This window comes from Gopherus flavomarginatus, chromosome 12 (genome assembly GCF_025201925.1).
Source record: "Gopherus flavomarginatus isolate rGopFla2 chromosome 12, rGopFla2.mat.asm, whole genome shotgun sequence".
Classification (NCBI taxonomy): Eukaryota; Metazoa; Chordata; order Testudines; family Testudinidae; genus Gopherus; species Gopherus flavomarginatus.
Genome location: NC_066628.1, coordinates 14,714,166 through 14,781,085, shown reverse-complemented (window position 1 = coordinate 14,781,085; position 66,920 = coordinate 14,714,166). Strand labels below are relative to the sequence as shown.

General features: G+C 46.8%; 2 protein-coding genes and 6 non-coding genes across 8 annotated transcripts; 6 read left to right on the top strand and 2 right to left on the bottom strand.

Moving 5' to 3' along the window:
• Positions 1-17,275: 17,275 nt before the first annotated feature.
• TRNAE-CUC (transfer RNA glutamic acid (anticodon CUC)) lies at positions 17,276-17,347 on the bottom strand. Its single transcript has one exon. It is a non-coding gene; the product is annotated as a tRNA-Glu (tRNA).
• A 1,722-nt stretch (positions 17,348-19,069) lies between these two features.
• On the top strand, positions 19,070-19,142 carry TRNAK-CUU (transfer RNA lysine (anticodon CUU)). The gene has a single exon. It is a non-coding gene; the product is annotated as a tRNA-Lys (tRNA).
• Positions 19,143-22,539: 3,397 nt separating this feature from the next.
• On the top strand, positions 22,540-31,584 carry LOC127032886 (lymphocyte antigen 6 complex locus protein G6c-like). The gene is made up of 4 exons (XM_050920478.1): positions 22,540-22,624; positions 24,298-24,491; positions 26,753-26,872; positions 30,156-31,584. Exons 2-4 carry the CDS (start codon positions 24,443-24,445, stop codon positions 30,278-30,280), a joined length of 294 nt encoding a protein of 97 aa, XP_050776435.1. The 5' UTR covers positions 22,540-22,624; positions 24,298-24,442; the 3' UTR covers positions 30,281-31,584.
• Positions 31,585-38,312: 6,728 nt separating this feature from the next.
• LOC127032800 (E3 ubiquitin-protein ligase TRIM7-like) lies at positions 38,313-58,602 on the top strand. Its single transcript, XM_050920402.1, has 7 exons — positions 38,313-38,774; positions 39,944-40,039; positions 45,663-45,893; positions 47,549-47,571; positions 50,064-50,179; positions 52,591-52,626; positions 57,266-58,602. Exons 1-7 carry the CDS (start codon positions 38,358-38,360, stop codon positions 57,778-57,780), a joined length of 1,434 nt encoding a protein of 477 aa, XP_050776359.1. The 5' UTR covers positions 38,313-38,357; the 3' UTR covers positions 57,781-58,602.
• A 4,694-nt stretch (positions 58,603-63,296) lies between these two features.
• On the top strand, positions 63,297-63,369 carry TRNAT-UGU (transfer RNA threonine (anticodon UGU)). The gene has a single exon. It is a non-coding gene; the product is annotated as a tRNA-Thr (tRNA).
• A 769-nt stretch (positions 63,370-64,138) lies between these two features.
• Positions 64,139-64,210, top strand: TRNAP-UGG (transfer RNA proline (anticodon UGG)). Its single transcript has one exon. It is a non-coding gene; the product is annotated as a tRNA-Pro (tRNA).
• A 1,891-nt stretch (positions 64,211-66,101) lies between these two features.
• On the top strand, positions 66,102-66,174 carry TRNAV-AAC (transfer RNA valine (anticodon AAC)). The gene has a single exon. It is a non-coding gene; the product is annotated as a tRNA-Val (tRNA).
• A 624-nt stretch (positions 66,175-66,798) lies between these two features.
• On the bottom strand, positions 66,799-66,880 carry TRNAL-AAG (transfer RNA leucine (anticodon AAG)). The gene has a single exon. It is a non-coding gene; the product is annotated as a tRNA-Leu (tRNA).
• Positions 66,881-66,920: the final 40 nt, after the last annotated feature.

The window sequence follows — 66,920 nt, the reverse complement described above, 5'->3', positions numbered from 1 at the left end:
AAGACTCGATTTAATCATGGTTTTCTAGATAAAAGTTCATTCTTGTTGCTTGTTATAGCCTTAATACATATTCTTCACAACTCAGAGTTAGATATGTTTCATTTCTAGAAGGTACACGCTATACATTTTTAAACAGTGATTTATTTACAAAACTTTTAAGAGTAGTTTTACAGTTATATCAGAAAATGAATGTGTGATATTCTAAACCTTGGGGGAGTGTACCCCATGTTCCTCATTTTCACATAATCGTGATCTTACATATAAAGCATGCCATGTAAGGTATCAGGGGAGAGGGTTAGGGTTAGGGTTACACACCAAACCTGTCCAAAGGAAAGTTTATGGCATATAGTTTTTCCTTTCAGCTTAATCTAGAGACATGCAAAAAATTGGGAACGCAATGTAGCTTCTCCAGCCCATACCATCCACAAACCAATGGACTAGCTGAAAACACAAACAAATCCATCAAAAGGTAATTTTAGAGCAGGGGTAATTATAGCATAATAGAAAGGAGAATGCACAATGACAGAAGCTACAACTTGCTTCAAACATTTAGTACATTGAAACTCAACTTGCCTTTTATTTCAAGTAAAATGAATTATGCCACTGCACTAGGATGGCCTCTTTATGCCTTTTCGATTCTGTACAATTTCTCTCAGTAAAGACAGTCCTTTCTCCTTCCTCCACAAATAATCCATCCCCATTTTTTACAGAGCACTGTGCAAGTTGGTTGATGACAGTACGACTAATTGGGATGAATTTCTTGGTGATGTATTTTCTTTGCGAACAAAACCAAACATGACAACCAAATTGTCACCCTATTGACGACTCTATGCCTTTGAGGCAAGATTCCCAGACCAAGTCTCAGACAACTACAAGGTAAGTGTCCTTCAGGTTTTAGGTGCATATGTTATTTTGTGATTGTTCATTTTACAAACACATCTCCTTCTCCATTTGTTTCCAAAGCCCATAGATTTAAAGGAACTCAATGAAGAATACCACAAAAACTACATCATGAAAATTGAAGCTAGACATGATGCTGAAACTAAACTGGCTATTAGTAATATTTCAAAAGCACAATAAAAGCAAGAAATACTGTATGCCAAAACTAAGGCCAGGTCCACACTACAGCGTTAAATCGATTTAAACAGCGTTAAATCGATTTAACTCTGTAACCGTCCACACTACAAGGCACTTAAAATCGATTTTAAGGGGTCTTAAAATCGATTTCTGTACTGCAGCTAAACGAAAGGAGTAACCCTAAAATCGATATTACTAAATCGATTTAGGGTTAGTGTGGACAGATATCGAAGTTATTGGTCCTATTCTTTTACTGAGCTACCCAGAGTGCACCGCTCCGGAAATCGATGGTACCCTGGGACCATGGACGCACACCACCGAAGTAATGTGCCCTAGTGTGGACGCGTAAAATCGATTTTATAAAACCTGTTTTATAAAATCGATTTTACTAATATCGATTTAAAGCTGTAGTGTGGACGTAGGCTAAGACTGGTAAACATGGGGAAATAACATTCAAGGTTGGTGACACTGTCATGTTACTGAATGCAAGCAGGAAAACAAGAAAGGGAGGGCAGCTACAATCTACCTACGTGGGACCATACAAACTTGCTGCTGTAGAGGGCAAAAGAGTTAAATTAGAAAACAAGTTAGGAAAATGTTTGGCAACATTGTACAGTATCTCTCAACTAAAAGTGTTTAAAGAGCTTCCAAAATTAGGTGAAGAAAACATATCACAGAGAAACATGGGAAAGGAAACTGCTGTGGATGACACTGTGAAAACCTCAGAGGTAGGAGAAATGGGAGGCAATGTATCTCACAAGCCTCATAACAGCCAAGTGGAGGTCACATGCATGGAAGAGGAAGAGTGTGTAGTGTCAGGAGTTTCAAGCAGTCATCCAGGTGATTTTGATGACATGGTTATGGAGGATGATGAAGACAGAGAATGGTTTCTCAAAGGTGTTGCTTACCACACAGTTCTTTTTAAAGAATTTGTTGCCACACTTCCATTGATGAAGCATGTCAATAGTTTCCATGTAGGAATGGAATGTTTGTTTGCAAAAATCATTTCTCTCTCTTTTGTACACTATACCACACAAAAGTGGTGGGAGGCACACCAACTTCTATCTGGTGGTAGATCCAGAGGGATGAAAAGGTCTGCTGCTGAAATCAGAATTGTAGCTGGCCTATTCACCCTTGAAATAACAGGGCAGGGGAAAGTTGAGAGGAGAAACTGGAGGCACACAAGGTGATGTAACTTGTCAAAGGTTACACAGCAAGTCAGTGGAAATCCTGGCTTTAATTTCCCTGTACTTTTCTTCAGATTCCCGAATTATAAAATTCCTGGATCTCCCTGGTAACTTCTCAAAAGGCTTGATGAGTACAATCTCTCTGGTATATTCACCCACTATATTTCTTGCATCATCAGCAGCTGTTATCTGGCAGGTTCATCAACTGAAACTTTCATCTTTCCAAATGTCATCTTGTGCGTATTTCATTTTGTGCTGAGTGAGAGAAGCCAGATGAAGGTAGGGAGTTTGATTGGGCTGAGAATGTGCAGAGTTTAGCAGACAGCTCTTCTAACAAGAGAGAGATCTCTGTGATACTTGTTTACATTGCAGTCTGTCAGCTGCAGTATTCAGCATTAGTTTCTTTTGCTCTTAATGAAAATAGCAGGGTAGATTTGCTTATTGTGTTAGTTCAACTATGTGTTGCTGCTTATAAGGGAAAGCCGCTAGCTGGTCACAAGACACTGTTTACCTGAGCGTCCACAAGTACAGCCCTTCGTAGCTCTCAGGAACTGCTAATGGTAGGAATTCACTATTTCTCTCCTACAGGTTGCAAATTGCTACAGATAGCACTCTCACATGCCTGTAGTGTGAGAAACTGCTATCTGTAGGAATTAGCTTCATCAGATTGCAGTATTACAGGTAGCACATCGCTACAGATTGCAGTTTCTTATGCATGTCTCTGTGTGTTAAAATACTATCTGTAGGACTGTGCTACCTGCAGCAGCAACAAGTCCTACTTTTCTAAAAAAAGGGCATCTGATGTAGCTAATTCAAGCAGTCTCACATGTAAAACCAACCTGAGAGCTTTCTTTAGCAGGGTAAATGTGGATGGAGGGAAAAGGTTGAGATGGTCTATCTTGCCTTTAGTAAGGCTTTTGATACTGTCTCCCATGACCTTCTCATAAACAAATTATGGAAATGCAACCTAGATGGAGTTAAAATAAGGTGGGTGCAAAACTAGTTGGAAAACAGTTCCAACAGTAGTTATCAGTGATTCACAAGCTGAAAGGGCTGGGTCAGACTGAAAGGACATGACGAGTGGGGTTCTACAGGCATCAGTTCTGGATATGTTTCTGTACACAATCTTAATAAATGATTGAGATAATGGCATAGAGAGTACACATAAAGTTTGTGAATGATAACAAGCTGGGAGAGGTTGCAAGTGCTTTGGAGGATAGGATTAAATTTCAAAATGATCTGAACAAACTGGAGAAATGATCTGAAGTAAATAGGATGAAATTCAAAAAGGAGAAATTCAGAGTATTCCATTTAGAAAGAAACAATCGGTTGCACACATACAAAATGGGAAATGTCTGTGTAGGAAGGAGTACTGTGAAAAGAGATCTGGGAGTCACAGTGGACCACAAGCTGAATGCAAGTACTGTGGAAAGTGATCTAGGGGGTCCTAGTGTACCACAAGCTGAATATGAGTGAACAATATAACACTGCTGCAAAAAACCAGAACATCACTCTGGGATATCTACTCTGCTCTGCTCTGTGCTAATTAGGCCTCAACTGAAGTATGGTGTCCAGTTCTGGGCACCACATTTCAGGAAAGATGTGGACAAATTGAAGAAAGTCCAGAGGAAAAAAAAATAAGGCTCTAGAAAATATGACCTATGAGGGAAGATTGAAACATGATACAGTTTTCAAGTATGTAAAAATCAAGTAGCATTTTTTTACAAAAGCAGTTTCTACATGTATCAATGGCTGCTAGAGATAGCACATTTCTACACGTAGCAATTTCACATACAAAATGGTGCAAGAAACTGCTACCTATAGGCATTTGCTATATCAGGTAGCAGTTTACTACAATAGCAATTTCTTACAATCTAACCTATCAGTAACTGCTACCAATAGCACTTTCCTACATGGAGCAGTTTACTACACTACAAGGCAAATGTCCAAAAACAAATGTCAGCTGGCAAAGATAGTTCCTTAGGGTTCCTTGTATAGTGCCTGTGCTTTTGAAGCACCTTCAAGCATGACCTGATTAGCTCAGTTTGTAAAGCATATGACCCTTAATCTCAGGGCTGTGGGGTTTAAGCCTCACTTTGGATGTTTGACCTTGTAGCCTTAGATATCACTCATTTCCTTCTATTCTCAGGCCAGAATGAAATCTACTCTCTGTCCTCTTGTTGCCAGCACACAGGGTGCCCGAGGACAGCAACAGTGTGGGTGTTCGTCGCCCGGTGTGCTTCACGCCAAAGAACACACCAAGGTGGAGAAGCAGACTAAGTTTATTTGAGATCTCAAAGCAAACCTGATGCACGGAGACAGGCACGTCTCAGATCATGCACACTGATACAAACAGTTTCTCTCTTTTTATACATAACTTAGCCAAGCCGTTTCTATTCCCCCCCATGTCCCCTCTCTCCCCCCTCCCGCCTTTTCCTGTGACTGCTACAAAAGCAATTATCCCAAGTAGTTAAATCACTCTTGGCACCTACTAATCTATCTTCGTTAGTGACTCTTCTCTAAACTACTATTTCATTCTAGTTTCTGTGATATATTATCCTACTCCCCTAGCCAGGTGCATACAGGCCTCATTAGTGCCTCTTGGTACTAGCACTGTAGCTGATAGTTAGCCTCCCCTTACATTCCATTCTTTAAGCTAGCTTGTCAGGTCGTTGAGAGTTCAAACATGGAAGGACTTTGGTTCACTGAGGCCTTAACAGGGGGCTTCATTGAGACACAGTGGCTTTCCACCCTCCCGAGTGGGCCAATGACACCAACAATTCCCTCCTTTGAGAATACTCAACAAACCTTTGGTCGAGTTTTCTCATACTCTACAGCCAAGAAGTGATTGAGTTCTATGGAGCTGGGGCTCTTAACAAGGGGGTATGTAGGGATTTCTGGGGCCTGGGGGTTACAAAGTTTACGGAGCACCAGCTTGAAACACACGATCAGGAGGAGGGTGATCAGGCACAAGACCACACCTGTAAGGAGGAGACGCACAAGGCCATTCCCCAGCCCTTTTAGATTAGGCAACCAATTCCAGAGGGAATCAAAAATTGTGGGTTCCCTTTCTTGGGCCTTCCAATGGATGATAGCCTGTTCGGCTGACAAAATGTGTTTGTTAATGTCCTGTGCATTTTCTGGGACATAAGTACAACACTTACTGCCAATTAGGGCACACACTCCGCCCTGGGAGGCTAGAACATAATCCAGGGCCTGTCTGTTTTGCAGGGCCAGCAATCGGAGCTGGTAAAGCTCTGAGTTAAGGCTTTTCTCTATGGCCAGGGTTTCATTAGCAAACTTGGTGAGAAACATAGAAAGTCTACGATATATTTGAGACAGCCGTCCCACCCCATAAGAGGGGAGGAGGATCATACCGAGTCTGTCTCCCTCACCAATGGGCTCAGGGGTGGCATACAAGGACCTACGATGCCTGGGGCGGCCAGGGGGCAGTTTAGGAAGCACTCGAAGAGGAGGAGCAAGATATCCCACATAACAGCTTCCATACCACCGATGTGGGAGCCACTTATAGGCAGAGGTACCACAAACATAAAAGGAGTGGCCATTTCCCACTAGCCCATCATAACCACTTTGCCACCTTTCAGTTTGGGAGCTACTGAAAGTTCCAAACCGGGCAGTAGAATTGGGTTTTCCATTAACATAGACTGGGATATAGGCATTACTGCCAGGGGATAGATAATACTGGCAGGTGCTGTTCCCAGCGGACCAGGTGTGATTGCTGGACTTGAACTGCTGATAGCATACCAACCCGGGGTTCACTGGCCGCAGCCTAATAGGGGGAGGGAGATGCGTTGAGTTGGCTTGCGGTTCCCAGGGGTCGTCCCTTAATGCATACTGGGACTCAATTGTACAGTTCTGAGACAAGGGGGTACCCGAAATGTTTTTCCCCCTACTGAACCATCCCCAACAGAGATCTGACCAATTTTGGGGAACCACCCTCCAGGGCAATCCAGCTGCATGGTGTGGGATTTGGGAGCATATCCAGCAGTTGGAGAGGTTAAACTCTTGGGCAAAACAAACCTTCAGGGCCTCATATGTGTTTGTTCCCAGCTTGTTAGGGATTCCTTTCCATCCCGCATGTGCCTGGGGAGAACCAGGAGTTACCAAAATGAGTGCTCCTATGGCAAGGAGTAATACTGTGGCCAGCTTCGACCTGAACTTTATACTGGGCTGGTAACCGTGAGGCCTAACAATTACAATTTCCCAAATACCCACAAAATAACAAGTACTAATAGCAAACAGATTAAAAACAGAAGGGACCAGGCCACGAGGTTAGGCCGGCCCTGTGAAAATAAACAGAACCAATGCTCAGAGTGGTCGCTGGGAATATGCCGTGACTGTCCGAAGAGGGCACAGGGCATTTCCAGCAGACCTTACTGTCTTTTAAACAACAGTTTAAGTCCCAAATCGTCGCTGGCAGTGTTTTCCGCAGGCTGGACGGTCCACCATTCAGGAGCAGGCACTGCTTTTAGACGAGAGTGATGGATCCAGTGCTTGTGTCCCTCAACCTTTGCAGCTGTGTGTGAGACCAGCAGGACAGTATGGGGTCCCTTCCACTTTTCTTGGAGAGGCTCGTCCTTCCAGGTACGAACGAGGACGGAGTCACCTGGCTGCAGGGAGTGGACAGGAGCATCCAGCGGGAGGGGCTACAAATCTTTGGTATACCTGTGAAGAGAACAAAGAACAGCAGACAGAGAGCACAGGTACTGAGACAAGAAACCACAGCCTACCTCCCACTCCCCTAACAGAACCGGTGTACCATTCAAAGGCCATGCCCTTCCAAACATAATCTCGAAGGGACTGAGCCCTAGCCTGCCCTTTGGGAGAGCGCGAACTCGAAGCAAAACAAGGGGTAAGGCATCAGGCCATCGGAGAGATGCCTCCTGGCAAACCTTTGAGAGATGTCGCTTGAGAGTCTGATTTGTGCGTTCCACTACTCCACTGGCCTGAGGTCGCCAGGGGGTGTGGAGCTTCCAGGGGATCTGTAGGGCATCTGATATCTTCTGGACAACTTGTGATGTGAAGTGCGTTCCGTTGTCAGATTCCATCCATTGAGGAAGCCCAAATCGTGGAATGATCTCCTTGACGAACTTGAGGGCTACCGTTCTTGCAGTGTTGTTACGACATGGGAAAGCTTCGGGCCATCCACTGAATTGGTCCGTTAAGACGAGGAGGTATCTGAACCCTTGGGCCCGAGGGAACTCAGTAAAATCTATTTGCCAAACCAATCCTGGGCCTGGGGTAGGTTTCAGTGTGGCTGGCAACACTGGCACTCCTGGTCGGGGGTTATTCTTTTGGCAGACTAGGCATTCAGCTTGTACCTGGGATACTAGGGGTCTAAGCCCAGAGGTTAGAAAATATTTATTTACGAGCTGGGTTAAAGCCTCTTTGCCAGCATGAGTAGTCTGGTGTAGTTTCTGTAGCACTGGCAGTATTAGATTCTTTGGTAGGAGGATTTTTCCTTCCGTGGAGTGGAGCCATCCCTCCTTCTCCTTCAGCCCGAGTGTGTCTGCTAGGTTCCTTTCCTCACGAGAGTACTGAGGGGCTGGAAGCTCTCCTACCGATGGGATGAGGGCATGCATATGGGCATTTTCAGCTTCCAATGGTTTCAGGATAGCGGCTCGCTTGGCTTCCCTGTCTGCCCTAGCATTGCCCTTAGTCACGTCTTGATCTTCCTTTTGATGAGCCCTGCAGTGTACCACTGCTACCGCCGAGGGGAGCTGTACCGCTTCTAAAAGCCGGAGAATTTGGGATCCATGCTTGACCGGAGAGCCTTGAGCTGTCAGCATTCCTCTTTGCTTCCACAGACCGGCATGAGCGTGCAGAACTCCAAAGGCATATCTGGAATCAGTGAAAATGTTAACTTTTTTTCCTTTTGACAGTTCAAGTGCACGGGTTAGGGCTACCAGTTCAGCCAGCTGGGCTGATGTTTCAGCAGGCAAACCCTCCGCTTCCACAGTTTTGTGGAGAGTTACAACAGCATAGCCAGCCCTCCTTTGTCCATTTACAACAGTGCTACTGCCATCAGTATACCACTCATAATCTGCATTTGGGAGTGGCTGATCTTTTAAATCTGGACGGCTGGAGTATTGGGTATCTATTACATCCAAGCAGTCATGTTCCTGTTTTTCTGTTTTTGGCAACAGGGTGGCTGGGTTAAGGGAGGGGCAAGTTTGCAGGGCAACTTCAGGATTTTCTATAAGTTTAGCCTGGTACCGAGCCATTCGAGCCTGTGTAAGCCAGAGACCACCCCTAGTGTCCAGCAGGGCTTGGGCCATATGGGAGTATATACTTGCACCTTTCCCTCCAAAGTCAGCTTCTCTGCTTCCCCAAGCACTAGGGCAGTGGCTGCAACCGCTCGCAAACATGCCGGCCACCCTTTGGCAACTTGATCCAGCTGTTTAGAGAAATATGCCACAGGACGCTTCCAAGTGCCTAATATTTGAGTAAGCACTCCCAGAGCCACCCCTTTCCTTTCATGCACGTACAGCTGAAATGGCTTAGAGAGGTCTGGCAGACCCAGGGCTGGGGCTTCCATCAGTTTTCTCTTCAAACCCTTAAATGCCTTGTTAGCTTCCGCTGACCAGTGAAAGGGGTCGTGATCTGCTCCCTTAACACATTCGTACAAGGGTTTAGCCCACAGTCCGAACTCTGGAATCCATATTCTGCAGAAGCCTGCCATGCCCAGAAACGCTCTGAGCCGTTTGCGATTGCTTGGGACAGGAATTTGACAGATAGCTTCCTTCCTTTCGTTTGAAAGCTGACGCTCCCCCTGCCTTAGGTGAAATCCTAAGTACTGCACTTCTGTGAGAGCAATTTGAGCCTTGCTCCGAGCTACTCTATACCCACGGAGTCCGACAAAGTTTAGGAGGCTCACAGTAGCCTTAAGGCAGGGAGTTAGACCCACAGCAGCAATTAACAGGTCATCTACATACTGCAGGAGGAGAACTTTATTCTCATTGTCCCATTCCTCTAAGTCTCGGGCCAGTGCCTGGCCAAAAAGGGTAGGAGAGTTTTTAAATCCCTGGGCCAGCACTGTCCAGCAAAGCTGCTTTTTAACCCTGTTGTTGTCTTCCCACTCGAAGGAGAAGATCTCCTGGGACTGAATGTCAACTGGAATCGTGAAGAAAGCATCTTTTAAATCCAGGACTGAAAAGTGGGTGTACTGCCCCCCCACAGAGGCCAACAGTGTATACGAGTTTGGAACAAGGGGGTGCAGAGTCTTGACTCGCTCATTCACAGCCCTCAGGTCCTGGACCAGCCGATATGTGCCATTGGGTTTTCGCACAGGCAAGATGGGGGTGTTCCAAGCTGACTGGCATTCCCGCAGTACCCCATGCTTTAGGAACTGGTCTACAGTTTCCTGTAGTCCCTCTCTGGCTTCTCTTTTGATCGGATACTGCTTAATCTGCACTGGACCTTTTCCTGGCAGGAGTTGAACCTTAATGGGGGTGTGATGGGCTGCTTTTCCTGGGACCCCCGATGCCCACACTAGAGGGAAAACCTGGTCTTCCCACTGGCTCCACTCTGGGGCTTGCATGGCTGAAGGCTCAGCTGCAAGGGTCATTATCCAGGCATTCTCTGGGGGCAAGGTGAGGGTTATTTCATCCTGGGTAAAATGCAGGGTGGCACCTAAGCGACAAAGCAGGTCCAGTCCCAGCAGAGGCGTTGGACAATCGGGGAGATAAACTAATTTGTGAGATAGAGTTCTGTCTCCCAAAGCACACTCTGCTGGAGCATATACCGGACACTTAGTTCCTTTCCCTGTAGCACCCACCACAGTGAGGGAGTCTGCCACAGGCAGCTGAAGGGGTTGATTTACAGCGGTTCGTGCTGCTCCAGAGTCTATTAAAAAGTCTATTTCCGAATTTCCCACCCGCATCTTTACTCGGGGTTCCTGGGGCAGGATAGTCCGTCTTCCCTGACACCCCTACTCTTGATCCTCTGCTGCCATCATAGGGGTAACTTCCCTCTCGGGGCACTCATTTTTCCAATGTCCCTCCTTTCGGCATCTGGCACACTGGTTGCGACCCAGACATCTTTCCTGTGAGCCGGGGCGCCCACGTCCACGGCCTCTCATTCCCCGGCCCCTTCTACTTTCCTGAAATTTTCTCTTGCCACCAGCCTGTACTGCTGCAACCATCAATTTTACTTGCTTTCTTTCCTTCTTTCCTTCCCTGTTGCTGTAAACCCTGTTTGCAGCTTCCAAAATCTGTGCCATAGTCATGCCCATTAAATCCTCCTTTTTTTGCAACTTTTTCTTAATATCAGGGGCAGCCTGACTGGTGAAGATACCCTTTATGATTGCCTCAGTTTCCTGGTTATCAGGGTCTGCATTAGTATTTTGCCGAATTGCATCCCGGATGCGCTGCAGAAAAGCAACCGGACTTTCCTTTGGCTCCTGTATGAGCTCGTAAGGCTTAGCCCAATTGTTATGTCTGACAGCTGAGTGTCGGAGTCCATGCAAAAGCAACTCCTTGTATACGATGAGGCGGGTCATATTCCTGGGGTTGTTTGGGTTCCACCCAGGGTCTGCTCGGGGGAGCACGTTATCGGGAATGGGGACATTCCGAGGATCCCGGTCATGTCTCCGCTGTGCCTCTTCCTGTGCTTTAGCCAGGACCTGATTTCGCTCTACCTCTGACAGCAGGGTTCTCAGGAGGACGTTACAGTCATCCCAGTCTGGCTTGTGGCTAGCCAGGCATCCCTCAAACACTGAGATAAACTTACTGGGGTTCGTGGAGAATTCCCCTGCCTGTGCCTTAAAGGCTGCCAAATCCACTGGGTTAAAAGGTACATGCATGTAAACCTGCATAGTAGTGGCAGGGCACCGGTCTGCTTCCGGACTGGCTATCCGAGTTTCAGTAATTAGCGGATAGAATCCCACTGAGGGGGCGATCTCTGATGCCCTAGGCGCCTCGTCCTTATATGGTGGGGGTGCTGGAGCCGAAGGGGACACCGACTCTGCCATTACAACTGGGGAGGGGTTCGGGGGACTAGCAGCAGCTACTACCGGACCTGCCGGAGTCAGATTACACTTTTGCACCAGGTCTGACCTATTTCTTAGCAACATAAACAGTTGTGCATACATATGCTCATCCCATTTACCCGTTCGTTGACAAAACAGAATTAACTGGAGGATCGTGTTATAATTTAATGATCCCTCCGGTGGCCACCTTTCCTGGTCCTCTAGTTGGTACTGAGGCCAGTCTACTGTACAGAATCTTTTCAGCTTGCTCTTAACCATCGGATCTGACCCAAACACTTTCCAATTCATCAGAATGCATTCTAAGGGTGTACACCGTGCCCTACCGGTACTCTGTCCCTGCCCCATACTCTAGGGAGACACTGGGCGTCCCCAGGTCAAAACAGGCAAAAGAAGGCTTACAGTACTGGACTGTTCCTACCTTATCCATGGGACCGGTTCCCCACCGTCGCCCGCAGCAGCTTCTCCACTACTCAAGCGCGTTGCACCGTTGTGCCCTCCGGGGTCGACCACACCGCGTCTCCGCCGAGGCCCCCGATGAAGTCACCGGTGCGCGCTGGGCGTCGGTCGTCGCCGCAATCCGTCGACCTCCAGGAGGGGTCCGGGCAAGGCCAGTTTTAGCCTCGAGGCCCACCCAGGGACGCCAAAACTGTTGCCAGCACACAGGGTGCCCGAGGACAGCAACAGTGTGGGTGTTCGTCGCCCGGTGTGCTTCACGCCAAAGAACACACCAAGGTGGAGAAGCAGACTAAGTTTATTTGAGATCTCAAAGCAAACCTGATGCACGGAGACAGGCACGTCTCAGATCATGCACACTGATACAAACAGTTTCTCTCTTTTTATACATAACTTAGCCAAGCCGTTTCTATTCCCCCCCATGCCCCCTCTCTCCCCCCTCCCGCCTTTTCCTGTGACTGCTACAAAAGCAATTATCCCAAGTAGTTAAATCACTCTTGGCACCTACTAATCTATCTTCGTTAGTGACTCTTCTCTAAACTACTATTTCATTCTAGTTTCTGTGATATATTATCCTACTCCCCTAGCCAGGTGCATACAGGCCTCATTAGTGCCTCTTGGTACTAGCACTGTAGCTGATAGTTAGCCTCCCCTTACATTCCATTCTTTAAGCTAGCTTGTCAGGTCGTTGAGAGTTCAAACATGGAAGGACTTTGGTTCACTGAGGCCTTAACAGGGGGCTTCATTGAGACACAGTGGCTTTCCACCCTCCCGAGTGGGCCAATGACACCAACACTCTTAACCGTCTGAGGCAGGAAATGTCTCTTCCTGTCTCAGACCTTTAGTAGAACATGAAGAGAAGACAAATTAACAATTCCATCATCCTGTGAGAGTTGAGTCTCTTCTAGCCTGCCAAGAGAGGGAGAAATTAACCTTTCAGGAGCTGATTGTGAGCTGGTGATCAGGAGCCGGTGAGGCCAAGGAGAGAAGAGAAGGGGTGTTTGGCCCTTTGGATGCTTCCTGAGCGTATGGAATTGACAAATTAGGAGCCTGGCCAGGCAAAGCTCAGAGTCCCTTTCATGGCAATCAAACTCCTGTCAGCTCTTGTGAGGTGATATCAGAACCAATCCCTTGGCTTCTAGGACAAAATGACTGTCAGCTCCATGTGTCTTCCTGGAAGAGACTACGGGTGGGCAGAAGACAAAGGGGAGAAGGTGGCGCTGCGGTAAATGAAAGCAGAGGAGGCTTGTTCCTCTTGAGATTTGTTTGTGTTGCTCTTGTGATCCTGCTGTAGGAAGCTAAAGCTTAAGTGGAGTTTGTTTCAGTAGCCTTTGGTGGGGCTCAGGCTGGGACCCTGAGGTTCCTTCACTCCCTGTTGTTGCTCCTTCTGGGTAACGGAGAATGGACCAACTTCACAATTTAGAAACAAGGTAGCCTGTAGAAGCCTAGGAAAGGTAGTAACAGAGCTTGCCATTGTCTCCCTGGTGGTCTAGTGGTTAGGATTCGGCGCTCTCACTGCTGCGGCCAGGGTGCGATTCCCGGTCAGGGAAGTAAGTTTTCCAACTTTCAATCATTCTTCATGAGGTTGCCAAGGTCTTTGGAGGCTGTTTCAAAATTGAACCTTCCAGGTGCCTCAGAGCAGAAATGCCCTGATATGGTTCTATTCCTGGTCAGGGAGCACAGCTATTATTTTCTTCAGTTATCGCTCTCAGCTGAAAGAAATATATCTCCCCTCTCCCAAAATGGTTGTTTTCTGCTCTCTCCCTAATGAACATGAAGAAAAAGTAAGGTTTATAAGAAGGGGCAGAGTTGCCTGACTCTACCACCCTTGTCATTTCACTTGTGTGTAGAACTCGAGGAATCCTTCCATTTCTGGGATGTCCAACAACACTACAGCATAAATCTAATTCCATGCATATACCTGCAGCGATATTGTCTAACTAATAGGTGGCTTTTTTGGAAAACAGCCATCTCCACAGAGGTCACAGATTTGTTAGAGATTGGTTGTAACTGACAAAGGGGCACTGTTCATTTTTCTGCTAGGAATTAAATGTCTTACAGGCATGCGCAGAAAATTTCATTAAGGGGTGCACCCAGGGAATTTTTTTTTTGAAAGGCGAACATTTATTGAATACTCAATAATAAAGGACATCATTTCTACAACATCTATATTATGCAGTTCGGCGCTTATTGCATAATACAACAATCCTTACTTTAAAACTAAAAGATCGTATCATGCGATTAAATTAAAACACAAAGCCACATTTTTTTTGAGACGTTAGGGTGTGCCTGGGCACACCCGGCACACCCCGTACACATGCCTGTGTACTTTGTTCCATTTTATCTGTTGCTTTGGTAGACCATCTACCTAAGGCTAAGGTGGGTGAAGTAACAGCTTTTATTGGACTAGCTTCTGTTAGGGAGAGAGACAAGCTTTCCTGGGAGCTACATGGCTACAATGACATCGCACACGCTCATAATACATGAACGAGTTCTTTTTTCACACTCACATGCATCACTTCTTAGCTCACATACCATTTCTTCTCCACATTTTGAGGTTACCTTTTGAGTGTAATGTCATCATTGATTGATATTCCAAATGGCCAATTAGCAAGCACCAGCATAAAGAACAGCCAATTATTAATCTCCCCCACCGCTAACTCCTATCTCTGCCTTAGTTTAGAAAATATTTGCACATAGACATTTGCATATAGGGAAGGTTTTAATTGTGCCAGCTTCAACCTAGAAAGAGAGAGTGGTAAGCTAAATTGCTCAAACACGCATTTCCTCATCTCTATGAAAGAAAGAATTAGCAAGAAATGAAGAAAGTATAGCCGACATAAATTATTCTGAACTTTCCTTTGAAATGCAAGGTGCAATAAACAAATTAGTAGTCCCATAAGTGAACTGATGTAAGTGAGAGGAAAGAAGGAGGGCATAGGAAAGGACTGTAAAAGCTGGTGAGTGGGCAACTATGGCATTCCCCCATCTGCTGCTCCTGCCAGGGGTTGTGGCTACTTCTCTGCTCCCAGTCCCCATTGACTGCTCACACAGCTGGTCAGAGCGGTCGGGGCAGCTCTGGGCCCAACAGAGCCCTTACACAGCCCGAGATAGGGGGGTGGCCTGCTGAGGTGAGTCAGGGGCTGAAGGTGGCACTCCTTCCCTGGGGCCTGATGTACAGAGCTAGTCAAAGTCCAGCCAGGCCTTCCCCACCCCTCTTACAGTAGAAGTCAAACTATGTCTATGCTCAAGGGTTTCCACCTACAGCCCCAAGTTCCCACTGGGCCCTGGAGTTTTTCTAGCAAGTTGAAGGGGGCCTCAGAAAGAAAAAGGTTGAGAACCCCTTTGCTAAAGTGCTTAAAAAACAGACTTGGAGGGATAGTTTAGTGGTTTGAGCATTGCTTTATTACGCACAGGATTCTTAGTTAAATTCTAGAGTGGGCCATTTGGGTAATCTGGAGCACAATACCACAGCTATCAGGGACAGTACTTGATCCTGCTAGTGAAGACAGGGGACTGGACTTGATGACCTTCCCCTTCCTGCTCTATGAGACAGATATATAAATTGTTCTGAACTTTCCTTTGAAATACAAAGTGCAATAAATCAGTGAATAGTCCCCTTAGGAAGGCTCATGTAAGCAAGAGGAAGGAGGGCCTAGGGAAAGGACTGTAAAAGGCCATGCTTAGCCATCATTTCATGAGGTAATTAAATTAAGAATCTAAAGTCCCATAAAGGGAAAGAATAATAAACAAAATGTGTGAAATACAGGTGTATTTGAGAAAAGGGCCTGGAATGAAGGAAGACAAATATTGATCAGTAGAAACAAATGGCACTGTATGTGCTTTCTTTCAAACTTCTCTTGCAACAACTCTATCAGAAACACAAAGCAGTTGGTGGTGTAATGTTCCAAGGGAGATGGAAATGAGGCCATTTCTTCAGGTAGAAGAAAACAGCTCTGGGATTTGAACACAGGCTTCCATACACTGACCAGAACACCCAACAGACAGAAAGGCAGACCCTTAACCCTGGCACCTCAGCCCTCTTGATGTTACAGAGAATACATCTTATCCACCCTAGTTTTCTTTACCATGTTATGGGCTGTTCTGAGAGGCCAAGATGGTACATCTTTCAATTCCTAGTGCCCTTCTACAGCACAGATGATTTGTATACACATTCACCCTGAGCCAAATTTGCAGGTTTTCTGGAGCCTTGTGAGTTCTGAGGTGTTTTAGACTCCCTGCTGACTTATTATGAGAATAAAAAATGGACACCAGAACTGAGAGAGAATACAGACACAGCATTATGAGTAAACAATGGTGAACTTCAAAGTCCTGCAGTGTGGGATAGCTAGTCAAGTAGTCAGCACAATCCACCAGCTGTACCAGTTTTTTGTTGTTGTTTTGTGGGAGTTTTTTTTCAAAATAGCTCAGCACTGAGTGTGTTGAGACCTTCTGAAAAACTGGTCAGAAATTTAGGTGCCTAACAGGGAGCTGAGTTTTTCTGAAAATCTGGCTCTAGTGGTGGGAGTGAGATCTTTTGAAAATTCCGGTCAATGTGTCTGGAAACCAACACAGCTTTTAACAGTTTCTAGAACATGATGAGAAAACCTTTCCTCTGTTGAACTCAGTAGAGATGTTGTCCTTGACTTACAGTCACAATGTTTCACCTTGATCCCAGGTTTCAACAAAATTGATTTTACTTTTATATGCAATGTTAAACAAACACCCCTCTGTAGATACTTGGAGAGAGAAAAAGAACAACACTAAACCACATTGTCTTGCGTTCAGGAGCAGGGCCATGGATTTTGGCACCCTAGGCAGGGGTCCTTCCGTGCCCCCAGTAGTTGGCGGCAATTCTGTGGCGGGGGGGTCCTTCTGCACTCCCAGTCTTCGGGGCACTTCAGCGGCAGGTCCCAGAGCGCGTTAAGGACCCACTGCAGAATTGCCGCTGAAGACCAAGAGCACGGAAGGACCCCCCCTGCCGCCGAATTGCCGCCGAGGGTGGCAAAATGCCGCCCCCCCAAATCCTGGTGCCGTAGGCAACCGCCTAGGTCACCTAAATGAAACTGCCTGACCTGCTTGCATTTGTAGCCCCCTGAGCAAGATGGTAGCCAGTATTCTACAGGTGGAAGGCTATGCACTATTGTTCACCCTCAGAACCCTTCAGCAGTTAGATCTCAGGAATGGAAGAGGCCAATAATCCTAAATCTCCCCAGATGGATAATTTTGAAGACTTGTCTATAGAGCTGGGTGAAAGGTTTTTGCATGAATATTTTATTTACTGAAATATTTTGATTGACATATATATATATATGAAAACTGAAAAAAAAATCATCTTGGGTCAACCTAGATTGTTGTTATAATAATTTTGGTTAGGCTAGCTAGCAAGAAAAAAAATTAGTGGTTTGCACAGCTTTATTTCTATAAAAGGTCTTCAGTTAGAAGAGGCCTCATGTCTGCTCTGAGGCACCTGGAAGGTTCAATTTTGAAACAGCCTCCATAGACCTTGGCAACCTCATGAAGAATGATTGAAAGTTGGAAAACTTACTTCCCTGACCGGGAATCGAACCCGGGCCGCGGCGGTGAGAGCGCCGAATCCTAACCACTAGACCACCAGGGAGACAATGGCAAGGTTTGTTGTTACCTTTCCTAGGCTGATACAGGCTACCTTGTTTCTAAATCGTGAAGTTGGTCCATTCTCCGTTACCCAGAAGAAGCAACAACAGGGAGTGAAGGAACCTCAGGGTCCCAGCCTGAGCCCCACCAAAGGCTACTGAAACAAACTCCACTTTAGCTTTAGCTTCCTACAGCAGGATCACAAGAGCAACACAAACAAATCTCAGGAGGAACAAGCCTCCTCTGCTTTCATTTACCGCAGCGCCACCTTCTCCCCTTTGTCTTCTGCCCACCCGTAGTCTCTTCCAGGAAGACACATGGAGCTGACAGTCATTCTGGCCTAGAAGCCAAGGGAGTGGTTCTGATATCACCTCACAAGAGCTGACAGGAGTTTGATTGCATGGAAAGGGACTCTGAGCTTTGCCTGGCCCGGCTCCTAATTTGTCAATTCCATACGCTCAGGAAGTGCCCAAAGGGCCCAACACCCCTTCTCTTCTCACCGGGTGTCCAGGGCCCTTCCCCAGAAATACTTTTATCAGAAGCTGGAGTGGCGCAAGTACCTGCAGGTTTCCCTCAGCCACCTCCTAAGGCAAACAGCACCCCCTTCTGTGACACTCCTGGGGCCACGTTTCGTGGAGGAGCTTCTTCCCAGGGGGACCTGATGCCCTGAAAAATGTGTGTGGAATGGGGGGGGCAACCGGCTTGTCTGCCCCCTCTCGAGAGGCAGTGACTTTCCCACGTTAGATCAATAAAACAGCCACTCCCCTGGTGGAAGAATACAAATCCCCCTCCCAGGAGTTCATCTATTTCTAGGGCATGATACTAACTGCACAGAACAAAGGGGTCCGTGCACGTTAAACGGCATCTCAAAAGGATGATGGGGGGGAGTTAAATGACCCGACACCACTTGAGCAAGTGAATAATGACTCTCTCAGAGGCCCAAAGGGTCAATGGTCTTACAGCGGAGGTCACGTCTTTTAATTTCTGCAGTGAAAAACAGGTGAAACGAAACTAATGCTGTCAGCTGTCTTGCACTATTAAAGTTTTATCCCGTTGCTTATAGTTCGAATCCAAAACCAGCCCATTTCCCCTAAGACCCACCCGGGACAGCACCAGCCGCGCTGCCTCGGATTGCCCAATGGCTTTGGGGAGAGGCCAGAGGGACGATTCTCCTGGGCGTGCGGGACACGGAAAGGGGCAGCGGAGTGCGGATGATGGTTTTAGTTCCTAAAGCCTTTTGGCAAAGAGTTTTATCTGCTGCACCCCGAAGGCCCCGCAGCCGCTGCTTGGAGACGTTATTCCACTAACAGACCGATCGTGTTCATGCAACCAAAGGGAAAATTGGGAACGAACGAAGTTATTTGTCTTCTCTTTACTGTTCTTACAGGGCTGACTAGAGAGGGGAATGTACCTTGTAGGGGGTGTCAGGTTTGTGAATGAAGAGAAGCAGAAAGCGAAGCTGGCTTCCAACACAGCCCTATTTACGGCGGGAGTGGGCTGGTGGTGTGCAAAGCAGAGAGGTGGGGGTGATCCAGCAGGCTGTGCCTAGCACATGGTGAGCCACCCATCAGCGTCTGGAGCTTGTGACATCGCCTATTTCGTAGCTGCAGGGTAAAAAAAAAAACAGGGAAGAAGGTTGCTGTCAGAAAAAGAGCCTCAGAGCATAAACGTCCCTAGGGCTCCTTCTACACTATCACTATGCCTGGAGCTACCCAGCATAAACGCAGCCCGGCTAGCTCAGTCGGTAGAGCATGAGACTCTTAATCTCAGGGTCGTGGGTTCGAGCCCCACGTTGGGCGGTCCCTTTTTCTGCTTTAGGTACAGTATCATTATTTTGGTTACTGTCTCATCCTGAGTTGAAAAACATGCTCTGTTCTCACCACGGTCTTAGGCAGGAAATGCGTTTTCCTGTCTCTGAGGTTTAATACAACATGAAGAGAGGACAAATTGACAGTTCCATCATCCTATGAGAGTGGGAGACGATTTTTCTCCTCTTCTGTTCTACCCCAGACAGGAGAGGGAAAAATAACCCTACAGCACCTGATTGTCTCCCTTCAGCGATCAGTAGCTTCTTTATTTCTTTCTACATTGTCTCGAGCTCTGTACAGGGCTGTATATAACTACTCCCCTCTCATACTCTCCACAAAGCCCTCGTTATTTTCATAGAGATTTTTTCAGGCTGAAGATTCCGACCACACTATATTCATTCCTTGTACATTTCTGTAACTCCTTGTTACTTCATATAGTGATGATTTATAAAAACAGGCTTGAGAGTAAAACAAGATGGTAATAAACGGATTAAAAAATGTGTCCTCAATTAATAACATTGAAAATTGTTTTCATTTGTTTTCTGTTTCTCTTTTATGTCATTGTACTCTGCTAAAAATATGAAGGGGACAGTAAGGAAATTAGTAGCTCAGAGCTTGTGTTAACATTGTTTGAAGAAGTACTAGGTGTTGACTGTTCTATAGAACAAATGTTATTTTAAAAGGGGAAGTGATGGTGTATGTTAAAAGGCTAGCTTAGAAAATTCCAGTGATTATTTTCTGATTCCTTTTACCCCCACCCTGCCTAGACAGGAAAGCATGGGAACCGTGATCATCTGTCAATAGACGGTTCTGAAATGAAAAGGGGACATGAGGCTGTTTGTAGTTAGCTCAAAAGAAACAGAAGAGGGGAAACTGCTGGCTGGGAACTAAATACGCAGGGCCACGGGTTGGGATTCTTCTAGGCTCATATTTGTTAATGCAGGCTAGTCCCCACTTTTAAGGTCTTGCATCTTGAAGGAAAACACAGATCTAGATGTAGAACAGAACAACCTTGGGGATACAACCTTGGGGGAGGGATAGCTCAGGGGTTTGAGCATTGCCCTACTAAACCCAGGGTTATGAGTTCAATCCCTGAGGGGGCCATTAAGGGAACTGGGGTGAAAATCTGGGGATTGGTCCTGCTTGGAGCAGGGGGTTGGACTAGATGACCTCCTGAGGTCCCTTCCAACCCTAACAGTCTATGATTCTATGAAAACAAACATTAAATATCCATATGCACTGGCCTAAAAGGATAGTGGACATTAGAAATTCTCTGCTCACAAAAGCTCTGGTATAAACCACATTATTAGGAGGTTGTTTTTTTTTTTAATATAATTTATATATTGTATCCCTGGTTTTCAATAAGGCAGAACACTGCATGGCTGGTGTTCCTTTCTTTGGAAGACAGGATTGAACTGATCTCTGTGTTTAGTGTCAGGACACAATAGAGAAAAAGATTTCAGAGTGGTAGCTGTGTTAGTTTGCATCAGCAAAAACAATGAGGAGTCCTTGTAGCACCTTAGAGACTGACAAATTTATTTGGGCATAAGCTCAAAAGGGGGAAAAGGGACCTCTGAATTATTTTGGCTTCCCCTGCAGAACTGGGACAAGGTCAGACGGCATATCCTACATCAATAACAATTTACTGTAAAAAGCAACAGAGAGTCCTGTAACACCTTTAAGACTAACAGATGTATTGGAGCATAAGCTTTCATGGGTGAATACTCACTTCATGCATCTGATGAATCTTATGCTCCAATACATCTGTTAGTTTTAAAGGTGCCACAGGACTCTCTGTTGCTTTTACAGATCCAGACTAACGTGGCTACCCCTTCTGATACTTAACAATTTACTGTAACTGCAGACACTGGTGGTCTTTAGTCCTTCTCCCATTCTGTCTCTGTGACTTCCTAACAAATGAGTGGAGTTGGACTGATGGGGTCAGAACAGAACATTCATGGAGAGTCCATGTATTGAGTTCTCTAGGACGATTCTGTCAGGGAATGAGGATGATGGATTCCCCAGCCCCAGATGGGCCTTGGCTCTGTACTCTCAGATCCCAAAGAGTGTAGAGGGGATCTGAAAGAAGCCAGGGTCTTCTGCAGAAAGGACATGTATCTGCATCCTGATTCTGATCCATCCCTCTGTCTCCATGAATGGATTGTTTCACGGATGAGTTCCCTGGCACATAGTGCTCAATGGAAGTTAACTCTCCGTTTTTATCCCCAACGGTACTTCAGGGTGGACAATGCTTATTCTCCTGGCCTCCACATATCCCTACCCTACTCCTCCTCAGGTGTGTATTCCCAGCACCAGAGTAGGGACTGACTCCCTGGCATGCAGGAAGACTGGGATCTGTACAGCGAGAATCATTCAAATGAGTACTTCTTTGAGGGCGATCTATAAATCAACTCACATACAGTATGTCTTCACTGCAGAGTTAGTCCAGGTGGTTGGTGCTTGGTGTTTTGCCTAGTCAGATGGCAAAGCTGTACCCGAATGACTGTGTCCACAATGGTGCGGACTGTGTCCACACTCAACTGTGTGTCTGGGAGAATGACCCATGGTTCTTTGGCTGTAGTAAGCTGTCACTCAGGGATTCTTTCCCCATGAATTCCCAGTGGGCAGGATTGAATTGTGCCTGTCCTTCTGGGAACAAGTGGAGAGGGGGAATGTGAGAAGGAATTGTAGGACTATCACCACTCGAGTGGTTTAGCCCAGAGGTTATCAGCCAGGGGTCCAGGGCCCCCTAGGGGGCTGCGAGCAGGTTTCAGGGGGACTGCAAAGCAGGGCCACTGTTAGACTTGCTGGGGCCCAGGGCAGAAAGCTGAAGCCTTGTAGTGTTGGGATGAAACCAAGGCCCTGCCGCCTGGGGCTGAAGCCAAAGCCTGAGCAACTTACCTTTGTGGGGACCCCTGTGGCATGAGGCCTTGGGCAATTGTCCTGCTTGATACCCCTTGATGCTGGTCCCATCCCTGGTCCACATTCTTGCTCCTCCGCTCCCACCCAGCGCCTCCTGCACACCACTGAACAATTGTTCCATGGTATGTGGGAGGGAGGGGGAAGAGGGGGCAGCTTGGCTGTGAGTGGGTGCTAAGCACCTGCTCATTTTCCAGCCCTGGAGCACACATGGAGTTGATGCCTGTGAACTGGAGTTCTACTAACCCTGGGCTTACACAGCAGTGTAGACATACATAGAGTTAACTTATCTGTGTTCAGGAAGCACAGTGCTGGAAAGGAGGGTGAGGCACCTGTTTACTCAGGTGCAGAGTGCGTGGGGGAAAGCATTGTTTCAGGGAAACAATATCCCCACCCCCACCTCGGGGACTGAACAACCTGTGACTATTGGTTCAAACAAAATTTTTTTGTATGTGGAGCTGTGGTGGATCTTGTGAGAAGGCAGAAGGAGATCTTGAGACGGCAGACGCTTGGACTTCAGTTTGCCAGCAGGCTGCTTGGCTGGATATTGCCTGGTAAGAGATCCCCCAATAAGATTTGAACTGCATTTGACTTTTCTATATAAAGTGCTCATCATCTTTCTTCTTCTTCCTATGCTGGGCTTTAGCTAACCCCTGTAGCTTTCATAAAGCCTGTTTAAAGAATATTAACTGCATGAGATTCACCCTCTAAAATCAGTGAGAGCAGAACACGGATCTGACATACAGAATGTGATGTTTCATAGGCAGCTACTTAAGTATCAAATCAGCTAGTGTGTTCCCTATGAGCCTGCTTAGTTCAGTTTGTAAAGGATGGGATTTTTAATATAACGTTTGTAGCATTGAGTCCTGTGTTGGGTCAAAGGTGTTTAATCATTCCCAGCTCAATACAAACTTTCAAATGAGCTGCGCCCACAACGTTCTGCACATTCATGCACTCGCCTCTCTTTGGTCTTATGTGCCCTGGTGACAGCTCATTTGCAAGCAGGTCCTATCATCCCCTCCAGTAGTGGAAGCTTAGACTAGAAGCAAGGGTAGTCAAAATCCCTTCTTTGCTGGCAGATCCAGAGAAAGAGGAAACCTGTAGTTGTAGTGAGTCCTTTGTCTTGCATCAAGTCCAGTAACTCATAAGAGAACATTGTTTTCTACTTGTAGCATGGAGGTCAGCAGCTCCACTATTGGCACTGAATGTGGCTTTTGTGTTCGCTTCAGGGCTTGGAGCTCAGCCAAAGGGAGCAGGAGGGTGTTTATCATAAGAGATGACTGAATAGAAAAGTAAAGATGATTCAAGACAGGGCACTCAGGGGCCCCAGGAAGATGGATAACAAAACAAGGAGGGCCAGAGCCTTAGCTGGCCTAAACAAATTTAGGACCATTGACTTCAAAGGAGCTATACTGATTTACAGCACTGAGGATCCGAGCCAGAAGAGAGCACCCATCCGTGTACTTTCTGCCCTATGTGCCAGTGACTGTATTCACTTCACTTTTCTTTCTTTCTTTCTTCCTTCCTTCCTTTCTTTCAAATGAAACATACCAGCAAACTTCCCAGTATCTATTTAAAAGGAAAATATGAAAAACAGATTTACTCCCAATCTAACTCTAGGTCTTCTCTCTATCAGGCTAAAAATATTCTAGTCCCTGAAATCGCTCATCATATTACTCTGACCAGTTTTGCTGCCATACTCTGGACCTTTTCCAAGCCAAGAATAAATCCCTCCAGTGAAGGAATCACTGGGTGAAACTCTACATCTTGTGCTATGCTGGAGGTCAGATTCATCCTTTCTCACCTTAAAATCTGAATCTCAGCTTCATCTTTCTTAAAGGGAGCTGATCAGAGTGAGACACGTGACCACAGATTATATTCATCAGCAGCATTTTATCATGGTTTGTTAGCTGATTTGCAATTTGGATAGAGCTGCAAAGGAAAAATAGCTGTTGTTGCAAAAATTGTCCACGAATCGTTTATTACATTCATGTGGTCAGAGCCTCAGCTTCATGCCTATTCAAAAAGATTGTTAATGAAAGAAAATATAAAGGCAGACAGATCCAGCTATTGTGTGTGTTCCTTGGGGGGCTTCCTTTACCACCTTTTTGGAAATGTGATGACCACTGAGTTTTTTCTTGGGGAAGTCAGAAGGTCCCTTGAGCAGGCAATTTGTACTCTTTACTGTAGATCAATTTTCAAACTCACTTTTCCCACCCTACAATAGGGCAGGCACTGCATAAGCTGACAGGATCAGAGAAAGCAAGACTGAATCTCTGCTCCACCACAGCCAGTTCTGGAGATATCCCTGGTGGTGTTCTGCTGAAACACACTCGGGCTGTCTGGTTCATCTTGCCTCTTTCTCTGCTGACATGAAGGTTTTTTTTGTGGGACTGGCCACTCTGTTGTGCTTTGCAGGAGGTAAGTCCAGGACAAAAGCTGAATTAAATTGAATTTTTAAAAGGACAACATCCAGATGCTAGAACAGAATTCAGATATGAATTTCCAGTGAGCTGGTTGTTAGACATTGCAGAACAAGGGTTTGTTTAGTTTACAAAGAAAGTCTGGTCCATTGGCTTGGGTTCAATTCCATGTTCTCTCCACGCCTTAGCCCCAGTTCCTCAAAGGTATTTAGGTATCTTATTCCCATTGATTTCATTTTCTTTCTTTGATAGATTGATTCCAATACCTTTGAGCAGGGTGTAAATTCTCACACAGTATTTCCCTGAGCCCCCATTTTCACACATCCCATTTGGGGCTCTGGGTTTCAGTTATGGGTCAGGGTTGGGGCGACAGATTCTTCCTAAAGTTGTAGGGGGGTCCACAATGCCTTGCCCACTCCAGGGCCCTGCACCCTTACCCCTGAGCCCTACCAGGGAGCCCAGACCCCTCCACCTGCCTGAGGTGGGGGGGCCAAAGAGCAGCCCAAAGCCCATATGTCAAACCTCTGGACTCCCTGCCCAGGGCAGATGGACAGTCCACAGCTCCCCACAGCTGCTCATGTGGTTCTTACCCCAACCCAGCTCTGGCTTCTGGCCTGGCGTAGGGGCTGGGCTTCAGGGAGAAGAGGAGGGGCAAGGGGCCAGGGTGAAAAGTGGATGGGCCAAGGCCCCTTGGCCCACCCTGTTCCAGCACCCCTGAGCAGGTATCTTGGGGCTTTAGCCTCATGGGTGTGCCAGGGTTTGGGGCTTATGTGGTTCTCCAGGGCATGGGGCTTTAGTCCCTGGGGATATTCCAGGGCTCAGGGCTTCAGCTCCACAGGAAGCACCAGGGCTCAGGCCTTGAAAATATTTAGCAAAGCTCTGTTCCGGCAGAATGTAATCCCTGCCCTGGAGGCTCCAGGTCTTAGGGCGGGTCTACATTGAACAATCCCCAACCCTGAGAGATGTAGTTAAGCCATCCGAACCCCCAGTTTAGACAGCAGAAGACACAGCTATAGGGCTTGTCTACACTTAAAATGCTACACTGGCACTGTGGCAGCTTCAGTGTAGACACTACCCATGCCAACAAGAGGAGTTCTCCCATTGGCAAAGGTCATCCACCTCCTTGAGAGGTGGCAGCTACGTTGCTAGGAGAATTCTTCTGTTGACTCACTGCTGCCTACCCAGGGACTTTGATCAGCTTAACAGTGCTCCTCTGAGGTGTGGATATCTCACATCCCTGCTCAAAGATATTGGAATCACTCAAAGAAAGAAATTGAAAACAATGGGAATAAGACACCTAAAGATTAATCTTTCAATAAAGATTATATCCCTGGGATGAAACCTCCAGAAATACATCCAACCAAAATTGGCAACCCTAACTAGTGTAGACCAGGCCCTTGTCTCTCTAGGCTTGTTTCCCATTGGTAAAACAGCACTTCCTTGCCTTGTATGGGTGTTGTCATAGAATATCAGAGTCATAGAATATCAGGGTTGGAAGGGACCTCAGGAGGTTGTGAGGATAAATGAATTGAAGACTTGAGATACTCAGACAGTATGGTAATGGGACCTGCATACATTCCTAAGATATCTAGAGAGGGAGCTGTAGCTGCTCAACCTCCAGGAAGTGTAAGACCTGGTCCACACTACAGCGTTTAAATCAATTTAAACAGCATTAAATCGATTTAACGCTGTACCCGTCCACACTACAAGGCACTTTAAATCAATTTTAAGGGCTCTTAAAATCGATTTCTGTACTCCTGCTCAACGAGAGGAGTAACCCTAAAATCGATATTACTATATCGATTTAGGGTTAGTGTGAACGGAAATCGAAGTTATTGGTCCCATTCTTTTACTGAGCTACCCAGAGTGCACTGCTCCGGAAATCGATGGTAGCCTGGGACCATGGATGCACACCACCGAAGTAATGTGCCCTAGTGTGGACGCATAAAATCGATTTTATAAAACCTGTTTTATAAAATCGATTTTATTAATTTCGATTTTACTCTGTAGTGTGGACGTGGCCTAAGATATATGACAGGGACCAACAAACTGGTGACACTTTTAATGGGTCCCCCTAGTAGACAAAGTGTGAAATTCTGTCTGCATTTACCAACTATTGTTTTTCTTTGGAGCAGTACGGGGGCTTGTGCTGTGGGTCTGCTCCTACACCGATTGACTTCAATAGCCAATGCTCCATTATTCCACCCAACTCATTGTCAGATGAAGCCCTGAGTTTTTTCTTCTGTTTATCTGATGTAGCGGAGGCTCTGCGCTGCAATGTCTGCAAACGCAAGTTTCTCCTCTTTGGATGTGTCCAGGGAGCAGGTGAAACGACATGTGGATGGAGGGAGAGATGTGTGAACATTAAAGCTTCTCTTGGTATGTATGGATTTCAAGGGCTACCCACATCGAGCTGTGTACTTATAGTGGGGTTATCCCTGAAGCAAAAGTTGTGCAGCACAGACTTGATGGACAGGGGAGCAACAGTCAGATTGGGATATGGGGAGGGAGCAAGTTGAAAGAAAGCAGCAATTGCTTTCTTCTCAAGCATTGCCCACAACTCCAAATTCAACGCACAATCTCAAACTCAACAGAAATACTCATGGCACACTGGTGTCCTGGTTCATGATTCTGCATTCTAGGTGTGATAATAATAACAACATCAATTGTGCATGAAGTAGAGCCCCTGGGCGTATTTTTTGCAGGCCTGGGGTCTTGCTGTGTCACTTAGAAGTCACTTGTTTTTCTATGCTTTCTGCTACACACAGTTGTCGGGGACTGTGTGTAGCAGAGCTGGTCAAAATATTTATTTTTAACTGCAGAAGGTGAGGCTGGTGCGGGAGCATTCTAGACTAGTGGCTCTGAACCTTTCCAGATGACTGTACTCCTTTCAGGTGTCTGAATTGTCTTGTGTAACCCCAAGTTTCATCTCACTTAAAAACTACTTCCTTACAAAATCAGATGTAAAAATACAAACATGTCACAGCCACTGTTACTGAAAAATTGCTGACTTTCACATTTTTACCATATAATTATTAAATAAATCAATTGGAATATAAATATTGTACTTACATTTCAGTATATAATATATAGAGTAGTATAAATAAGTCATTTTCTGTATGAAATTTGAGTTTGTACTGACTTCGCCAGTGCTTTTTATGTAGCCTATTGTAAAATTAGACTTCTAGAGAGAGTTTGATGGACAGATGGTGGTTGTTGAAATTGTTGAAACTTTAAGTTTGTGTCAGGGCCATCCCTAGCCATTTTGGTGCCCTACACAGCCCCCACCCCCAGGGGTGTGTTGGCCCCAGGCCTTCATGGGAGGGTAGAAGCAGGCTTGGGAGGCGTGGGGAACCACCCCCCAGCATGAGTTGGCAGAGCGGAGTGGGTTGAGGCTGGGTCACTTCACTTCCTGCCGCTCTGTGGGTGGGGCGGCGGGAAGTGGAGTGATCCGACCCCAGCCCGCTCTGCCCTGCTCCCCTGGCTCTCAGCCTTGGGGTTTCAGGGGCAAGGGGAACTGTCCCCCAGCACTCATTGGCAGCCCAGTTAGGAGCCGGTGGCATGGAGCGGGCTGGGGCCGGGTTTGTCCACTTATTGCTGCCTGCTGAGTGCAGGACCAACCCCTGCTGCAGTCCTCAGGGTGGGAAGAGGCAGGGAAAGGGTAGGGGCCATGGGGAAGAGGCAGAGCAAGGGCTGGAGCAGCTGCGTACGTTGCGTATGGGTAAGGATGGCCCTGGCTTGTGTCTTTCACCAACAGAAGTTGGTCCAATAAAAGATTCACTGGACCCTTGCTAGAACGCAAGATTTGGGATCCATGTGCGTACTGCATTAACGCAGGGACTGCATTATAGTAGGGTCTGCATTAAAATGAATTGCAATTAAAGTAATTAAATTTGGGATCCACGGCCGCAACTGCTTTATATGCGAATTTGCGCTATATAGACACGTGTTCTAGTGAGGGTCTGGTGTATTACCTCACCCACCTTCTTGCTCTAATATCCAACACAAGTATAACAATATCACAAATAACAATTTTTAAACTGTCACTTTTCACTGGAGAATTGTGGCTTGGCTGTGTGGCATAAAATGAGAAGGACAACATTTTGCTCCCTAAATCCCTTGGAGATTTTTGAATAGGAGATGCTACAGAAGCACCCAGTTGTATTTGCCAGTGAGGGGTGTGCACAAGTAGGGGCAAAAGGGTGCACCCCTCCAAATCTCCATGTGTTCCTGCAGCCCGTGGAGGGAGGAAGTAGCAGGGTGGATGGCTGCCTGCTGAGCTCCTCCTCTTCCCCCCTCCCTACTCCCTCCCAACTACTGCTTCTCCATCCCTGCTGTCGGAGTCCTTGGTGTTGCTGCTGCCTCCAGCCAGCTCCTGACTCATCTCAGGGGGGGATCTGCAAAGCAGACAGCAGGGATGAGACTCCAGCAGCAGGGAAGGAGAAGCAGCAGCTGTAGGGGGAGGAGGAGTTCACGCAGCCACCCTGCTGCTTCCTCCCTCCCTGGGCTGCAGGAAGTTCCACTGCCAGGGGGACCTGTTGCCTTCTGGCAGCTGGGCGTCCCTGCCCATTTATGCACCTCTCTAGAGCATTCTCATTTAAATTCCCAGGCCTAACCCTGTTGCCAGTCATTAAGTGTAGGAGTCCCACCAACATCTTGTTTGGCATATGGTACCACCAGGCACTACTTGCATCAGAAAAAGATGATGCATGGGGCCATGAAGCCACGCAGTGAGGTAGCTTTGCCTGCACTCATCAATGTCACTAACATAGACTCCAAGGCCAGAAGGGATCATCGTGATCATCTAGCCTGAGCTGTCCCCCAACAATTCCTAGAGCAGATCTGTTAGAAAATCATCCAAATTTGATTTAAAAATTGCCAGAGATGGAGAATCCACCATACCCTTGTTGTTCCAATGGGTAATTACTCTCACTATTAAAAATTTATGCCTTGTTTCCAGGCTGAATTTATCTAGCTTCAATTTCCAGCCATTGGATGGTGTTAAACCAGTGGTTCTCAACACCCCTGGGGGTATGCAGAGGTTTTCCAGGGGGTACATCAACTCATCTAGATGTTTGCTAGTTTTACAACAGGCTACATAAAAAGCACTAGCGAAGTCAGAACAAACTAAAACTTCATACAGCCCATGACTTATTTATACAGCTCTATGTACTATACACTGAAATGTAAATACAATATTTATATCCAAACTACTTTATTTTATAATTATATGGCAAAAATAAGAAAGAAAGCAATTTTCCAGTAGTAGTGTGGCTGTGGCACACCTGTATTTTCATGTCTGATTTTGTAAGCAAGTCGTTTTTAAGAGAAGTGAAGCTTGGGGGTAGGCAAGACAAGTCAGACTCCTGAAAGGGGGACAGTAGTCTGGAAAAGTTGAGAGCTGCGGTTTTCGACTTTTCTCAGCTAGATGGAAGAGCCCACTATCAAATATTTGTTCCCCATGTAGGTGCTTATAGACTGTAATCAAGTCAGCCTTCCTCTGAACTCCCTGTTTTGCAGCATCCTGAGTGACACGGGGTGAATGAATGCCACACCCAGCCTGCACCACTGGTTAATAATGTCTCCCAGCTGATCGTAGCAAGCTGTTCCTGAGCGGATGTATGTTTTTCTAACCACGCTCCTTTTCTGTCTCTCTCCTCAGGGAAATTACCTCTCTACTACCGGCTGAACTGCACCTCGGTGCAAAATTGCGGCAAGGTGAGGGCATCTGACGAGTCTCACCTTATTTATGACTATACCTGCTGCAACACTGATTTCTGCAATTGAGCTGGAGGAGAGGAAGGTGTGGCGGGGGGCAGTCAGTGTCAGTGAATCAGTTCTGCTCTTATATTTGCTGTCTCTCTTCTTCTGCAGTGCGGGGAAGGGGAACGGATCATGAGCCTCTTTTTCTGTTTCTTTTAAATCCAGATTATTATTTTTTTAAAGATTCAGATATATTTCCATTCTGCCAGGAAAACACCTGCTTTCCTGTTGTCTTTAAAGCAGGGATCATGTCTCAGAGTGATGAGGCTTGGAGTAAAATGCTCCAAAGTGTCAATGTCACAAGCCTAATGTGGAGTATTGGAAACTGTGTTCAAAATGGCATGCTGCCACTTTATGTGTGAGGGGGTTGCCTGGCCCTGCAGCTGGCTAGGGGGCTCTGTGGGAAACATGTGATCTGGGTTGTCTGAGTCAGTTAGCAGACAACCAGATGTGGTGAGATGCGCCTCTCTGGTTGTAGGGAGCAGCCTGCTTTGTCTCTCTCTGTTTCAGAGTTCTTGCGTGCCTTATTGTTCAGAATTCTAAGAAATCAAGTTGTGTTACATTGCAACCTTCCAGCAAGAGTATTTATGTTCTGATCCAACTTCTCTGTGTGTATGCCATGAACATAACACCTACGTCCCCCTAACTTTCCATTTTACTCATAATCATTTTTCTTAGTTCCAAAGTCATAGGGCCTTTAGGAATCTCTGATCCACTAAAGTTAATGGGACTGAACTCATGTAACTGACACTAGAACCTGGCCATGTATCTATATTTTCTTCTCCAGCTGGTCTTATTTATCAAAGTCTAAACTTGGCAGGTCTGATGTTGTAATGGCTGCTTAGCACACTGATCGGAGTCACCTTGCTTTTGCCTTGTACTCCCCACATCTATTGGTTGTATCCACTTGTGGTGTCTCCTTCCTAAATTTAGATGGCAATTGCTTCAGGGCAGGGACTGTTATGTGCGTGTACAGAGTCTAGCACAATGGGACCTAGGCCCCTGACTGGGGCCTCTGGGCACTACCACAATAAAAATAAATAATAATAATAACATGATCTCTGTGTTATTGCAGGGGGCAAACAGATTTTTGGTGCTGGGGAGCTTAAATCAACAAGAATATTCCACTCAATGTACTGTCTATTTAGATTGTGTGCTCATGATTTAGGACAATCTGTTGCTTTGCTTCTGTGTAGTATGCTGCAAAATAAGGTCCTGGTCTCAGGTGCTACTGCAATATACATAATAATAATGATCATCTTTCAAGGAAGAAACACACACACCAGCTGTGTGTATTTAAACTGCAAAATAAATCATTCAAATGTGAAGCCACTTCAGTTTTTTGTGATTCATTTTCACCCTCTGTAAAACAGGGATGACATACTCACCTAGCATGCCAGGGGGTTGGAGGCTAAATCCACTCATGCTTGTAGACCACGTCAGGATTCCCCTCTGGAGAAGTGCCAGATGTGACAGGTATTATTCTCTAAAACTGGAAGACAAAACAGTTTAAAAATGGAAAGTCAATAAGAAGATTTTTTAAACATATAGTGGAGTCGCATCATAGGCCCATGTAACTTACGCAATTTTAACTATATGCTCTCAGCAAAACAAAACAAAAAAGAGAAAAATAACAATTTAAATACTGTACCTGTAGTGCAGGCGAATCCACCCGCCATTCCGCTCAATGAGCGCTCGACTACACGCGATTTTCACCTTACGCACTGACTTCAGAACCTAACCCCCGCGTAAGATGTGACTCCCCTGTAAACCATAACTCGCCTGTGGAACTCAGTGCCACAAGGTGTCACTGAGGTCAAGAACCTGTAAAAAGGATAAGACATTTATATAGATAATGAGACCATTCACAGTTAGATCAGACAAGAAAAAAAATGATGGGATATAAATTCTGATTCCTTGAGGCATAAGCCATACAACTGGAAGAGCTCGGGGAGAAACTTCTGTGGGCATAGTTGCTCTTTAGGGTGTTACTCTTATCTTGTTCTGCTTGGGAGCAAAAGCATATTCAGGCTTAACTGCCATGGTCTAACGGTCTGACACCAAGTAAAATTGTGTACATGCAAGAAAATAGAAGTAAGCCTGTCTGTGAGCAAATTAAAGATACAAGGAGGCATAAAGCTGGGAGAGACCAGTTTGAACTAGCACAAAACAAATCGGGGAAGAGAGCTAATGGGAAAATTAGAGGCTAATCCATATGTATAAGGAAAGGTAGTAGAAAGTTTATATAGTTGGCATAACAAAGGATCAAGGAAGTCATGAATTGACTCATCCTGGGGGCAACTGTGGTGGTACCATCCCATTTCCAAATCTGCTTCCCACTTGTAAGTAACTAATAACTGCTTATGGATACTTTTCCTTATTAATAAGGATATGTTTGTTTCATCTACTGGGCAGTCCTAAAGCAACTGGTGGTTGTCAGAGGGAGGAGAATAACTGACGAGATGGATCACAGGTCTAACCTGGTCTGTCAATTCCTGTGCTCCTATAAAAGGTGATATCATCTGAGGTTTTGGGCACTTGGTGAGGTGCAATGTACTCTCTCCGTGGGACAATGTCTGGGCTCCCCTGCTTTGCATTCATGCCGTTATAGCACTTTCAGCTCCCACCAGGCCTTCAGTTCAGATGGAGCTGTCCAGAGCAGAGCTCTGGTAAATATTTTCAACCCCCAAGAATTTCGATAGCATGTGGGGGGTGGCATGGGCGGCCCTAGGAAATATTCTATGAGAATTTAAGCCATTGCTCCCACATAAGTGAAACATCTCCTAAGAGAGGACTGATTCACTGGGTTGTGGGGGGAGGGGGCCTTTCACAACAGGCTGCAGAAAGGGGGGTTCTACCCTGTACCAGATGATTGACAAGAGCATCTCATTTTAAAAAGAGAAATCTTTAATCAGACTGGAACTTTTTAGCTTGGAAAAGAGATGACTAAGGGGGGATATGGTAAAGTTCTGTAAAATCATGACTGGTGTGGAGAAAGTAAATAAGAAAGTGTTATTTACTCTTTCTTGTAACACAAGAACTAGGGGTGACACAATGAAATGAATAGGCAGCAGATTTAAAACAAACAAAAGGAAGTATTTCTTCACACAACGCACGGTCAACCTGTGGAACTCTTTGCCAGAGGATGTTGTGAAGGCCAAGACTATAACAGAGTTCAAAAAATAACTAGATAAGTTCATGGAGGATAGATCCCATCAATGGCTATTAGTCAGGATGGGCAGAGATGGTGCTAGTCTCTGTTTGCCAGAAGCTGAGAACAAGTGACGGGATGGATCACTTGATGATTGTCGCTTCTTTTCATTCCCTCTGGGGCACCTGGCATCGGCCACTGTTGGAAGACAGGATACTGGGCTAGATGGACCTTTTGTCTGAGCCAGTGTGGACGTTCTTATGTTTGTTAGAGTTGGCTCTTCTGAAATGAGCAACAAGGGGAGGGTTAAACTCATCAGCAACCCTTCTGGATGGGGATGGAACTGGGAGACATGTGGGGGAAGGGAGGAAGGGTGCTGGATCTCTCTGCCCCAGAGGGTCCATCTCTTTCCTTCCAGCTGAGAATCTCTGCCAAGGGACAGACCAGACAAGGGGGAAGGAGGGAAGTGGAGAGAGGAGCGGGAGTGGAGAGAAAAATACTGGGGGGAGAGGAAGACAGAGTAGGGGAGAACAAGCGAAGGAACGGGAGGCTGGGATGGTGGGGGGAGTGTGAAGAGGTGGGAATGGAAACAGAGGAGAGGGCAGTGTGTGAGGAAACAGGGTCTCAGTGTCACTGAGGAGTGCTCTGATGCCAGATGTTCTGAGACTTTTGTAGATGCCATAATGTCTCCTCTCTGTGATGCGTCTGGACAGTTGAATTATCTGTCAGTCTGTCTGTTTTTCTATCTGTCTTTGCATGGCACATATGGGATGAGGCGATTATCCATCCATCCATCCATCCAGGAATACAGAGTAAAGATAACTAGCAAGGTGAAGTTTCTTGCCTTTGTTCTTGGAGAGTTTGTTAATGACTATTTCAACACCGTTCCCCAGTCCTTCGCACACAGATAGATTCAAATCCTCTGCAGATATTTGTACATGGATTTCATCATAGACCCAGAGGAAAGATGTATATCAGAACCCCATGGGAAGTAAATGACTGACATTAATTTGATCATTCCAGACTAAAATCCATTGCAGTTCTTGCAACTGAATTTTTTCCTCCCCAGGAAAACTGGTCTTTTCCCTCCCCTTAAAACGCTTTTCAGTGAATGATATTTTTTTTTCAAAAAAGTGTTTGATAAATAAAAGAGTTACAAAAACATTCAAAAACATGACAAATGGATCCAGTTTTGAACACTATGAAATATAAACAGCCAACATTTTGATTTTTTCATGAAAAACAATGTTTATTTGAGCCTCATGGCATGTGTGCCAAAATAAAATGCATTCTAGATGCTCTTTAGAAGTTGGTCAATGGGAATATTATTATTTGTGGGGTTTTGTATTTTTGCCACCAGACACTGTACTTTTTTTTCTTTTGCCAAATACCCTTTTTAATCATAATTCAAGCCAAGCAATTCTTGCAAAACTATGGAAAGATTGGCACCTTGTGGACACACTGAAAATAGTCAGCTATAAACCATAGACTCATCAGCACAGACATATCCTCATCCTCTCAGAGGCTCCAAGAGGAGAATTTCGCCATGAGTCCATGCTGGTGGTGTTATAACGAAAATTATACACAAGTCTGGACAGAACGTACAACCTAAATATCAGATAAGAACCTTGGGTTTGGATTTGGCTTTGTGTCCAGCCTCCAATCTGAATCTCTCTCCTATTTGTCTTCAAACTTTCAAAAAGTTTGGAATCAGATCTGGATTTCATATTCCAATGTACAGGTGTGTCCTGATCTGATGTCTTGTTTCTATCCACAGTAGGTCTAAGCTTTCTGAATTCATAACCAGAGATTTGTTTCTGCCCATTATAAAGCTGTGAAGTTCAGATCAAACCTTTGTTCCATAACTCAGAGACAGAATTGTTTACCACTCACGGAGTTCACATCCAACCCTAGATGCAGAATTTGGCTCCGAAGTTTTGGGTTGTGTCCACTATGGTGCAATAAAAGACAGGTCTAGATCTGGGTATGGAATTCAGATCTGGGATTTTTTCTTTCCCCACCACTTGTGTGACCTTTCTGCCGTTGGAGTCGGCAGCAACAAGAGCTGGGTTCAATATCAAGGGTTCCTTGTCAACAATACAAGATACAACACAGATCTTGTGGGTGTGGGCTTGAGCCCACACCCAGCAACCTGGGACAATTACACAGCGCTCCTGAATGCCTCTAAGAGGCAATACTTCCCACTCGCAAACACACACTCTGTGTGTAGAAAAGGAACTTTTAATAAAAAGGAGGGTCACAAGCAGGATTCATAAACATAAACCCATGAACAAGACACCCACCCCAGAGCATGTTGGGCAGGGTCCTTTTCCTTAGGTTCTTAAAACCAACAACTAATAGCTCCTGTAATGTGCCCCTCCTTTCACCGTACCTTACTCACAGTTGTTGTCCTTGGTCAATGCAGACACAGAATTCAGAGGCGCATCTGCAGACCTCAGCCCCCATCCCAGCACTGGGGGAAGGGAAAGAAGGCACTTTGCACTCTCCACCAGCTGCTCTGCACTCTGGGACGCCTTGTGATCCAGTGGCAGCAGAGCCTTCTCAAAAGTGTATTGGGGGGGCACAGGTGCCCTGCTCCCTTCATGGCCCAGCCCTACCCCTGCCCCCAGACAAGCTGAAAGCTGGAGCAGGCTGGGAGCTGCAGACCCTCCACCTGCCCAAGGTGGGGGTGCTGAGAGCAGTCCCTGGCCCATGTCCCTACTCTGCGAGGCCCCCATGGGGGATGGGGCCTCAGAGCTGCAGCCCAGCCAGGGTAAGAGCCGTGTGAGCGGGCAGCTGTGGGGAACCACAGTGGACCCTCCACCTGCCCTGGTTCGGGGGGCCAGGATATGGGCCAAGGGCTGTTCTTGGCACCTCCACCCCAGGCAGGTGGAGGGTCTGCAGCATGGTGCCCCATGCTGCCCAGCCAGGCTCCAGCTGTCAGCCTGGCTGTGGGGGACTTAGAGGGAGGCAGACCCATGGCAAAAAGTGGGAGGGCCAAGACCCCCTTTCAGTGATCCCACCACTTAACACAGCTCATAGTGACTTCAGTTAGTGAGGGAAGGTGCTATGGCAATGCACACTGTCCCACAGAAGTGATTTTAGCTCTGTTGGTGTGTTATAGGACTCTCAGTTGAGCCTCAGGCAGCTCTGCTACTACACAGTGGAAAAAGGAAGGATAAAATGATGCGTAAGACCCATGGTCAGCACCAGCACCACCCAGTTAAGCACCTATGCACCCTGTCTAGCATGTTCAGTTTAGTTGAGGATGAGTCCCTCAGTCAGGGTATGCCAAGCACAGTTCCATTGCCCTTGATTCACACAACAAAGATAACCACCGTTTAGTGCCCCTGCTCCCAATAACAAAGTGACTTGTGATCCAACACCAGCCAAAGTGATCATTTCATAGAATCATAGAATATTAGAGTTGGAAGAGACCTCAGGAGGTCACCTAGTCCAATCCCCTGCTCAAAGCAGGACCAACACCAACTAAATCATCCCAGCCAGGTCTGTGTCAAGCCAGATCTTAAAAACCTCTAAGGATAGAGATTCCATCACTTCGCTAGGTAGCCCATTCCAGTGCTTCACCACCCTTCGAGTGAAATAGTGTTTCCTAATACCCAACCTAGACCTCCCCCACTGCAACTTGACACCATTCCTCCTTGTTCTGTCATCTGCTACCACTGAGAACAGACAAGCTCCATCCTCTTTGGAACCCCTCTTCAGGTAGTTGAAGGCTGCTATCAAATTCCCTTCGCTTTTCTCTTCTGCAGACTAAACAAGCCCAGTTCCCACAGCCTCTCCTCATAAGTCATGTGTCCCTATCCCCTGATTGTTTTCATTGCCCTCTGCTGGACTCTCTAATTTGTTCACATCCTTTCTGAATAATCACGTCCCTCGATCTACTGGCAATGTTCCTACTAATGCAGCCCAATATGCCATTAGCCTTCTTGGCAACAAGGGCACAATGCTGACTCATATCCAGCTTCTCATCCACTGTAATCCCCAAGTCCTTTTTTGCAGAACTGCTGCTTAGCCAGTCAGTCCCCAGCCTGTAGTGGTGCATGGGATTCTTCCATCCTAAGTGCACGACTCTGCACTTGTCCTTGTTGATTTCTTTTGGCCCAATCCTCCAATTTGTCTGGGTCACTCTGTACCCTATTGCTACCTTCCAGCCTATCTACCTCTCCCTGCAGCCTAGTGTCATCCGCAAACTTGCTGAGGATGCAATTCATCCCGTCGTCCATAACATTAATAAAGATGTTGAACAAAATTGGCCCCAGGACTAACCCCTCAGGTGCTTTGCTTGGGCAAAGCAATCCCATCATGCTGAGCACCAAGGCAGGGTGAGTGAGACAGTGCAAGGGAGAGCAGATCCTGAAGTCCTCTATCACAGTTCATCACTAGATGACAGGGGAGCGCTCATTCAGACCCTGCTTACATTTGTCATAGCTGCAGTTCAAGAAAGCATCCTTAATCAGCCAAGCACTTAAGCACTGAAGTCAATGGGTCTTAAGCAGCCACTCAAGTGAGATCCTGAATGGAGGCCTGTAAGAGCTATGAAGTACAGATCCAGAATTCAGCTCCAGAGTTTTGCGCTGGGCCCACTAGGGAGCGATGACATTCAGCTCTACATCTAGCTCTGGAATTCAGATCTGGAGTGGCATCCCATCCTCTTCCAACCTCCTATTGCTAAGAATGATCAAGCCCAGATCCAGAACATGGATCTGGAGTTTGCGGGGATTGGGCACCTCTCTGCCTACGTTTTCCATCTGAGTCTCCTCTGCTGGCTGCAGCCCTGATGAATGACTCATTACCAGTTTAAGAAATTTGACACTGCAGATATGACCCCGTGACACCAGCTGGTCTCAGAATGGGAACACCCACATCCGATTGAGTGCCAAGCATGCATTAAAGTGAAATCAGTTCCTGCTCTCAGGGGAAAGAGCCATGGCTGCTGTCTTCCTCCCTGGGAACCTCCAAGACGAAGCGACTTGTTCGGTCTGCCTGGAGTTCTTCAAAGACCCTGTGTCCATAGAATGCGGCCACAACTTTTGCCGAGCCTGCATTACCAAGAGCTGGAGAGGCCTGGAGATGGATTTCCCCTGCCCCCAGTGCCGGGAGATCTTCCAGCAGAAGAACTTCAGGCCCAACAGGCAGCTGGCCAACATGTGTGAGATCATCAGCCAGTTTGCAGCACCTGGGGCGAAAGAGGCTCTGGAGGAGGGGCTTTGTGAGAAACACAGGGAAGCGTTCAAACTCTTCTGCAGGGATGATCAGAGGTCAATCTGTGTGGTGTGTGACAGATCCCGGGAGCACCGGCCTCACACTGTGGTGCCCATAGAGGAGGCTGCCCAGGAGTACAAGGTATCTGTCTGTCTGTCTACCATCAGATCTGTATGTCTATTTATATTTATATTTATCAAGTCTCCCTCTCCCCCCTCTATCATCTACATCCCCCACTGTGTCTATACAGCTACACCAGTGGTTCTCAACCAGGAGTACACAAACCCCTGGGGGTATGCAGAGGTCTTCCAAGGGGTACATCAACTGTCTAGCTATTTGTCTAGTTTTACAACAAGCTACATAAAAAGCACTTGCAAAGTCAGTGCAAACTAAAATTTCCTGCAGACAGTGACCTGTTTATACTGCTGTATATACTGTACACTGAAATGTCAGTGCAATATTTGTATTCCAGTCAATTCATTTTATAATCATATGGTAAAAATGAGAAAGTAAGCTATTGTTCAGTAATAGTGAGGCTGTGACACTTTTGTATTTTTAGGTCTGATTTTGTAAGCAAGTCATTTTTAGGTGAGGTGAAACTTGGGGGCAGTGCAAGACAAATCAGCCTCCTGAAAGGGGTACAGTGGTCTGGAAAGGTTGAGAGTCACTGATTTAGGCCATGAAAGCACATGGCAATCACCTAGTTCAGAGGTTTTCCACAGAGCAGTCTTCTGTGGGGAGCTGAAACATCATAAATTACAGGTCTCTCTGACACTGCAAACACTTACTTACTCAGTTGCCTTGTTAGAAAACAAAAGGTTAAATGAATGAGAGTCTCCCGATCTATTTTTGGCAAGGAAGAATTCCCAAGGGTGAATAAGGTCTTTTGCAGATACTGATTCTCCTGAGCCGGGGCTAAGTTTTCTGTTTATGTCTTTAGTGAAGATGATTAAAATGGAATTTACAGCTGATAAATGCAGCAGTATTGTGTCTATGAGAATGTCCTCTCATGTATACATGAGCGCATATGTGTGTGTGAGTTTCTTCTGTGTGTGTGTGTGTGCGCGTGCACATATATGACTGCGCTCCTTCTCTGTGTATGTCTGTCTGTCTGTTTGTATGTATGCATGTCTGCCTCTTTTTGTGTGCGAACACGATCTTTTCATTTATATGAATGTGTTTGTGTGAGTAACACTGAGCTTTTTCTGTTGTGTTGTCTCTGTGCACTGAGAACAAAATACACCAACACAATAAGACCCCAACAAAAACAAATAATAATAATCAAATAGAATGTTTCCCCTTGTCCCTAGGAAAAAATTAAGAGCCGTTTGGATTTCCTGAAGAAAGAGAGACAAGAATTGCTGGAATTTAAATCAAAGGATGATAAGAAAAGTCAAGAGCTACTGGTGGGTGCCTGCTATTAATGACAAGATAGCAATGAGTTAGGAGCCTAACTCTTATTGACATTTATGTTTGCACGGTGGTAAACTTGAGACTTCTTAGTGTGTAACACTGCATTCCCATCAGGGGCGCTGGAACAGGTGGGACCAGGGGGCCATAGCCTCACACTTTTTACTGGCTGTAAGGGTGAGCGATGGCAGGAGGGGGCAGAGAGGAGCCAGCGGGGAGCAGGATCTTGGAGAAAGGGACAGTGCAAGGGCTGGGCCTTGGGGGAACTGGTGACATGAAGGGGCTCAGGGAGAAGGGGCAGTGCAGGGATGGTGCCTCAGGGGTGGCATGCAGCAGGGGGCAGAGCCACAATTCAGGCACCAGTAGCCCTCCACCACTTTTAGAGCCTGTCAAAGTTAGACTCGGGACTCACAGTCTGTCAGACCACTCTGTTTTATTAGCACAGCGCTCTGCTAATAACACCCAGATAATGTGAGCACCATGCAGGGCCAGCGCTTCCATTTAGGCGACCTAGGCGGTTGCCTAGGACACTAGGATTTGGAGGGGCGGCATTTTGCCACCCTCGGCAGCAATTCGGCGGCAGGGGCGTCCTTCTGCACTCCAAGTCTTCGGCGGCAATTCTGCGGCGGATCCTTCACTCGTTCCGGGACCCACCGCCAAAATGCCCAGAAGACCGGGAGCCGCGGAAGACTCCCCTCACTGCAGAATTGCCGCCAACGACCGGGAGTGCGGAAGGACCCCCTCCAAGGGCGCCAAAAACCCTGGCACCGCTCCTGGCACCATGCAAGACACAAATTATCTTATGTATACAGATAAAAGGGTGAGAACTTAACAAGATAACAAAGGAAGCAGAATCTGATAAGTTTACCTGGGCTAGACATGCATAGTTAATTTCCTTACTAACTATTACTGATCTTCTGTTAACGTTTCACCATTAGCTTAAGTGGACTTATTGTTTATGTCTAACGTTTCTTTTTCTGACACTTGTATTTCAACATTTCTTATTTCTGCTTAAAGGTACAGACAGCATTTCTGTAATCCATTCTTATTTTTACAATATAATTCTTTCTACTTTCACAGGCCCTTCCGCTGCTCCTGATTCCCATTGGGTTATTACGGAGATACGTGTCATAGAAATACTAAAACTGGCCTAAAATCTGAAAAGGGACTTGTGATTTTTGATGCTTCCCCCCTCACACACAAACACTTTTTTGGTGCCCTTGCCCTATTTAAGACACCTTAGAGTCATGGAGCCCTAGATTTTAGAGGCCAGTCTGACCTCCTGCATAACAGACCCAGAGCCCCCCACCCAGTAATTTCTGCCCATCTTCCCAGTTTGAGCCAAAGCATAGCTTTTAGAAAGACAGCCAATCTCTATTTAAAGACTTCAGGGATGGAGAAGCCACCACATCTGGTGCTTAATTTGTGCCAGTGCCGAGCCCCAACACTTATTGCCTTGGGAGTTCATAACCCCAGCACTTCTGGGCTTGTTTCTTCAGTTATGAATGTAAGAAAATTGCTTGAGCCCTGGCACCTCTTTCATTACAAAATTAAGCGCTGACCACATGCCTGTGGGAGGTGTCCAAAGGTTAATTACCCTGTCAAAAATGTGTGTCTCATTTCTAGTGTGAGTTAAAGGGGCTTAGTTTTCAGGGGATGTGAGCTCAGCACTTTCTGAAATCCTCGACTCTTTGTGGTGTCTCAAACTGGGCCCTTCAAAATGGAACACCCTCCCCTGCAAAAAATCATAGATTGCATTTGAGAATTTAGGGCAGCAGCAACAACAAAGAGATTTTCCAGTGTAAAAGTAAAGTAGTTCTTGTCTAGTCGAAGTGCCACACAACTACATAGCAAGCAGCGCAAAATGCTATTTAAGTCAACATTTATTGACTGCTGGCTCTGGCCTCCCGCTGGATCACCAGCTGTTGTCTTGGTAGAAGGAAAGGGGAGCTGTTGATAACTTGACAAGCTCCTCTGGTGCTGAGTAAATACAGAGGTGTTGAACCTGTGTAACTTTGGTGAGAGCTATGCAAATCACCACAGGGCTGGATCAAGGTCATGCCCCACAGAGCCTCACGTGTCCTGATCATTCTCAGAGGCCTGAGTACCATGCAAACTTCTACACAGATTTACAGTTTCCCCTGCTTCATATTATATCAGCCTGCCTGATTCAAAATTGAGGGGGGATGGGGTGTGAAAGGAGGATGTCACAAGGGAGTGGAACATAAATGCTTGATTTAAAGAAAATAAATGGGGAGGAATCCAGATTTAACTTGGAAAATTCATGCAGCCCAAATCTAGGTGAAAGAAGAGAAAGAACCTAGGGGAAGTTTTTGACTATACATTGCATTAAAGCAATACATTTCATTCCTTATCCTCTGCTGCTTTCTAGTGCCTGTTTCATGTCATTTCTTCAAAGCTAAAGTTTGTTGCCCTTCCTTCCCCCTTCTGTTTATTATATTGCTATTATTAATTATTGATTATTATTATTATTACCGTTCCTAGGAGCCCCTACCATAGAGCAAGACTCCATTGTGCTAGGCACTGTACTAACACACAACTAAAAGTCCCTGCCCCGGGAGTACTTTCTCCATGCTAATCAAACAGTATTGTAGTGGCTTATAAGTGAAGACATACCCTTAGCCTGCAGAGTAGAAGTAATCTGGGACAGCCACAGGGCTGGCAGGGGAGAGGCTGACAGGCAGAATTCTGCCATTCATTGACTGATAACCTGGAATGGCAATGACAGCAGCCAGTCAGGTAAAGTTATTCCCAGCTGAACTTGGACTATGACTGCCTGCCAGTTTGCAGCTAGAACACAGCTCAAAAATAGCACTTCCAAGTTGTCCGAAAGTTTTGGATGTCCCCCCCAGGCTGTTCAAATAAAAGGGAGAGTATTGCACACTAAAAATAGTGAGACTTGTGTTAGAATCATGAGAGCTAACAGCACTGGGTAATAAATTCTGATGACATTTCACCCCAAAGGCCAGGCTGGCAGATGGTTAGATAGCTGTCCCAGCAATTATTTTTGTGCCTTGTGGCCAGGGTCACCTAACCACGCTTGTCTAACCAGTTTGCCTGGTCTTTCTCCTGGCTTTCTGCATGACTGGATATCCCAGAACACATTGTTCCACGCTGTGTTAGCATCTGAGCACTTTATACCTTGCTGAGTCACATACATATTTGTCCAGAATACATCCATACAAGCACGGCCATGCTGTGTGATGGCTGTACGTGTACAAATGCACTTCAACCCCAGTGGTGTGGTGATAAAACCACCATGTGCACACAACCAGCAGCCACAGGCACAGGCACCAACTCCAGGGGTGCTCCAGGGGGAGGAGTGGGGATGGGGCCCACTCAGGGGAAGGGATGGAACTGGGCAGGAAGAGGCGAGGCGAGGGTAGGGCTTGGGGAAGGGGTGGAGTGGGGGCAGGGCCTGGGGCTGAGTGGGGGTTCAGCACCCCTGGGGACAGGAGGAAGATGTCACCTGTGGCCACAGGCCCTAGTCTTTGCACCATCTCCTTAAAGTAGCAGAAGGGCCCCATCAACATCTGTAGAGCCATCACCACACATCCCTTCTCAAAACTCCCCTCTTCTGGATGCGTACAGAAAGGCATGCACATATTTGTCACCCTGTCACTCCCTCCCCATTTGCTGGTCTCATCCATCCACCTCTTCCATTTTGCCTCTTAGGGCGTGTCTACACTACAAAATGAAGTTGGCCTAACTTATGTCAGCGTACAGTCGATGCAGTAATTACATCACTTGGGTGTGTTTACACTCTGCTGCTTGTGTCAGTGGTGCATGTCCTCACTGGGATTGCTTGCACTGATTGTACTGTTACTGTACAGTGGCTTCTGAAGGTCAGTAACAGTCGATGTAAGCAACGCAGTGTCTACACTGACACTGTGTTGACCTAACTACATCCACATTGATTCTACACCTCTTGTGGAAGTGGAGTTATTAAGTGGGTGTAGTGGGTAAGTTATGTCAGTGAAAGTGAAATTTTAGTGTAGACACTCACTGAGCTGGGTTGACGCAAGCTGCCTTGCATTGTCCTAACTCTGTAGTATAGACCAGGGCTTAGTTTTTAAGCTCTTTGGGCCTTGAAATGCACCCTCAATATATAAATGATGTAGCCAATATGTAGTTAGTTGGTTGGAACTGGGTTAAATGAGAGTGTAACTAACTGGTTGTGTGAATTTATTTATAGTTCAGAGATGGCATAAGGCGGAAATTCACTCATGTTCTTCACAAGTTTATAGGTAATCTGAGGTTCTTATCAGCCCACCATTACCATAATATCTAAGCACCTCACAGTCTTTAATGTTGTCATCCTCACTGCATTCGTGTAAGGCAGGGCTATGCTACTACCGCCATTTTACAGGTGGAGAACAGAGGCCCAGAAAGACAAAAGTCAAAGCCGACTGAAGTGCATGGAAAGACTCCCATTGACTGTAATGGGTTTAGGATCAGACCCTGAGGCAGGAGTGCTGGAAGCTTCCGAGAAATGTGGAGGGAGGGCACCGGTGCCTGAACCATAGCCCTACCCCTCACTCTGCCCCTTCCCTGAGGCCCCGCCTATGTGAGGCCTCTTCCCCTAGAGGCCCCATCAGGGCCGGTGCAACCATTTAGGCTACCTAGGCGGTTGCCTAGGGCACTAGGATTTGGGGGGCGACATTTTCTTCGGCAGTGACCGCGGTGGCCAGATCTTCAGCCGTCCTGGTCGCTGCTGGCATTTAGGTGAAGGGAGCTGGGGCAGTGGAGTGTGGGGAGGGCCGCCTGCAGCAAGTGTGTGTGTGTGTGTAGGGGTGGCACACAGGGGAAGTCCCTGCCCCAGCTCACTCCTGCCTCGCCTCCTCCCCGAGTACACCATGGCTGCTTCACTTCTCCCGCCTCCCAGGCTTGCGGTGCCAATCAGCTTAGGCACTGCAAGCCTGGGAGGCGGGAGAAGTGAAGCAGTGACAACGTGCTTGGGGTGGAGGTGGAGCAGGGGTGAGCTGGGGATGGGGGGGATGCATCAGGGCGGAGGGTGGGGGGCTGCCGCAGGAGGGGTGCCTCAGGGCAGGGGCTCAGGGATAGGGGGCGGCGCAAGGTGGAAGTTTCGCCTAGGGCGCGAAACATCCTTGCACCAGCTCTGGGCCCCATTCCCGCACCACCTCTTCGCCATGAGACCCTGCCCTACAAAGTCTCTTCCCCCGAGACCCCGCCCTTGCACCACCTCATCCTCTTGAGATCCCGCCCCCTGTTCGCTCCTCTCTGCCCCCTCCCCCTGTTGCTTGCCCTTAAGGCAGGTAAAAAGTGGGAAGGCTAATTTATTTAAGATATGCTCTAGTAACAAAAGGAATTCTTTTGGGGGGATGACTTCTAAATCATGTGTTATTCAGGAGGTCACATTAGATGATCTCAACAGTCCCTTCTGGCACCGGAATCTATGGAAATTTGGGTGTTTTGGGTGAATTGGTATTCGTCAGTGGAAATCTGTTTCAGCAAAATTTTCTGGCCAGCTCTATTCACTACTTCATGCTACCATGCCACCATTGCATTCAGTGACGTACAATCCATCAAATGAGTTTACTGACCTGCCCTCTACCTGGTCATTTATTTTTGTTGAAGAAAACTATAGAGTTGGAGCGGCAGATGCTCATCTCTGAATTTGAGGGTCTGCGGCAGTTTCTGCACGACCAGGAGCATCTCCTCCTGGGCCAGCTGGAGAAGATGGAGAAGGGCATCGCCAAGAAGCAGAATGAGAACCTCACCGAGCTCTCCAAGGAGATTTCACTCCTCAACCAACTGATAACAGATTTGAAAGAGAAAATCCAACAGCCAGTGCTTGAGTTGCTCAAGGTAAGGCTGGGGCCATGAACTCTTGGGCATGGAAGGAGAAGGCCTTTACCCATCAGCATTACAAAAATAAGACACCTCAATAATGGTGGCCATTACTCCCCCCCCACCAAATACATGCATAAATAAAAATGAATGGCTGGGTGTGGGGCGTGGATGGGAATTTTGATTTGAAACATATCCAACCAGCTCTACTTCTGAATGATTGCTGCATTCAAAGCTATTGGGATTGGTACACAAAAGAGAGTGCATTATAGGGAAATTCATCCCTGCCACTCCATGTTATTTCTGTTAGCCCAAGCAGCTAGCTAAAACATTCGGGGCCTTGTAGGTTGTTCCAGTTGGGAGGAGAAGTTAGTGGTGGAGTCAGAGACCTTTCATGCAGTCTAGTTCATTTACAAGTCCTGAACATAGGAGGACACAAACAATAGATGATCATATCTTTACTCATATCTCCAAGCCTCTTTTAGCTAGCACCACATTGTGATTGTCCAGGGTGTATCTGTAGTGTCTCTTCCAGTCTGTTCCTGTGTGGTTCACCCACACACCATCACCCAGTAACCAGCCCATATGGTTCTAATTCCTGGGCAAACTTGCATATCCTACATTTTAGGTGCGGGGGTGGGGCTGCAATAAAAGAGGTTATGTGTATTTTGCAGGTATTTGACATTCTCCCTTAGCTTCAATGACATTTTGCCCAAACCACAACCCTCCACTGAAGAACTGGTTGGAGGATTTCAGTGGTATCTTGGGTTGGGCCCTATGCACAAGGGTCCATTTCATCCATAGGGCCAAATCCTCAGCTGGTTGAAAATAGGCACAGATCCATTGAAGTCACCTGTGCTGATATACACACGGGATGGGTATCTGGCCCTCAGCAATTATAAAATGTAAGGAATGAGGGGAATGTCTTATCTGGAATTATCAATGTGAGGAATGTCAGTGTACGCATAGGTACTGACTCAACGGGTACTTCGGGGCTCAAGCACTCATGGAAAAAAATAGGGGGTGCTCAGAACCCATGGTCCGTGGCCTCACCAGCACTCGGCCTCTTTTCCCGTGGCCCTACTTGTGCTGAACCTCTTCCCTGGGGGGCCCTCTCCACTTCCTTGCCCCCCATCACTCACCCTTAAGGAAGGAGGGGGCAGAAAGGAGCAAGCGGCAGGTCAGGAGGCACTTGGGTGAGGGGTGGAGAGCAGCGAGTGGCAAGTAGGTGGGAGGAGTGTCAGGGGAGGAGGTGAGGAGGAGCTGGTGAGAGGTGCTTGGGGAGAGGACAGAGAAGAGCAAGAGGTGGTGCTGGGGGCAGCCTTGGGGGAGGGGCAGAGCAAGGGCTAAAGGAGACGGAGTGGATGGGTGGCTTTAGGGGAAGAGGCTGAGCAGGAGTGGGGACTCAGGGCAGAGCAAGGGTGGAGCACCCACCAGCAAAAAGAAAGCACCAGAGTGTAGGGACTTGATTTTGACCATGACGGGGATTGAACCATGGGTCTTTCAGAACTAAAAGCACAAGTTTGAAGTTAAGGATAAGGACTCATAAACAGCAGCACTCACAGGCTTGTGCTTGGTGGGTAGCCTACAGAATGGGTGGGAATGAAGCACGCACCCTGTCCAGTGAGTGACATGAATGCAAGGGAGTATCTCTTTCTTTCTTCCACTTCTAGGATGTGACGAGCATCTTGAACAGGTACGGAGCTGTGTTTTTACCCTCTCTCATGCTTTTCTCACGAGTGCTGCTGAACTGTCAGTGTTAGCCCTTCAGAGATAATAAGAGACACTTGGGCACCTGGGACAGAAAGGGCGCCTGCCACTCCACCCACACCCTGGGCTCCTTCTAGCTTCTTCTGTGGAAATTTAGAAACCCTCAGAAACTCTCAGATGTCCTTTTTCTACCAGGGAGCTCAGTCAAGCACCAGATTGAAAACCATGGAGACTGGAGTCCTGCTTTTATTTATCTGAGTAACATGCAACTCACTCTTTACGTATCCCACGAGCACCATTTATGTCAGTGGTTCCCAACCTGTGGGGCGTGGAGGAACATTTCTGGAGGAGGGACAGCCGTGGGAGAGCACCACCCAGCTCCAGTCCACCCCCAGCTCTGCTCAGGCCCCGCTCCCAGCTCCGGCCCTGCCCCCAGCCATTCCTGGCCCCAGACCTGCCCCAGTTGTGGCCCCAGCCTCGGCCCCCTTACCCCTGTTCACGTCTTACCCCTGTCCATGTCCCCACCCTCCACTGGAAGCTGTAGCCCTGCTCCCACCCCTGGAAAGTTTGAGGACCACTGCTTTAAACCCTTAGGATGAAATTCAGCTTGGCACAGTGGCTCAGACATGGTGCAGCACACCACCACTTAAGCCCCGCTTATAGCCTGATCCAAGGCCCTTTGAGGTCACTGGACATCTTTACAGTGACTTCGATGGCCATTCTCTTAAGACCTTGATGTGGGACTCCAGTGTTGCATAGTTCCCTCAGCAGGCCCTTGGCACTGAGATGGATTTTACCCAGAGTCGGTGACAGCCTTCCCCACCAAGGTATCATAACCCTGTCCTGAAGTATGGCACAATGGCCAGGATGCTAGTGGAGGACTTTGAAATTCTGGGCTTAAGTCCTTGCTCTGCTAAAGACTTCTAGAGTCTCTTAGGGTATGTCCACATGGCAAAGAAAAACCTACAGCTGACCTGTGCCAGCTGACTCGGGCACAAAGAAGTTGGGCTCCTGCTTGTTGTTTAAAGGAGGCAATTTGGCCTAGTGATCCAAGCATTAGATGGGGCTTCAGCAGATATGCCAAACCCACAAAAAAAATGCAGAAATTGGGCTTGTTTATGGCTTAATTGGCTTGTGAGTTGCTTGTTGGCTAGTTTTTGGCTTGTAGCTTGTTTGGCTTGTAGCTTGTTGTATCTTATTGCTGCTGCTTCTTCTTTTCTTTTTTATCGGCTCCTAGCAAGCAGGGGCAGGGGTGCACAGCAGGCCCACCACAGTCCCAGACTGCACACTGGGGGGATCTAGTCACATAGAGTGTTGGGGTTCTTAGGGATTGGCTTGTTTTGGCCTTGTTTTGAAATGGGATTAGCTTAATTTTTGGTTTATTGTGAAAGCCGGGGTGCTTATTTACCATGTGAAAGTTGGCAACTGTGGGCTTCAGGAGATGTGGGTTCTATTCCTGGCTGTGCCAGTGACTACAGGTGAGGATGATGGGCAAGTCGCTTCCCTGATCTGAGCGTTAGTTTCCCCCTCTGTGAATGGGAATCATGATACTGATGTCCTTTGAAGTCTGCTGATGAGAAGAGCTATGTACAATTAAAAGTAGGGGACAGCTCCCTCTCCTTTGTCTGGCTTGGGTCAGCAGTCCACTCTCCTCCTCTTTGGCTGGCATGGGGAAATTTCCCTCTCCTGTTTCAATCTATGTTGTACAGTACTCGAGTAGGTCCCACTCAAAAGGTGAGAAGAAGGGTTGGTCTCCTTGGACTGTTCGGTCCTTTAGCTCTGGGTTGAATCCTCTAGTTGTGGTGATAAATAATTAAAAACAAACCCAAGACATTAACAGAAAGGACCTGAGTGTCTTCTCCCTGCAGGCATATCCCCATGTCCGCCCGGAGGAGCAGGGAGTCACCTATCTCTGCAGCGCTGTCCATGCTTCTCCTGGCCCCCTGAGTGGTTGGGGATCTGTCCATGACGAGCCGATGGGATGAGGATAGGGTAGGGCACTAATTCAATGCCCAGTTAAGTTAATTGGATTCTTTCCATTGACATCAATGGATCACATCCAAGCAGTGGAGAGGATGTGAGGACAGGCATGCTAAATTCATGGTTTACTACACATGTTCCCCTGAGAAATAAGTGAGATAGATAGAGCGTGTGCGGATAGATCGATCTTGATGAATACTACACATTGAATTCGTTATTTGCAGAATATTGTCATTTTTTTTCAGTGAACATATTCAGCTAGCACTATAGCTGGAGAAATTCTACTAACCAGCACCACTTCAGTCTGACTAGCCCAGTTTTGTGGCAGAAGACATAAGAGGGGCTTAAAATTTGTGCTGGCCCTTCTGCCCGAGGGGTGAATTTCACCCTCAAGCGCTAACACAAAACGAATTGGATACTTTGGTGAATACTTGTGAGCATTGGAGCAGCTCTACAGATCATCATCATAATATAGAATCATTTCCATTTTTTCTTCAGAAGCAGCGGTCTGAAGTTTCAGAAGCCGGTTCCTGTCTCTTCGGATATGAAAAGCTCTATCAGCAATTTCTCTCTCAAGACTGTCGTCCTCAAGGGAGTGTTAAAGAAATTCAAAGGTGAGTGGAAGCAAAACCTCTAGTTACTTGGTCTTCAGCAATGTTTTCTATGGATTTTAGTGCTAAAGAGGTCACTGATATGTTCAGTGCCCAAGGGAAAAGATAATGATTCTTTGTGCGCGTCTTGTTTAGCCTTTTTGTTAACAGATCATTGCACCAACCAAGAACAGCCAGTAGATGGTGCCAAGAGATTTCAAAAGCATGACAAATGCGTGAAACTAAAAACAACAGGGCCTTTCTTCGATGAAAATCTCATGAGATGAAATTCACTCCTGAACCGAGAGCCTTTGCCACTGAAGCCTGGTTTTGAGGTTTTTAGTGGTGCCTAGACATCTGCAGAAGGGGAAATTTCACCTGCTGACTTCAGTGAACAATTTGCTTAACTAATAACCAAAAATAAGAACAAGGCCCAATAAGATTAGAGAAGCTCTGCAGAGCTCTGTGACTACAGACAGATCCATGGAACAGAATTTGAGAGAACCATTAAACATTAAGGCCAGTTGAGAAGTGACTGGCAATGGTAATGTTTACAATGATTTTTCACTCATTATTGACAGCCAAAAACAGTCTGTTAGCTAAGGGTGACTCAGCTGAGTATTCAGGCTCTTCTCAAGTGGAAAGCAACAAGGTGAAGTTCCCAAGGTTGCCAAGGCTTGTCATTTTTATCACCAGTCTGTTGACACTGGGCACTGTGCTCAAAGCCCCAGCTTCCCAGAGTCAGCCTATTTCTCGAGAATCTCTGCTGCCATGTTTTTAAAAAAGGATGTTTCTAGATCATGTGGTTGCTCAGAAAAGCTTGAGAACATGGCCCAAGAGTGTAGCCTAAAGTCTCAGAAATCAGACAGGACAGAAAAATAATAAGAAAAGTATTAATATTTTAAGCCAATCTCATGATTTTTGGGGGGTGGTGCTGACTCATGATTTTTGAGTGCTAGGGATTGGCCATCCTGGGTGGCATGTATAAGAGGCCAGGAGAGGCTAAGCCCCCCCAAGAAAGGCCAGCCATGCAGGGTGGAAATGCCATGGATGTGGTGCAGGTCATCCTGCCGGAGGCACACCAGCCAGTCACCACCTTTGGAGCACCGGAAGTGAAGCTCCATAGAAGTGGGGGATGGGGCCTGGGCTCCACTCTGCCCCTACTCCACCTCTTCCCCTGAGGTTCTGCCCCAGCCTGTTGCTCACTTCTCCCCACCTCTTCCCCCTCTGTTGCTCACTTAGGGCAGGAGAAAATGCTGGGGGTTTGCCCCATGACCCCATGGTGGTCCACCCCCTTTTCCAGGAAGGGGGTGGGCAGAAAGGATCGAACGGCAGGTGAGAGATGGAGAGGTGTGAGTGGTGGATGGGAAGATTTTGAGGGAGGGGATGGAGAGGCGCTAGCAGGGGACGAGGAGGGCCTTGAGAGAAGGGGCCAAGTGGGAGCAGGGCCTGGCGCGGAGTGGGAGTGGAGCGCGGGAGGTATCTCAGGGTAAGGAGGCTGAGTGGAGGTGGGCCTCAGGATGGATCAGGTGGGCAGGGCCATGGTACGTGTGTGCTTGTGCCCAGACTCTCCAAATGCGGGAATCACACGCTGCCCATGTTGGCTATACTGAATTCCTCCCACCCTTAAGTGACTTAAGGCTGGTCTACACTGGGGGGGGGGGATATCGATCTAAGATATGCAACTTCAGCTACATGAATAGCGTAGCTGAAGTCGAAGTATCTTAGATCGATTTATCTCGGGTCCTCATGGCACGGGATCGACGTCCCCTGTTCCCCGTGTGGACTCCGATACCGCCGCTCGCTCCAGTGGAGTTCCGGAGTCAACAGGAGCGCATTCGGGGATTGATATATCGTGTCTAGCTGAGACCCGATGTATCAATCCCCGTAAAATGGATAGCTACCCGCCGATACGGTAGGTAGTCTGGAGGTACCCTTATTTATGCAGACCTAACCCCCCACATACATAGTGCTATGTTGATGGGAGACCTTCTCCCACCGACATCACTACCACCCCTCAGGGAGGTGGATTAACTATGTCGATGGGAGAGCTCTCTCCCGTCGGCTTCGGAGCGTCTTCACTTAAGCACCTAAGCAGCTGCATCAGTAGAGCTGCGGTAGATGCAGTTTTTTAAGTGTAGACCTGCCCTAGCACTGTCTGCACTGGGGGTTAGGTCAATAGATCTGTGTCTCTATGGAATTTCCACACCCTGAGGGACGTAGCTATGCTGAAGCAAGATGCGGTGTTGTAAGTGTAGACCTGCGCTTAGTGATGTTACTTGAGGTTAAGATTGTCCAGCCCTTAGTCATGTTACTGGGAACTTACCCACAGGAGCAGTCCCATTGAAGTGGCAATATTCTTCTGAATGCAGGTTCTTTACTGATCCTCACTGGTATATCAGCACTGACAATAACTGACTTTCTTCTTCTTTCAGAGACTCTGCAGGATGAACTGGGAAAAGGTGAAAAAGGTAAAAGGAAAGTAGTCTTTACATTGTGGTTGTAATTTACACAGGGGTTTGGCGCAGGTGCCAACTTTCTTCTTTCCGGGTGGGTGCTCCAACCCCTCTGCCCTGAGGCCTCACCCTTGCTCTGTCTCTTCCTGCCCCCACTCCGCTCCCTTGCCCCAGCGCCTCCTGCCCATGGCTGAACAGCTGATCAGCAGAGCTCTCAAAACAGCTGACTGATGGGTTGCTAGTAGGTGCTAAACCCACCATTTTTTTTCCACTGTAGAGCACCCATGGAGTCGGCGCCTACAGGTTTTCATGGAAGAAAAATGACAATTTAAATGTTCTTCTCTCTCGATGGTTTCCAGATGTGGTTGGCTTAGGGTTGGTCTACACTAAAAAGTGAAGTTGACCCAGCTATGTCGCTCAGGAGTGTAAAAAATCCACACCCCATAGTGACAAAAAGTTAAGTTAACCTAATTCTCCAGGTAGACTGTGCTAGGTCAACAGAAGAATGCTTTTGTTGACCTAGCTGCCTCTTGAGGTGGTGGATTACCCATGCTGACGGGAACTCCTCTCATTCGCACAGGTAGTGTCTACACTGAAGCACTCCAGTGGCCAAGCTGCAGCTGTAGCATTTCAAATGTAGACAAGCCCTCAGTTCAAGAGTCAAAAGATGGGTTATCTCACTGAGGCTCCACAAGTCAAGCTGGGTCCTTTCTGCCTGTTACACACACCAGCCTGCAGCTTGCAATGGAAAGCACAGAGATTTTAACTTACACTGGTTTCATCCAATCCCCTCTGGCTTGGTTCCGCAGGCATTTCAAACAGAAAATTAAGGTCCCGATTTTGCCAAACTTACACTGAGGTCTGGTCTAGAAAGTTTGACTGGCATAGCTATGTCAGAAATGTGAAAAAATCATACCTCTAATGGGTATCCAGTAGAACCTCAGAGTTACAAACACCAGAGTTGTGAACTGACCAGTCAACTACACACCTCATTTGGAACCAGAAGTAAGCCATCAGGGAGCAGCAGAGACCAAAAAAAAAAGAGAAAGAAACAAAGAAAAAAAGAAAAGCAAATACAGGACAGTACTGTGTTAAACATAAACTACTACTAAATAAATAAATAAATGAAAAGCAGCATTTTTCTTCAGCATAGTAAAGTTCAAAGCTGTATTAAGTCAGTGTTCAGCTGTAAACTTTTGAAAGAACCATAACGTTTTGTTTAGAGCAGCAGTTCTCAAACTTCATTGTCCCGCGACCCCCTTCTGACAAAAAAAATCACTACATGGCCCCGGGAGCAGGGACCGAACCCTGATCCCGCTCAAGTCCCACTACCCTGGGCGTGGGGGTGGGGTGGCGGCAAAGCCGAAGCTTGAGGGTTTCAACCCTAAGTGGGGGGCCTGTAACCTGAGCCCCACCAGCCAGGGCTGAAGATAGAGTGACCATATGTCCCAATTTTATACAGACAGTCCTAATATTTGGGGTTTCTTCTTATAAGGCTCCTATTACCCCCCACCTCTGTCCTGATTTTTCACACTTGCTGTCTGGTCACCCTAGCTGAAGATCTGGGGCTTTGGCTTGGGCCTCAGGCCACAGCAAGTCTAACGACCCCATTAAAAGAGGCTCGCAAATGACTTTGGGATCCTGACCCACAGTTTGAAAACTGTTAGATTAGAATTACGAACCTTTCAGAGTTACAAACAACCTCCATTCCTGAGGTGTTCATAACTCTGAGATTCTACTGTATCTGTGCTGGTAACATCCCTTGTGTAAATGTAATTATACCAGCAAAAATACCTTGCTGGTACAGTTTATTCCATTCAGGGAACTGGTTTAAGCTATACCAGCAAAAGAACTCAGCTGCATCTCCACTATGATTAGCTATGCTGCTATACTTTACTGATAGCAAACCCTTTTAAGTGTAAACAAGACCACATTGGGCCTTTACTCCATGAGAAATCAAGAGATCACACTGTGAAGAAGGGACTGATCCAAAGCAAATTGCTGTCCAATTTTCTTTTCAACAGGTTTTAGATCAGACCCTAAGTTATAATTCACGGCAATGTCAACTCTCACAATCTTATCACATGTCTCATGATAGCTGATGTTTTATTTAAAGCCCCAGTGCCAGAAATCATGTGATTCAAGAGAATCTGAGCTTTCATTTTTTTAAAAAGAGAATAAGTTCCCAGCCCTGTGGAAAGATTGGAAAAATGTGACCAGAGGGCATCCCAAAGGCTCAGAAACCTGCCAACAAATAGCTGTACATTGCTCATTGTTTTTTTAAAACTTTGTGATGTTTAAGCCAATCTCAAGATTTCTGTAGGGAGGGGGATCAGACTTGTGATTTTTGAACAATTTGGTCTTAAAAACTTGCAAGGTGTAAAATCCACCCAGGTGCAGAGAACATACGAATGGCCACACTGGGTCAAACCAAAGGTCCATCTAACCCAGTAGCCTGTCTTCTAATAGTGGCCAATACCTGGTGCAGCGAAGAGAATGAACAGAACAGATAATCATCAAGTGATCCATCCTCTGTGGCCCATTCCCAGCTTCTGGCAAACAAAGGCTAGGGACACCATCCCTGCCATCCTGCCTAAGAGCCATTGATGGACTTATTCTCTAAGAACTTATCTAGTTCTTTTTTGAACCCTGTTATAGTCTTATCCTCCACAACATCCTCCTGCAAAGAGTTCCACAGCCAGAGCTGAACACTCATAAACCTGAAGCAGTTTCAGGGAGGCAAAACTGGGCCAACAGGCATAAAACCATGGGGCAAAATCTGGCCTCTACTGAAGTCAATGATAGTTTTGTAACTGACTTCAGTGGGGCCAAGGTTTCGTCTATGAAGACAAAGATGGAGCCTATTTAAGTTCTTTGGGAAATTTCAGGCCCTTTTTTGTGGTACTGAAAAGCTGGGATTTTCAGTGACGCGTAAGGGAATTTAGGCTTTGGAAGCCAGATCGCTGATGCTCCTAAAATCCCACATTCTGTTTGCCAGAAACTGAGAATGGGTGACAGGGGCTGGATCACTGGATGATTGCCTGTTCTGTTCATTCCCTCTGGTACTGGCCACTGTTGGAAGACAGGCTACTGGGCTAGATGGACCTTTGGTCTGACTCAGTATGGCCGTTCTTAAATTCTTATGTTAACAGGACTTGACAGTTCATAAGAGGCATCTGTATTGCTTGAGAGCATGCCATTTTCTCCTTGCAACATTGCTGCCTAAAGTCACAATTTGAGGTGCCTTAGGGTGCGTCTGCACAGCAACTAGACACTTGCGGCAGGCCCGTGCCAGACGACTCAGGCTTGCAGGGCTTGGGCTGCGGGGCTGTTCCATTGCTGTGTAGACATCTGTGCTTTCTAGGACCTTGTGAAGTGGGAGGATTTGAGAACCAGCCCAAGGCCAAAAATCTACTCAGCAATGAAACGGCCCTACCCGCACCCCACCCCCAAAGCCAACTCAGCTGGCACGGACCAGCCATGGTTTTGTGCTGTGTGGACATACCCTTAAGCCACCTGATTCTTTTAAGCCTGAGTTTGTGAATAAAGCATCATTTTATCTACCGCCTTCCTTAAGACCCATCTGAATCCAATCTGAGGTACGGATATATGTTTAGGCCAAGATTTTCAACACTGACTGGTAGATATTCTAAGGATACTCAGTTTTTAAGAGGTTCTGGTTTTTAGAAGATGGGGTGTCAAGCATGTTATGTGTCTCACATCGAATACCTAAATACATAAGTTGCCTCATTTTTAGAAGTGCTGAGCCACCACAAATCCAGCTGAAGCAAGTGAAAGCTGCAAATTCAGATCTGAACCATCTCAACTAGGAACTGGTTTGGACTGGAGGCTCCAGGTCTCTCTTGTTCTTAGGCCCCTCCCAGAAAATGGAGCACCCCAATTTTGAAAAACTTGACCTAAGTATCAGTTGCTTTTTATTACAGCAGAACCCTTGTTTTACAAACTAATTGGGGATTGAGGCGTTCATAACATTGAAAAGTTCATAAAAATGCACCTCACAAAAGGACAGTGCAGGGCAGTGTGTAAGATGCAACAGAGAGCACTTTGTTGCTTACTTCTAGTCCTTCAAACCACAGCAAAGTGATTTCCAGTGCAGTGAAGGCATCAGAACATGAAGGAACAAGGACAAGCTGTTCATTGACATCACTGTCATGATGGGATTTCCTCCTTCTACCCTCACTGGGAAAAATGGTCATTCATAAAATCAATCGTAGTTTCCAAGTTACTGGGGTGTGCTCCCCTGTTCCGCCCCACGCCCCACCCCATTCCACCCCTTCCTCCAAGCCTCTTCCCCACCTCTTCCTGCCCCCACTCCTCCCCCTCTCTCCGAGCGCTTCCTGCATGCTGCAGAACAGCTTATCCGGGGCAGGCGCGAGGCAGTGGGAGAGAGGGACAGCCGGCAGGCAGGAGGCACTGTGTGGAGAGGGTGGCACTGACCCATGGGGCTCCCAGTGGGTGCAGAGCAGCCGCTGTTTTTTTCTGTGGGTGCTCCAGCCCTGGAGACCCATGAAGTCAGCACCTATGAAATCAAGTTCCTAGTGCAGATATGAAATTGCTAATCATTTGTATGGGATTTGCATTGTTTCGCCTTCCATTGGTAATTCTACTTTGTTGTTCTTATTATTCTCCACAGAGGACCTGACTCTGGATCCTGATACAGCCAACCAGCTGCTCATCCTATCCACAGATCTCAAGAGTGTGAGGATGGGATGCCGAAAACAGGAGCTGCCTGACAACCCCAAGCGATTCGACACTAACTCCCGGGTCCTGGCTTTGGAAGGATTCAAGTCAGGGAGGCATTACTGGGAGGTGGAAGTGGGGGCCTCAGACGGCTGGGCTTTTGGGGTGGCCAGGGAGTCGGTGAGGAGGAAAGGTCTGACTCAGTTTTCCCCCGAGGAGGGGATCTGGGCAGTGCAGCAAAATGGAGGGCGCTACTGGGCTGTCACCTCCCCTCAACGCACCCCGCTTTGCATCGGAGAGAGGCTCAGTAAGGTCCGGGTTTACCTAGACTACGAAGGGGAAGAAGTGTCGTTCTACAATGCTGAGAACATGCAGCACATGTTTACCTTTAACGTTGCCTTCAATGAGAGGGTGTTCCCCCTCTTTTCCGTCTGCTCCACAATCACTTACATTAAACTGTGTCCCTGAAACTTGCAAAACAATTCACTAAAGACTTGCCCAGGTGCCCCTCACAGAAAAAGCAGCCAGAAACCATGAAGATGAGCATGGCATTAATGCAATAGATAGGTAGTTAGCTAGCTAGCCTAGGCAGCTGCTTGTGTTTTCACAGTCGAATCATCTAGTCCTGAGCAGAACAGGGCCAGACAACATGGCAGTAAAAGCAACAGTAGTTGGTCTACATTTGTGATCCGTGAGATTGGGCCGAAAGCTCCTTCAAATCAATCAACAGACTCCAGTTGACTCAAGTGGGCTTTGGATCAGGCCCCGGGGTGGGTGCAATGAGGGGAGATTTTCAGAAAACTGTCAGTGTAGTCAAAGATTGTCAGCAGGGAAAAAGCAATATGACCGGGTCTAAGAACTTGTAAATTTGTTTAAGCCAAACCAATTTAAATAAGGATTACTCTGCTTTGAATGCATCTACATCTACATTGGGGTTTTACTCTAGTCTAACAAGATCAATCGTAAATCCATATAGTTAAACAATTGCAACTTTTCTAATACAAGCCAGGTCTAACGCTGTTGGAAACAGCTGAGTCTTGTCTAAACTACAGCTTCCATCACTGGAGCAGCACCAGTCCAGCAATTGCTTAACAGTTTCCCTATAGTAGTGGAGGCCGAAGTGAGAGCCTCTGATTGTTGAAGATTAGATGCTAGTCCAATTTGTGTGACCTGTGCACCTCTTCTGTATCTCTTGATGTGTAAATTGTTTGAAAGTCAATGGCAAATAATTCTTTACATGATGGGACTTGGAAACTCACTGATTGTCAAAAGGCCTTGTAGTAGAAATAAAATCTGAAGGCACTCTGTGAATGTTTGTTTTGCGTTCATTTGATATTATTCAGAATTGGCCTCTTGTATTTTCCATACAGTCAAGTCAAGCCCAGGCCCAAGGAACAGGACTTAAATGGGATGAAAATGATATTTCGGTCTTGTGCGGACTTTCTTCAGTGGGGGGAATATCTCTCATAATTTATTTTTATTAGAAGCCCCCAGACTTAGGTATTTATACAGGAAAACTTCAGTGTGGTGGGAAGTTCTGTCTGGAAAACACCTTGTTATGTTGTAACCTTATAGTGACTAACAACCCGTTGAATCTGAAAACCTCAGTAATGAGTCTCATGCAAATAAACTTTTCCTCAGTATTTCAGGCTCTAAGGCTACGTCCAGACTACCCGCCGTATCGGCGGGTTAAAATCGATTGCTCGGGGATCGATATATCGTGTCTCATCAAGACACGATATATCGATCCCCGAGCGCGCTTATATTGATTCCGGAACTCCATCAACCCCAACGGAGTTGCGAAATCGACAGGGAGAGCCGCGAACATTGATCCCGCGTGGTGAGGACGGGTGAGTAATCCGATTTTAGATATTCGACTTCAGCTATGTTATTCACGTAGCTGAAGTTGTGTATCTCAGATCGATTTCCCCCCGTAGTGTGGACCAGCCCTAAGACTGGTTGAAAATACCCCTAGGAGCATAAGGGAGGATTGTGAAGTTATAGGAACACTAGCATGCAATGAAAGAGACATGGCATCCATTATCTGCTCTGCTACAAACTCCTCTTGTGAACTTGGACCGCTCAATCTGTCTCTGTTCCTGTTGCCAATCTGTAAAGAGGCAGTAATACTGAACTCCTTGCAGTGGTGCTCTGAGGATAAATATGTTGATGATTGAGAGGTATTTGGATACTGTATTAATAGGGACCATATATGACAAATGGGGGAATATTATCTTTCATAGCATTTCTGTGGTTGTCAGACTGGTGCTGGCTAGATTCAAGAAGAGCAGAGATGAATGAAAATTACGGAGGTTGGGAATGGTATTAATTTCAATTTTTTGTCCCTCAGAAGAGTGTTATTCAGGTTTATCTTGAGTGATCAGCGTGATATAAAATCCTAAATGAATCTGACAGAGTAAATTTCTTCTCATTATTGCACAGTGTAGAAATGCAAGTGCACGCCATGAAGGATGCCATTGATTAAACCATGCATATGCAGCAAACATCTAGGCACAGGCAGTATTGTGTATGGGTTAGAAAAGGGGACTGGGAAACAGGATCCTGTGTTCCAGTCCTTGCTATCACAATGACATAATCTCTCACCAATTAATGCATCTATTTAATACATTCCTTAATAAAAGCTTGCTTGGTGCTTTGGAAAAAAAATGTAAAGTGCCAAGCAATTAATATGATGACATACAATCTGTACTTGTTGTGTGCAAATAAAGTCCAGAGAACACACAACACACCAAACTATTGATTTCCACTTCTGGGGAGATATTTTTAACTTAACCAACCTTCAGGGTCCAAAACACACTTAGTGCAGCAGCTTGTAGCATTTCCACTTATTTTTTCCAAGAAAAGACCCAACTGGTGGGCTGACTCCAGTTGGTGTAAGTCCCTTTTCTTGTTTCTTTCTTAAAGCTGGCTGAAGAGCGTGGAGGAAGCTCCAACAAGTGCTTTTTGTGTGTGTTTAGGTGCAAAGCTCACTCTCCATATATTTCCATCAGCTCCTGGTGAATAAGGATACATTTCCTTGGGTTTGGAACATTGATCGCAATCTGAGCAAAGCACAGGTCAAAAGATCATCATCATTCTGTGCTAGAGAGATTAAGAACTCAACTAAAAACCAAAATAAGAACAAGGCCCAATAACCTTATAGAAGCTCTGTGACTACAGAGAGACATATGGGACAGAATTGGACAAAGTCATTCAAAACAAAGGCCAGTTGAGAAGAGACTGGCAATGATAATGTTCACAATGATTTTTCACTTATTAATGACATCCAGAAAGTCTATTAGCGAAGGGTGAATCCACTGAGCATTCAAGCTCTTCTCAAGTGGAAAGCAATGAGTTGTAGTTCCCAAGGTTGTCAGTGCTTGTGATCTTATCACCAGTCTGCTGATACTTGCAAAGGTGCTGACTCCATGGGTCCTCTGGGGCTGGAGCACCCACAGGGAAAAATTAGTGGGTGCTTGGCACCCACCAGCAGCCAAGCTCCCCTCTTCCCACCTCCTCTTCTGCCACCTCGTCCCCTGAGTGTGCCATGTCCCCACTCGTCCGCCTACCTCCCAGCGCTTCCCACCCTGCTGCTGCCCCCGTGAGAGGGTGGGAGGAACGGGAACATGGTGGCTCAGGGGAGGAGACGCGGAAGAGGTGGGGCCGGGGTGAGGATTTGGGGAAGGAGTCAGACTAGGGGCAGGAAGGGGGTGGAGTTGGAAAGGGGACTTTTGGGAAGGGGTTGGAATGGGGTCGGGACAGGAGTGGGAGGGGGCATGGCAGGGGCCGGGCCTCATGGAAGGGGTGGAGTCTGGGTGGGGCCAGGGGCAGAGGCAGGTCGAGCACCCACTGACGGGAGCAGAAATCGGTGCCTATAGATACTGCGTATTGTGCTAAAGCCCCAGCTACCTGCCCAGAGTCACGCTGAGCAGGTAGCTGTCATTTTCTTTAAAAGGAAGTTTCTAGACTGAGAGCTAAAACCGTACTGGAGAGGACCCTGAAGGATGCCACCTGTTGGCAGTATAAGGAAAACCTGAGATGGAAGCCAGAGCAGGGCAAGGCCTTCAAAGTGACATGCAACTGGGACGCCAATAACTGGTTCCTCCCTTGAGGCAGCTTCACCCTATTTGCTAGCTGGAGATTCATCAATAGGGCCCAGCTCAATTGTGACCTGCTGAAGGGAGCCGTTCGCCAAGGGAATGGGGATAAGCCATGCAGAATGTGCAGCTATACGAGGGCAAGGCCCTGGACTGCTATGGAGAGAAACCAGAAGTATCTTCTGTATGACTGATTGCATGTTGGAGCTAGTTATGGGAGAGCAGAAAAGAGCACTGGGGCTACGGTATAGCACTTGCATATATTGTACAGACATGCTTTATCTCAACCTGTGTATTATGTAATTTTAATATTAACTTTAATAACATGTTTATATGTGTTCTTACCAGTTTAATTACTGAGGCAGAAAGTGCTCTTTGTATGAGACTCAACCTCCAAGACCACCCAACAGGACCTTGCCTCCAGAAGCTCTCACCAGGGCTGGCTTAAGGCTGATTCAACCAACTCCTCTGAATTGGGCCCCGCCCCTAAGAGCGCCCTGTGCCCAAACCCCAGTACTGCATACTGGCAAGAGCCGGTGTGCTGTACTGGGCTGGGCCGGCTTCCCTAGGGGGCAATTGAAAGAGCCTGGGGCTCCCACCAGGGACTGGAGCCCATCGCCCTTTAAACTGCCACCAGAGCCCCACTGCTGGAACCCTGGGGTAGGGCTGCAGGGCTCTGGGTGCTATTTAAAAAGTCCAGGGCTCCCCTTGCTTCTACCGCCCCGGCCCTTTAAATAGCCGCTGGAGCCCCACTGCTTCCCCAGGGCTGCTGCGGCTATTTAAATGGCTGGGGCTGTGGAAGCAGGGGAGCCCCGGCCCTTTAAATAGCACCCAGAGCCCTAGGCTGCTGCTGCTACTCTGGTGGGGGAGGGAGAGGGAGGAGGTGGGCTATACCCACTGTATCTACACCCTGCCCTGCCTGCACCAGCCCCTGTCTGCAGCCAGCCCTGCACCCCTTGCCCACAGTCAGCTCCTATCTCCAGCCAGCCCTGCACCACCTGTCCTGCCCACACCAACCCTGCACCCCTGCCCTGTCTCCAGCCAACCCCTGCAGCACCCCCCTGCCTGAAGCCAGCCAGTCCCACACTCCTCTGTCTCCAGCCCTGCCAACCCATGCCGCACCTCCCTGTAGCCCTGCCTGAAGCCAGCCAGCCCACCCCACACCCCTTGTCTCCAGCCAGCCCCACACCCCTTGCCCTGCCTGCAGCCACACTCTACCTCCAGCCAGACCCTGCCCTGCCTCCAGCCAGCCCCATGTCCCCTGGTGCCCTGCAGTTCCCAAGGCAGTAACCCTGCACGCCTGTTTCAATGAAGGGGGCAGGGAGTAGCTGGGGCTCACACATGTGCACACCCTAGGGTGACCAGACAACAAGTGTGAAAAATTGGAACAGGTGGTGGGGGGGTAATAAGATCCTATATAAGAAAAAGACCCAAAATTAATGTGATGACATATGATCTGCTGCATTTATTGTATGCAAATAAAGTGCAGAGAACACACAACAACACCGCAAACTATTGATTTCCGCTTCTGGCAAGAGGTATTTAACTTAGCCAACCTTCGGGGTGCAATACACATTCAGTACAGCAGGTGGTAGCATTACCACACATTTTTTCGAGGGACAGAGCCAGCTGGCCAGCAGTGTGCATGTGGCAAGTCCCTTTTCTTGTTTGTTTGTTAAAGCTGGCTACAGAGGTTGGAGGACGATCCGAAGGAGGCTTTTTATGCAAATCTAGGTGCAGTGATCATTCTCCTTTCATTGTCATCGACTCCTGGTGAATAAAGATACTTTTAATTGGGGACGGAACATTGAGCCGGATCCTTAGCAAAGCACAAGTCAAAAGAGCTTCACCGATCTGGGCAAGACAGAAGAAGCAATTTTGGTAAGAGGCTCCATAGCTCAGGGGTTAGAGCACTGGTCTTGTAAACCAGGGGTCGCGAGTTCAAATCTCGCTGGGGCCTGTTATGTGTATTTTCCATACCTTCATTTCATTTTAAAAAATTGTTGTTTATTTATTTCAACAAACGCTTTTATCTCGCTTTCCAGGAGATCAGTCACATTCCTTGACTTTTTCAAAGGTCAACCGGTGTCTTGATGAACCACCGGTTAGGTGATGAGACAAACTTTGAAGCAGAGCTATTCTTCAGGTCATTTTCACCAACAGAAGTTGGTCCAACACGAGATGTTGCCCCCCTTGTCACTCTAATATCCTTGGGGCCAACACTACAAACGGTAAATTCTTAGAAAGGCCAGAGATATATAATGTTGGGTCATCTAAGCACCTGCAATTATGGATTTTAAAATTTAGTACCTTATAGTCCTTTTCCTTTGGAAGGTTTTTAACTGGAAGCAGTTGCTGTCTTTGTTTACATTACAAAAAGAGTGAGTGGGGAGTAGGAATCGGTAGGATAAAAATCCGCTGCTCTCTACAGCTGTTACCAGAAACTTAGGGACTGGCAGATCAGATGAGTGATACGTTTTTCACTTAAGTTGTTGGAAAGAAAGAATGAATGACTGGAGAGGGGAAGGGATTAAAGGAAAAAAATGAATTAAACTCAATTCACTTTCGTTGAAGATGAGCAAAACTGGGCGAAGTGTTGGCAGACGGAGACGAGAGTGAGTTGAAGCAAGAGAAAAGAAGAAAAATGTAAATCCGAAAAAGCAAAATCCATATGCAAAGCATTATCCGATTGCAGCTCTCTAGTACTTCCTCAGTTACACATAACATGTGGCTCGTTGGTCTAGGGGTATGATTCTCGCTTTGGGTGCGAGAGGTCCCGGGTTCAAATCCCGGACGAGCCCGTGTGTTTATCTTTTTTTAAATATTTATTGACACTCTAAAAAACATGCACAGTTTGCCTCTGGACAATACAAAATATGTCCTGACTTAAATCTACCGCGTAGGAGATCTTTTCTCAGGGTGAGCTGTACAAATACACAGCGATAAGGCAGTGAGATCCTTAGCTTATGCTTTTGCAGTGGCTGGTTCGCTCTGGGGTTGGAGACTTGCCACGTGGTCTGATGAGTTTTTGCTGAGCCTGGCAGCACTGGGAGGGATTAGACAACGGAATAGCAGGAAGAAAAACAAAGCAAGAAGGAATCAAGAAGCGATGTCAGGAGGCTGTGGATAAAACAGGCCTTCTAGGGTAAACCTTACCCAGGGTGACATGTACCCCGTAGTGCAGGACTCCCTGCAAGTCACCCAAGGGGCTCTTAGCTCCCCAAAGGGGGCTTTGAAAAGCTAGAAGTGGCATAACAGCAGGGCATAGAACCGGGGGGACATGTTGTGGGGGGGCAGCCTGCCAGGGTGGGGATCAGCTGGGATTTCCTGGGGGGAGCTCTGTAAGGGGAATTCGCGGGCGGTGGGAAGTGTTTTCAGGGCTCCTGGCAAAGAGCGCGGCCTGGGGAGGGGGGGCGGTGTTTAAAGAGGGGCTCGGTAAGCAGCAGGGTTATTTTTGGGAAAGGGGTGCGGGGCCGGGCTGCCTGAACTGACTGCTTGGTACGGGAAGGAGGGAGGAATTTGGGTCACTTGAATGGAGACCTGCGGAGCATAATTAAGTGGATGCTTTGCTGCGGGAGAGTGTTGTTTTTAGGGGGAGGAGGAAGCAAGACTGATTATTTCTGCTATAGCTAGAGAAACCCGGACAAAGCGCAGCAGAAATTTAGGGTTGGGGTGGGCACGGGAGGGGAGGAGAGGCGAGTTAAGTCGTTCCCAGCTGCACACACGCGGATGGAGAAACAGTCATATTGTTACACACACAGCAATACAACTGCACCCGCACATATTGACAAGAATGCATCAACACTCCCACCCATCAGCGCTGTTGCAGACGGAAACTTGGGCAAATCAGTCTCTTGTGCAAACAGCTCATAGAGGTGCAGGCACACAAATCACACTGTGTTTTATAGTAAACAAAAAAAAAACCCCTCACGTTAACATAGTCACACGCTAATCATATACGGGCTGTGCAGGCAAAGCCATTCACTGCAAAACTGCAGGATAAATGCGTCACAGAGTTTTCACCCTATAAATTCTGCCTGCAAATTGCCAGCATGTAGCTCAGTGCAATGGAATTATGTAGCATCCAAAGAAAGAACACTCACAGTAAAACACATTTAAGCGCAAGTACACATAAACCACACAATACTAACACACACTAATCACGTTATTGTGCTTGCACACAGGGAGAGGTATTCGACACACAAACTATTAGTCTAACTAGCACAATGAGATCCTCATCTTGGATATCAGACGTTATCCTAGTAGAGGATAATAGTAATAATAAAACTGCAAATACAAAAATCGCACAGGGAGGCGTGCACACACATCTATCAGAGACATAGACGTCACAATCATTCATAAGTGCACAGGAAGGTATAAACCACAGATTAAGAAACAGAACCAAGCCCAGAGACTTTTTTCAAAAAGCAAAATCATACATAGGCACATAAAGACCATAAACATACACACACATACACATTTACAAATATCACAGCAGTTAGTTAAGGAACGTTTGTGGGCACACAGTTTCACCATACACAAACACACATACAGACCAAAGTAACAGTTACAATAATCTGCCAACACAAAACCATTAACAACAACCAGTACAGTTGCTTGAAGGCATCAGTAAAGCAGCACTACTGAGAGCTGGAAATATCTAGAAGATAAAGGTGCACCATTTTTATATGGGTTTCTGTAGTGTAGTGGTGATCACGTTCGCCTAACACGCGAAAGGTCCCTGGTTCGAAACCAGGCAGAAACAAGTGGGCTAATTTTGATGTGGTAAATAGTGTGCATGTAGGGTTTCTAAAGTAAGTTAAATTTATAAGAACTCGTTGCACAGAAGATTAAGGCTACACACTTGTGGCACCTCAGCTGATTCTTGTTTCTCTAATAACTTGTGTCTGACTGAAACACCGAGTACGTTGCATACAGGCCATTTGTACTTAGATATTTTAGGGGAGGAAAAGAAAAACTCCGTCATCTCTCTTACATTTATCTTGCAGTGAATTGTTTTGCCTATAATGCCAAAGGGAGGGAGCATTGTCTGTCATGAAGAAGTGACAGACAGAGCAGCTTTGCAGGGATCCATACAGAGCCCCCTGCTAATGCCCTGAATAGTTGCTGTGCTCTCTGGGCTGGAGAATAAATCCATAGCTGTCATGCACAGGGGATGTTCCACTTCGGATGTCTTTAGAGCTGTGAAAACCGTCTACAAATAGCACCTTCCTGAAAACTGACCCTCTCTTCAGGCAGGGTCAGTGTTCTCTGGGAAGGGGCTATCAGGCAAGTGCAAAAGCATAGCTCTTAATTAGCTCCGCGAAATTAAAAGTCTCCACTTAGCTATTTAAAAAATAGATCCGGAAGGAAAGGCGTAAAAACAGTGTGGCAGCGGTGGGATTCGAACCCACGCCCCCGAAGAGACTGGAGCCTTAATCCAGCGCCTTAGACCGCTCGGCCACGCTACCCAACTGAAAGTATGCTCCTCTGTATACGTCCTTCCTTGCT

Excerpts from the sequence above, each read along its gene's own strand:
- LOC127032886 (XM_050920478.1), top strand. The coding sequence starts at position 24,443 with ATGAAGGTTTTTTTTGTGGGACTGGCCACTCTGTTGTGCTTTGCAGGA. Across the intron at positions 24,492-26,752 it reads TCTGTTGTGCTTTGCAGGAG|CGGAGGCTCTGCGCTGCAAT; the intron begins GTAAGTCCAGGA and ends TATCTGATGTAG. Across the intron at positions 26,873-30,155 it reads GAACATTAAAGCTTCTCTTG|GGAAATTACCTCTCTACTAC; the intron begins GTATGTATGGAT and ends CTCTCTCCTCAG.
- LOC127032800 (XM_050920402.1), top strand. The coding sequence starts at position 38,358 with ATGGCTGCTGTCTTCCTCCCTGGGAACCTCCAAGACGAAGCGACTTGT. Across the intron at positions 45,894-47,548 it reads CAGTGCTTGAGTTGCTCAAG|GATGTGACGAGCATCTTGAA; the intron begins GTAAGGCTGGGG and ends TTCCACTTCTAG. Across the intron at positions 52,627-57,265 it reads ACTGGGAAAAGGTGAAAAAG|AGGACCTGACTCTGGATCCT; the intron begins GTAAAAGGAAAG and ends TATTCTCCACAG.